Source organism: Aegilops tauschii, chromosome 7, assembly GCF_002575655.3.
Source record: "Aegilops tauschii subsp. strangulata cultivar AL8/78 chromosome 7, Aet v6.0, whole genome shotgun sequence".
In the NCBI taxonomy this organism is placed as follows: Eukaryota; Viridiplantae; Streptophyta; class Magnoliopsida; order Poales; family Poaceae; genus Aegilops; species Aegilops tauschii.
In genome coordinates, this window is record NC_053041.3 from 419,776,885 (window position 1) to 419,848,973 (window position 72,089).

The 72,089-nt window shown below is 44.1% G+C and overlaps 4 protein-coding genes and 1 long non-coding RNA gene across 8 annotated transcripts; 4 read left to right on the forward strand and 1 right to left on the reverse strand.

The window, feature by feature from the left end:
* The first annotated feature begins 33,158 nt into the window (after window positions 1-33,158).
* On the forward strand, window positions 33,159-34,640 carry LOC120968951 (peroxidase 2-like). The gene is made up of 4 exons (XM_073504203.1): window positions 33,159-33,175; window positions 33,218-33,231; window positions 34,300-34,384; window positions 34,427-34,640. Exons 1-4 carry the CDS (start codon window positions 33,159-33,161, stop codon window positions 34,638-34,640), a joined length of 330 nt encoding a protein of 109 aa, XP_073360304.1.
* A 1,397-nt stretch (window positions 34,641-36,037) lies between these two features.
* On the forward strand, window positions 36,038-39,267 carry LOC109763581 (putative pentatricopeptide repeat-containing protein At5g52630). 2 transcript variants are annotated; one of them, XM_040397307.3, is made up of 2 exons: window positions 36,038-38,880; window positions 38,958-39,267. In XM_040397307.3, the coding sequence occupies exon 1, from the start codon at window positions 36,160-36,162 to the stop codon at window positions 38,164-38,166; it is 2,007 nt and encodes a 668-aa protein (XP_040253241.2). In that variant the 5' UTR covers window positions 36,038-36,159; the 3' UTR covers window positions 38,167-38,880; window positions 38,958-39,267. The 2 variants fall into 2 exon arrangements, with proteins under 2 accessions (XP_040253241.2, XP_020178018.3); XM_020322429.4 differs by having other exon boundaries at window positions 36,038-38,331.
* An 8,364-nt stretch (window positions 39,268-47,631) lies between these two features.
* On the forward strand, window positions 47,632-50,855 carry LOC109763589 (uncharacterized). 2 transcript variants are annotated; one of them, XR_006665895.2, is made up of 6 exons: window positions 47,632-47,916; window positions 48,020-48,080; window positions 48,160-48,223; window positions 48,808-48,885; window positions 49,493-49,551; window positions 50,281-50,855. It is a non-coding gene; the product is annotated as an uncharacterized lncRNA (long non-coding RNA). The 2 variants fall into 2 exon arrangements; XR_002232946.4 differs by having other exon boundaries at window positions 47,640-47,916; window positions 49,488-49,551.
* A 723-nt stretch (window positions 50,856-51,578) lies between these two features.
* On the forward strand, window positions 51,579-52,167 carry LOC109763592 (SEED MATURATION PROTEIN 1). The gene has a single exon (XM_020322442.4). The coding sequence runs from the start codon at window positions 51,660-51,662 to the stop codon at window positions 51,948-51,950; it is 291 nt and encodes a 96-aa protein (XP_020178031.1). The 5' UTR covers window positions 51,579-51,659; the 3' UTR covers window positions 51,951-52,167.
* Window positions 52,168-62,365: 10,198 nt separating this feature from the next.
* On the reverse strand, window positions 62,366-66,736 carry LOC109763578 (receptor homology region, transmembrane domain- and RING domain-containing protein 2). Of its 2 annotated transcripts, none has more exons than XM_020322426.4 (5): window positions 66,167-66,736; window positions 65,466-65,732; window positions 64,887-65,111; window positions 64,085-64,489; window positions 62,366-63,628 (listed from the first exon to the last, which is right to left on the reverse strand). In XM_020322426.4, exons 2-5 carry the CDS (start codon window positions 65,608-65,610, stop codon window positions 62,856-62,858), a joined length of 1,548 nt encoding a protein of 515 aa, XP_020178015.1. In that variant the 5' UTR covers window positions 65,611-65,732; window positions 66,167-66,736; the 3' UTR covers window positions 62,366-62,855. The 2 variants fall into 2 exon arrangements, with proteins under 2 accessions (XP_020178015.1, XP_020178016.1); XM_020322427.4 differs by having other exon boundaries at window positions 66,497-66,681.
* Window positions 66,737-72,089: the final 5,353 nt, after the last annotated feature.

A 72,089-nucleotide genomic window follows, 5' to 3' on the forward strand; every position in this document is an offset into this window, starting at 1 on the left:
TCTGTTGTAAATAAAATTCTATAGATGTTTCCGCAACGCGATCTTTGTTGCGGAAAATATTATATAACAAACTTTGTTGCAAAAAAATCTACAGACGTTTCTGCAACATGCTCTTTGTTGCAGAAAATTCTACAACATAATCTATACTGAAAAAGTTAAAATGCCTGTCAGACATTTGATGACATTGGTGTGAGGGGAATTTTTTTGTTTGTGCAACAGGCCTCTTGTTGCCAAGGGAACGAGCGCACAACGCTACGTTTGTTGCAACAGGGAAAGAGCAAAGGTTTTTTCTATAACAGAAATCTTGTTTCTAAAACACAGGCCTTGTTTCAGAAAAAAAAACGTTCGGCAGGAGCGCAACACAAGCTTTGTTGCAAAGGTTGATGCACGCTCAATGAAAGAAGATCAGACGGTTGGCTTGCTCGTGATCCTACGGCTACTAAGGCGGCGGATGTTTTCTAAATATCACCCGGCAGACGCGTAGCTGCCCCCTTATTTTATAGGATTGTAGGTTAAAGGACAAACTTGCTTGGTTGCTAATCCACTGCATGTAAATCGAAAAGGTTTCTACTCCTTGGAAGAAATTTAGGAGGACTCCACATCATAAATGCGTGGATGAACTGCAACGAGCAAAATGGTTATGCGAAAAATTATGCATAATCCGGAAAGGGATTTCACATAAATGTTATTATTGAGCATCACTTGTTTATGGAGGAATATGGGAGCCACTCGGAGGACAAGAAAATTTGCTCTTCATTTGTCGGTATGTCTATTAATGATATTTATTTGGGGCTACTTTTTCAAATAGTTGAATTATGGTGTTTGTTTATATACCTCATATATTGTTAGAATCCAATGAGTTGGCATAGAACAATTCCAAAGGAAAATTGATGTACTTGGGAATTAATGCTAACTTTGATGTACTTTGGAATTGAAAATTTTGCTATGAAACCCCATTATGGAGGAAAAATATTATTGTTATAGGACACTCTATGAAACTTCAGTGTGAAGGATTTAATTATTGTTTTATATTGAAACACATTGATTATGAAATACTATTTGGAAGAGGAAGAGAGGGAATATTATTCAATGATAAAATTAGTGCTATGGAATTTCACACAATGGTCTATTCTTTCTTGATGGTCCACTAATTGGAAGTTAGCAACCCAAACTGTTATTTGGGGAAGATAACTCCATCGAGAGGAATACTGATAATGGGAACACATGCTTGGAGTTTATTATTTTTTTCATGACGACTTGGTCACATATCATGGAACTGGATCGAGTGGCTTACTAATTCTGGAATTCAAAACTTTAGTGGGAGGAATTTGTTTTTTCTGAAGCGCATATATAATGTGCATTTGACTTGCACGCCTTTTCTTAAGGTGGAAGGAGATAAAAAGTTTCACATCATTTTTTTCTTCTGATATACTTATGGTATCTTTTGGACACTCCCACTAGAGGTAGATTGCTTATTTCATTTCACTCATCGATGGTTACACTTTATATGGTTATGTTTACCTTTCATTATACAAGTCAAAAGGTCTTATATTGCTAGTCACATGTTGTACTGAAGTGGAAAATCAGTTGATTAAAGATTACCAAAGTTTTAACAACCGATTGGTGGGGGAAGTACACTTCAGTATTATATCAATTGAACATGTAAAGAGCATGGAATTATTCACTACTGTAATACACCGTACACTCCACAATTGAATGGAGAAATTGAAGGTCTTTTATACTCCTTTGTTTTTTTGAAAGAAGCATTGCATACTGCCGTTTGTTGATATCATTCTTCACCTAGCACAGTCACTATGTCTTTTAGACTGGAAGGAAATCTTATATTTTGGCACGAAATTCTCAGCTACTACAGAGTGCACGCCAGGAATTTTTCATGGTTATTCTAGTGGATCAAAGGGTGTTTAAAAAAAGGAAATATGGTGGAAAGTAGGAAAGAATTATTTTTATGATCCAGGGTGGAATTATTGACAATCATATTGGAATATAATCTTGACCCCAAAGGAAACAGCAAGTGAAACTCCCGCACTAATATGCTTAGGATAAGTGGGAGGAATTAGCTTGGAATATCATGTTTGGATAATTGTTATGTGATGTTGGGGGATGTCACTCTAAATTTTAGAGGAATCACTAAATTCTCTTAAGAAAGTTCTTTTTTCATCAATGCCAACTATGGGTGGAAAAATTGTGAGAAGGAATAAACTCAAATGAGGAAGAGCATAGTTTGGGAACTTAAGGCGTGTTCGGGAGCCCTCCAACTCCTGGCTCCTTCGCCTCCAACTCTGGAGTTTGACCGAACGCTCCAGCTCCTAGAGTTTAGCGAGAGAAGCTGGCGGCGAGCGCAGTGTAGAAAACGAGGATTCGCGGAGCTGGACAAACCGAGCTCCCAGAAAAAAGAGAAGCTGGAGTTGATGGATATTACCAGCCCCTGCCACCGCCAAGTGAGTTCCTAACGTACCGGTTCGCTCACCAAGTGAGTTCCTCACGTACCGATTCGCTAGCCGACCGGGCCTATTGAAAGATCGTGGATGTCGCCTAGAGGGGGGTAATAGGCGCTTTAAAATAATTACGGTTGAGGCTTGAACAAATGCGGAATAAACCTAGCGGTTAATTTGTCGCACAAAACCTACAACAACTAGGCTCACCTATGTGCACAAACAACTTATGCTAAGCAAGAAAAACTACTTAGGTGATAGCAAGATATATGACAAGAAACAATATGGCTATCACAAAGTAAAATGCATAAGTAAAGGGCTCGGGTAAGAGATAACCGAGGCACGCAGAGACGACGATGTATCCCGAAGTTCACACCCTTGCGGATGCTAATCTTCGTTTGGAGCGGTGTGGAGGCACAATGCTCCCCAAGAAGCCACTAGGGCCACCGTAATCTCCTCACGCCCTTGCACAATGCAAGATGTCGTGATTCCACTAAGGGACCCTTGAGGGCGGTCACCGAACTCGTACAAATGGCAACCCTTGGGGGCGGTCACCGAACCCGTACACTTTGGCAACCCTTGGGGGCGGTCACCGGAACCCGTCAAATTGTTCGGGGCGATCTCCACAACCTAATTGGAGACCCCGACGCTTGCCCGGAGCTTTACACCACAATGATTGAGCTCCGAACACCACCAACCGTCTAGGGCGCCCAAGCACCCAAGAGGAACCAGCTCAAGGGTACCAAGCACCCAAGAGTAATAAGCTTCTCAAGTTGTAACTTCCACGTATCACCGTGGAGAACTCAAACCGATGCACCAAATGCAATGGCAAGGGGACACGGGGTGCCCAAGTCCTTCTTTCTCAAATCCCACCGAAGCAACTAATGCTAGGGAGGAAAATGAGAGGAAGAACAAGAAGTAGAACACCAAGAACTCAAAGATCTAGATCCAAGGGGTTCCCCTCACATAGAGGAGAAAGTGATGGGGGAAGAACACAAGCTCAACGGATAAGGTTCATTGGGGAAGAAGACCCCCTTTTATAGGTGGGAAAAAATCCAACCGTTATGGTCACAACCCGCACCGAGCGGTACTACCGCTCCAAGGAGCGGTACTACCGCTAGGGCGGTAGTAGCCCTTTGAAACACAACAGCGAGGAAGCAAAAAAGCCAGAAGAACCGTCGGAGCGGTAGTACCGCTTGACCTCACGGTACTACCGCTAGGGGTAGCGGTACTACTGCTTGCGAGCGGTACTAAAAAATTACATCCGTGCCTACCACCGCTGGACTTGTGACGAGTTTTTGGTCCCAAGCGGAAGTAGCCGCGGTAGTCCTGCTCCAAGCGCTAGTACCGCTCCCAAGAGCGGTAGTAAAAAATTACATCCGCTCCTGTCCGCAGTAGTACCGCTGCAGCCTTTTCAGAACACCAAAACTGACACAACTTCTGCAAACGGACTCCGAATTTGACGAAACCAAGTTTGTTGGAAAGCTAGCGACAAGGGCTAACACAATCTTGATAGAAATACCAATAAGAAGCAAATGAGAAAAGGCCCAAAAGAAAATGGTGAGAACCCTTCCTCGGATATGACCGGTAAAACCTCCAACATCGAAAACATCATAGAAGACGCATGCAAACTCCGTTTTCGATGAACTCAATCTTGTCATCAAGATGACCATAAGCTCTAAGACTCACAAAGAGAACCAAACAAGAACCAAGAAACATGATGCAAGGATGCAATGGTTTGAGCTCTCGACGAACGATACGATCAAGCTACTCACTTGAGAGCCCCCTTGATAGTACGGCTATCGATCCTATAACCCGGTCTGCCAACTACCACCATGAGACCGGTAAAATAGAAAACCTATCAAGGGCAAACCTTTGCCTTGCACATGGTCCACTTGAGCTAGATGATGACGATCTTGACTCCCTCAAGTTGGACCACTTTTCTTGATTGCGTTGGCTCAATGAAGACTAGATGATTACTCCCCCATAGTCCACTATGGGTGAGCCACTCTTCGGCACATCTTCACAAGTCCATTGTGACCACAATGGACGGCAAGCTTCAAGCACTTGATCTCTTCGTGATGCTCCACTTGAACTTGCACACGGCAATCTTGATGACGATCACCACTTGATGTCATCCTCTCCATGGGTTGAGTGATATCTTCCTCTTGACGCAAGCCCATGAACACGTACCTAACCCCACATAGAACTCTCACATAGACCATGGGTTAGTACACAAAGCACAATGGACAATGCTTACCATACCATGGGATCACCTGATCCCTCTCGGTACATCTTCTACGCTTTGTGAGTTGATCAACTTGATTCACTCTTGACTTAGACTTGATCAACCTAGAATCTTTCCAACTCTCTTCATTTGGATGATGTCTTGAAGGTAAACATGAATGATCACACAATCTTCTTCTTCAAGACATGCTTGCAATAAGCTCAACTCTCACATGACCAATCTTTGGATAATTCCTTAATAGCACCTTGGTCAACACAAACTCTCCTTGAAACCAACACATGTACTCCAAGAAAATCCTATGGACAAAACCTTCAAATATAACTCAAGGCAACCATTAGTCCATAGAGATTGTCGTCAATTACTAAAACCAAACATGGGGGCACCACATGTTCTTTCAATCTCCCCCATTTTGGTAATTGATGACAATCACTTTCAAGACAGTTTATATAAGGAATTATGCATCACCATGCAATGCAACAACCAATGATGCATGAGTAAGAGATGCAAATGCTTAGGAACAAAACCAAAGCAAGAGGAGAGAGTTCTCTAAACTTCTCCACAAAACTCTCTGAAACTTCTCCCCCATTGGCATCAATTGCCAAAATGGGAGAAAAGCTTAGAAGGCCAATATAAATTGTGTTCCTCCATAATTTGTGTATTTCTCAACAAGAGAGTGGAATGCAATACACAAGTTTGACGATAAATACTAGGAGGAAAACAAACTATATTCAGGCCCAAAGTTTACAAAAGAAAGATATGCCACAAAGACAGAAGAAAGAGAGAAACAAGCAAACAAGCAATCAAAAGATACCAATTGAAGCAAGCAATCAAGGAATATCAATTGAGCCAACTAGACCAATGATCCTACGTGCCACATGAATGAAATAAATTATGATATGAGCAAAGGAGTGTTCTAGAGAAACTAGAGAAGCTCCCCATGATTTGTGCACAATTTAGTTGTAACTGGATACAATGAGCACAAAATAGGATCGTCACTGCCCCAAGATCAATAGAACCTCACGACAAGTGCAAGAGAGCAACAGAGTGTTCTAAAGACATTAGTGAAGCTCTCCATGATTTGTGCACTTCTTACAATATTTGCATTAGGATACCGAGTGCACAAAATAGGATCATCACTCCCCGAAAATCAATAGAAACTCACAACAAGTGCAAGTGAGCATATAGGAAACAAAGCCTAGCACTTGCAACAAACAAATGGTTGAGCAACATATAAAAGAGGCAACTTAAGAGTAGGCTCAACCAAAATGATGTGTGTGAGTCATGGCAAAGCACTTGAGAAGACTAATGTACGAATGAGCATTAAGCATCAACATAGTCTTGGATAGTGGAGATACAAGGTGCATGACATGTCCTCCCCACACACACCAAGCAAAAGGGTTCACAAGCACACTAAAAATGCAAAATGAATAACCAACACTTGTGACAACCCATGGTGAAGATAGAAGATGAAAGCCTCATCAAGACGAGGGATACCAATTAAGATGGCAAAAGCCTCGTAGAGATAAGCATGAGGAAAATAATCTTCACCACACAGGAGTGCATCAAGATGCAACGAGATAAGACATGCACTCAAGGCAAAAGCTTTCACGGAGCCACCAAAGAAATAACAAGAAAGACAAGGTGGACGTGAAAGAAAGGATATCATCTAGAGATGTAATTTCTCTCAAGTGTATAAGGTTCTAGGTAGACAAGATCATGATGATATATATCTACAAAGAAGGATGTACACCCGAAATAGTTACAACACGAAGGAACAAGATATCCAAAAGGAAGTCATAGATATACCAATAAGATATTTGCTTGGAAGCATAGCACATGGCTAGATATGGTCTTATTGTACATAAATGAATTCCTACCACACAACCATCAAAGACATCACAACTAGCAACAAGAGATCACTGTTGGGATGCTTTGAGAAAGGAAACAAGTATCACAAGAGAAAATGAATAACATGCCATGATACAACCTACACAAGGTTGATGCAAGAAATGTGTGCATGAAGTATATGAAGATACTTGTTACCGAGTTAACGTTGGAAGGATGTAGTAGATACCAGGTACAAAGTAGTTCATTGATCATCCTAGCTTGACTCCAAAAAGCACATGGTGACAACACCTTCCTTGTGAGTGAGCCGAGCATCCAATGCATCTCCAATTGTTCCTAGAACAACAACACAAACAAAATGGTACCCAAACTCATTGGGACCAAAGAGTTAGAAATACCAACAATACATAGGACAAACTCCACATAAATATGTGCATATAGATATGGAAATGAAATTTATGCACATCTCATCCAATTTGAGACTTGGTGGAGTTTCCCCTATATATTGGGTCAAAGAGAGAAAGCATGCCACGGAAACTACATGAAGTTAATATGCATGCTCAAGACTTTCAAGAACCGATACCAAAATACAAGGAAATACCAAGTGAAAAGTGTTGGGGAACGTAGTAATTTCAAAAAAAATCTACGCACACGCAAGATCATGGTGATGCATAGCAACGAGAGGGAGAGTGTTGTCCACGTACCCTCGTAGACCGAAAGCGGAAGCGTTAACACAACGCGGTTGATGTAGTCGTACGTCTTCACGATCCGACTGATCAAGTACCGAACGTACGGCACCTTCGAGTTCAGCACACGTTCAGCTCGATGACGTCCCTCGAACTCCGATCCAGCCGAGTGTTGAGGGAGAGTTTCGTCAGCACGACGGCGTGGTGACAATGATGATGTTCTACTCACGCAGGGCTTCGCCTAAGCACCGCTACGATATTATCGAGGTGTAATATGGTGGAGGGGGGCACCGCACACGGCTAAGAGATCAATGATCAATTGTTGTGTCTATGGGGTGCCCCCCTGCCCCCGTATATAAAGGAGCAAGGGGGAGGCGGCCGGCCTAGGAGGAGGGCGCGCCAAGGGGGGAGTCCTACTTCCACCGGGAGTAGGACTCCTCCTTTCCTTGTTGCAGTAGGAAAAGGGAAGGGAGAAGGAGAAAGAAGGAAGGGGGCGCCCCCCCTCCCTAGTCCAATTCGGACTAGTCCATGGGGAGGGGTGCGGCCACCCTTTGGGCCCTTTCTCTCCTTTCCCGTATGGCCCATTAAGGCCCAATACGAATTCCCGTAACTCTCTGGTACTCCGAAAAATACCCGAATCACTTGGAACCTTTGCGATGTCCGAATATAGTCGTCCAATATATCGATCTTTACGTCTCGACCATTTCGAGACTCCTCGTCAAGTCCCTGATCTCATCCGGGACTCCGAACTCCTTCGGTACATCAAAACACATAAACTCATAATATAACTGTCATCTAACTTTAAGCGTGCGGACCCTACGGGTTCGAGAACTATGTAGACATGACCGAGACACGTCTCCGGTCAATAACCAATAGCGGAACCTAGATGCTCATATTGGCTCCCACATATTCTACGAAGATCTTTATCGGTCAGACCGCATAACAACATACGGTGTTCCCTTTGTCATCGGTATGTTACTTGCCCGAGATTTGATCGTCGGTATCTTAATACCTAGTTCAATCTCGTTACCGGCAAGTCTCTTTACTCGTTCCGTAATACATCATCCCGCAACTAACTCATTAGTTACAATGCTTGCAAGGCTTATAGTGATGTGCATTACTGAGTGGGCCCAGAGATACCTCTCCGACAATCGGAGTGACAAATCCTAATCTCGAAATACGCCAACCCAACAAGTACCTTTGGAAGCACCTGTAGAGCACCTTTATAATCACCCAGTTACGTTGTGACGTTTGGTAGCACACAAAGTGTTCCTCCGGTAAACGGGAGTTGCATAATCTCATAGTCATAGGAACATGTATAAGTCATGAAGAAAGCAATAGCAACATACTAAACGATCGAGTGCTAAGCTAACGGAATGGGTCAAGTCAATCACATCATTCTCCTAATGATGTGATCTCGTTAATCAAATCACAACCCATGTCAATGGCTAGGAAACTTAACCATCTTTGATCAACGAGCTAGTCAAGTAGAGGCATACTAGTGACACTCTGTTTGTCTATGTATTCACACATGTATTATGTTTCCGGTTAATACAATTCTAGCATGAATAATAAACATTTATCATGATATAAGGAAATAAATAATAACTTTATTATTGCCTCTAGGGCATATTTCCTTCAGTCTCCCACTTGCACTAGAGTCAATAATCTAGTTCACATCGCCATGTGATTTAACATCAATAATTCACATCACCATGTGATTAACACCCATAGTTCACATTGTCATGTGACCAACACCCAAAGGGTTTACTAGAGTCAATAATCTAGTTCACATTGCTATGTGATTAACACCCAAAGATTACTAAGGTGTGATCATGTTTTGATTGTGAGATAATTTTAGTCAACGGGTCTGTCACATTCAGATCCGTAAGTATTTTGCAAATTTCTATGTCTACAATGCTCTGCACGGAGCTACTCTAGCTAATTGCTCCCACTTTCAATATATATCTAGACCGAGACTTAGAGTCATCTAGATTAGTGTCAAAACTTGCATCGACGTAACCCTTTACGACGAACCTTTTGTCACTTCCATAATCGAGAAACATATCCTTATTCCACTAAGGATAATTTTGACCGCTGTCCAGTGATCTACTCCTAGATCACTATTGTACTCCCTTGCCAAAATCAGCGTAGGGTATACAATAGATCTGGTACACAGCATGGCATACTTTATAGAACCTATGGCCAAGGCATAGGGAATGACTTTCATTCTCTTTCTATCTTCTGCCGTGGTCGGGTTTTGAGTCTTACTCAATTTCACACCTTGTAACACAGGCAAGAACTCTTTCTTTGACTGTTCTATTTTGAACTACTTCAAAATCTTGTTAAGGTATGTACTCATTGAAAAAACTTATCAAGCGTCTTGATCTATCTCTATAGATCTTGATGCTCAATATGTAAGCAGCTTCACCGAGGTCTTTCTTTGAAAAACTCCTTCCAAACACTCCTTTATGCTTTGCAGAATAATTCTACATTATTTCCGATCAACAATATGTCATTCACATATACTTATCAGAAATGCTGTAGTGCTCCCACTCACTTTCTTGTAAATACAGGCTTCACCGCAAGTCTGTATAAAACTATATGCTTTGATCAACTTATCAAAGCGTATATTCCAACTCCGAGATGCTTGCACCAGTCCATAGATGGATCACTGGAGTTTGCATATTTTGGTAGCACCTTTAGGATTGACAAAACCTTCTGGTTGCATCATATACAACTCTTCTTTAATGAATCCATTAAGGAATGCAGTTTTGTTTATCCATTTGCCAGATTTCATAAAATGCGGCAATTGCTAACATGATTCGGACAGACTTAAGCATCGCTGCGAGTGAGAAAATCTCATCGTATTCAACACTTTGAACTTTGTCAAAAACCTTTTTCCGACAAGTCGAGCTTTGTAGATAGTAACACTACTATCAGCGTCCGTCTTTCTCTTGAAGATCCATTTAATCTCAATGGCTCGCCGATCATTGGGCAAATCAATCAAAGTCCATACTTTGTTCTCATATATGAATCTCATCTCAGATTTCATGGCCTCAAGCCATTTCGCGGAATCTGGGCTCATCATCGCTTCCTCATAGTTCGTAGGTTCGTCATGGTCTAGTAACATAACCTCCAGAACAGGATCACCGTACCACTCTGGTGCGGATCTTACTCTGGTTGACCTACGAGGTTCAGTAACAACTTGATCTGAAGTTTTATGATCATCATCATTAACTTCCTCACTAATTGGTGTAGGTGTCACAGGAACCGGTTTCTGTGATGAACTACTTTCCAATAAGCGATGAGGTACAGTTACCTCATCAAGTTCTACTTTCCTCCCACTCACTTCTTTCGAGAGAAACTCCTTCTCTAGAAAGGATCCATTCTTAGCAACGAATGTATTGCCTTCGGATCTGTGATAGAAGGTGTACCCAACTGTCTCCTTTGGGTATCCTACGAAGACACATTTCTCCGATTTGGGTTTGAGCTTTATCAGGATGAAACCTTTCCACATAAGCATCGCAACCCCAAACTTTAAGAAACGACAACTTTGGTTTCTTGCCAAACCACAGTTCATAAGATGTCGTCTCAACGGATTTAGACGGTACCCTATTTAACGTGAATGCAGCTGTCTCTAATGCATAACCCCAAAACGATAGTGGTAGATCGGTAAGAGACATCATATATCGCACCATATATAATAAAGTACGGTTACGATGTTCGGACACACCATTACACCGTGGTGTTCCAGGTGGCGTGAGTAGTGAAACTATTTCACATTGTTTTAACTGAAGGCCAAACTCGTAACTCAAATACTCTTCTGCACGATCAGATCGTAGAAACTTTATTTTCTTGTTACGATGATTTTCCGCTTCACACTGAAATTATATGAACTTTTCAAATGTTTCAGACTTCTGTTTCATTAAGTAGATATACCCATATCTGCTCAAATCTTCTGTGAAGGTCAGAAATTAATGATACCTGCTACGAGCCTCAATATTCATCGGACCACATACATCTGTATGTATGATTTCCAACAAATCTGTTGCTCTCTCCATAGTTCCAGAGAACGGCGTTTTAGTCATCTTTCCCATGAGGCACGGTTCGCAAGCATCAAGTGATTCATAATCAAGTGATTCCAAAAACCCATCAGCATGGAGTTTCTTCATGCGCTTTACACCAATATGACCTAAACGGCAGTGTCACAAATAAGTTGCACTATCATTATTAACTTTGCATCTTTTTGGCTTCAATATTATGAATATGTGTATCACTACGATCGAGATCCAACGAACCATTTTCATTGGGTGTGTAACCATATAAGGTATTATTCATGTCAATAGAACAACAATTATTCTCTAATTTAAATGAATAACCGTATTGCAACAAACATGATCAAATCATATTCATGCTCAACGCAAACACCAAATAACACTTATTTAGGTTCAACACTAATCCCGAAAGTATAGGGAGTGTGCGATGATGATCATATCAATCTTGGAACCACTTCCAATACACATCGTCACTTCATCCTTAACTAGTTTATGTTCATGCAACTCCCGTTTCGAGTTACTACTCTTTAGCAACTGAACTAGTATCAAATACTGAGGGGTTGCTATAAACACTAGTAAGTACACATCAATAACATGTATATCCAATATACCTTTGTTCACTTTGCCATCCTTCTTATCCACTAAATACTTGGGGCAGTTCCGCTTCCAGTGACCAGTCCCTTTGCAGTAGAAGCACTTAGTCTCGGGCTTAGGTACAGACTTGGGCTTCTTCGCTTGAGTAGCAACTTGCTTGCCGTTCTTTTTGAAGTCCCCCTTCTATCCCTTTGCCCTTTTCTTGAAACTAGTGGTCTTGTTAACCATCAACACTTGATGCTCTTTCTTGATTTCTACCTTCGTCGATTTCAGCATCGCGAAGAGCTCGGGAATTACTTTCGTCATCCCTTACATACTATAGTTCATCATGAAGTTCTACTAACTTGGTGATGGTGACTAGAGAATTCTGTCAATCACTATTTTATCTGGAAGATTAACTCCCACTTGATTCAAGCGATTGTAGTACCCAGACAATCCGAGCACATGCTCACTGCTTGAGCTATTCTCCTCCATCTTTTAGCTATAGAACTTGTTGGAGACTTCATATCTCTCAACTCGGGTATTTTCTTGAAATATTAACTTCAACTCCTGGAACATCTCATATGGTCCATGACGTTCAAAACGTCTTTGAAGTCCCGATTCTAAGCCGTTAGCATGGTGCACTAAACTATCAAGTAGTCATCATACTGAGCTAGCCAAACGTTCATAACGTCTGCATCTGCTCCTGTAATAGGTCTGTCACCTAGCGGTGCATCAAGGACATAATTCTTCTGTGCAGCAATGAGGATAATCCTAAGATCACGGATCCAATCCACATCTTTGCTACTAACATCTTTCAACATAATTTTTCTCTAGGAACATATCAAAAATAAACACAGGGAAGCAACAACGCGAGCTACTGATCTACAACATAATTTGCAAAATACTATTAGGACTAAGTTCATGATAATTTTAAGTTCAATTAATCATATTACTTAAGAACTCCCACTTAGATAGACATCCCTCTAATCCTCTAAGTGATCACGTGATCCATATCAACTAAACCATAACCGATCATCACGTGAAATGGAGTAGTTTTCAATGGTGAACATCACTATGTTGATCATATCTACTATATGATTCACGCTCGACCTTTCGGTCTCAGTGTTCCGAGGCCATATCTGCATATGCTAGGCTCGTCAAGTTTAACCTGAGTATTCTGCGTGTGCAAAACTGGCTTGCACCCGTTGTAGATGGACGTAGAGCTTATCACACCCGATCATCACGTGGTGTCTGGGCACGACAAACTTTGGCAACGGTGCATACTCAGGGAGAACACTTTTATCTTGAAATTTAGTGAGAGATCATCTTATAATGCTACCGTCAATCAAAGCAAGATAAGATGCATAAAAGATAAACATCACATGCAATCAATATAAGTGATATGATATGGCCATCATCATCTTGTGCTTGTGATCTCCATCTCCGAAGCACCGTCATGATCACCATCGTCACCGGCGCGACACCTTGATCTCCATCGTAGCATCGTTGTCGTCTCGCCAACTATTGCTTTTACGACTATCGCTACCGCTTAGTGATAAAGTAAAACAATTACATGGCGATTGCATTTCATACAATAAAGCGACAACCATATGGCTCCTGCCAGTTGCCGATAACTCGGTTACAAAACATGATCATCTCATACAATAAAATATAGCATCATGTCTTGACCATATCACATCACAACATGCCCTGCAAAAACAAGTTAGACGTCCTCTACTTTGTTGTTGCAAGTTTTACGTGGCTGCTACGGGCTTAGCAAGAACCGTTTTTACCTACGCATCAAAACCACAACGATAGTTTGTCAAGTTGGTGTTGTTTTAACCTTCGCAAGGACCGGGCGTAGCCACACTCGGTTCAACTAAAGTGAGAGAGACAGACACCCGCCAGCCACCTTTAAGCAACGAGTGCTCGCAACGGTGAAACCAGTCTCGCGTAAGCGTACGCGTAATGTCGGTCCGGGCCGCTTCATCTCACAATACCGCCGAACCAAAGTATGACATGCTGGTAAGCAGTATGACTTATATCGCCCACAACTCACTTGTGTTCTACTCGTGCATATAACATCAACGCATAAAACCAGGCTCGGATGCCACTGTTGGGGAACGTAGTAATTTCAAAAAAAAATGTACGCACACGCAAGATCATGGTGATGCATAGCAACGAGAGGGGAGAGTGTTGTCCACGTACCCTCGTAGACCGAAAGCGGAAGCGTTAACACAACGCGGTTGATGTAGTCGTACGTCTTCACGATCCGACCGATCAAGTACCGAACGTACGGCACCTCCGAGTTCAGCACACGTTCAGCTCGACGACGTCCCTCGAACTCCGATCCAGCCGAGTGTTGAGGGAGAGTTTCGTCAGCACGACGGCGTGGTGACAATGATGATGTTCTACCGACGTAGGGCTTCGCCTAAGTACCGCTACGATATTATCGAGGTGTAATATGGTGGAGGGGGGCACCGCACACGGCTAAGAGATCAATGATCAATTGTTGTGTCTATGGGGTGCCCCCTGCCCCCGTATATAAAGGAGCAAGGGGGGAGGCGGCCGGCCTAGGAGGAGGGCACGCCAAGGGGGGAGTCCTACTCCCACCGGGAGTAGGACTCCTCCTTTCCTTGTTGGAGTAGGAAAAGGGAAGGGAGAAGGAGAAAGAAGGAAGGGGGCGCCCCCCTCCCTAGTCCAATTCGGACTAGTCCATGGGGAGGGGTGCGGCCACCCTTTGGGGCCTTTCTCTCCTTTCCCGTATGGCCCATTAAGGCCCAATACGAATTCCCGTAACTCTCCGGTACTCCGAAAAATACCCGAATCACTCGGAACCTTTGCGATGTCCGAATATAGTCGTCCAATATATCGATCTTTACGTCTCGACCATTTCGAGACTCCTCGTCAAGTCCCTGATCTCATCCGGGACTCCGAACTCCTTCGGTACATCAAAACACATAAACTCATAATATAACCGTCATCTAACTTTAAGCGTGCGGACCCTACGGGTTCGAGAACTATGTAGACATGACCGAGACACGTCTCCGGTCAATAACCAATAGCGGAACCTGGATGCTCATATTGGCTCCCACATATTCTACGAAGATCTTTATCGGTCAGACCGCATAACAACATACGGTGTTCCCTTTGTCATCGGTATGTTACTTGCCCGAGATTCGATCGTCGGTATCTTAATACCTAGTTCAATCTCGTTACCGGCAAGTCTCTTTACTCGTTCCGTAATACATCATCCCGCAACTAACTCATTAGTTACAATGCTTGCAAGGCTTATAGTGATGTGCATTACTGAGTGGGCCCAGAGATACCTCTCCGACAATCGGAGTGACAAATCCTAATCTCGAAATACGCCAACCCAACAAGTACCTTTGGAAGCACCTGTAGAGCACCTTTATAATCACCCAGTTACGTTGTGACGTTTGGTAGCACACAAAGTGTTCCTCCGGTAAACGGGAGTTGCATAATCTCATAGTCATAGGAACATGTATAAGTCATGAAGAAAGCAATAGCAACATACTAAACGATCGAGTGTTAAGCTAACGGAATGGGTCAAGTCAATCACATCATTATCCTAATGATGTGATCTCGTTAATCAAATCACAACCCATGTCAATGGCTAGGAAACTTAACCATCTTTGATCAACGAGCTAGTCAAGTAGAGGCATACTAGTGACACTCTGTTTGTCTATGTATTCACACATGTATTATGTTTCCGGTTAATACAATTCTAGCATGAATAATAAACATTTATCATGATATAAGGAAATAAATAATAACTTTATTATTTCCTCTAGGGCATATTTCCTTCAAAAAGAATACCAAATGAAGAAATCATCACTTGGAAGATATCATTGAAAGATACATCAAGGAATGAGATATCCATTGGAACCCACAAAATGATATCAAACTCCGGGAAGAGAGGATGGTTCCAAACAAACCAAGCTCTCTACAAAGTTTCATGATGGCACAAGTACCAAAAAGAAACGGCTTGCCGTCCACCAACACACACTTAAAATGGATCACAAGTTTAGTGTTTTATAGAAAATAGGATAGCTCCCCCACGAGTTGTGCATTATAGAGAATTTGCATTTGAATACAAAATGCACAAGGTAGGATCACCACGTTCACTATATCAAGGAAAACACTAGACAAGATCAAGAAAACAACAAGATCCTCAAGTGGCACGGAAGGCAATGGGAGTTGACACAAACTTGGCAAGAGATAAGGAAAATAAAAAGCAAACGCCAACGTGAAGATGATCAATAATTTCTACCACACATAAGTGAGTACCAATTGTCAAAAGACAAGAAGTATTTGGAAATAATTCCCGGTGGTAGATAGCAAGGATATCCGACATCATCTTCACACCAAACACAAGCAAATTGCAACTTGTAGAGCTAAGATGCCACGTAGGAACAAGATAATTTACAATATCAATTCTAGGTGACAATATCTCAAATGTACACATTTTCTAGGCTAGTAATATACATAGCATATTACTTCCCCATAATGTGATACCAATTAAAGAAAACTTAACAAGAGGCAAAAAGAGGATCCAACAAGAGATAATTAATGGACTATTTAGAATTTGAATTTCTCATGAGAAGACATACCACATAGTGACTAGATAAGCTTGCAATATCAATACTAGGTGGTATTCCTCATGTAAACACATTATGGGACCATGAGGTGCACAAAGCACATCAATCCCCCAAAATGGGATGTTCCATTAATCTCTCACAAGAGCCAACTAACATACAAACAAGATGCACAAAGGCTCAACACACATGTACATGAAGTGCACACCAACATACATAAACTTGATTACTCAAGATAAGCAATTTGGAGACACAACATATACAAACACATGCAAGGAACAAAACCAATACATGCAAGGGGGCAAGTAACTTTCAATGTAAGCAGTTTAAGTACAAGTTACCGCAAGGAGGCACATTGGATATAAGATATAAGCTTGATGATTCGATTGACTTGGCTTGAGACAATAAGAGTGATGAAGTCCCCTTAATTCTTCATAATGTAGCCAAGTCTCCAATGTCCTCCAACAACACCTATTGATCAAGTATGGGCTAGTTGGTCCCCAATCAAGTTGGGTCCTAAGAGGTTAGTCACAATAGTCTTGGCTACCCAAATGGTTCTTTTCTTGACACCACTTTGAGTACCAACAAATTTGGCAAACACATTGCCAACCTTATCCTTCCCAAGAGAATAGATATCATCAATTAGAATAGGGTTGGATAAGGTACCATTCGTGCATGAAGAAGCGACGTGACCTTTTTCACGACATAGGTAGCAATGTCTACTCTTAACTTTCTTCTCACTTGATTTCTCAACTTGAGAAGCATTAGCTTGAGTCTTCTTGGGAAGAGGCCTTTCTTCAACTTGAGGTTGAGCATGAGATTGCACTTGTAGCCGCTTCCCTTGTTGCTTGTCACTAATGGCCTTCTTCTTCAATGGGCAAGATCTAACATGGTGCCCTTCAATTTTGCACTTGAAGCAAATAATCTTGGCCAAATTCTTGACGTGTTCTTGGCCCTTCTTCTTGTTCATCTTGGACTTCTTCTTGTTGGAGTTGAATCCAAGTCCACCTTTGTCATTGGGGGATTTTTGCACACTCAAGATATTGTTGAGTGTGGATTTCCCTTCATGACACTTTTCCAAGTCTTTCTTCAAAGAAGTGACTTGGGCCTTGAGCTCTTTGATTTCCTCTACGTGGTTAGTCTCAACACAAGTACTAGAGGAAGTATAAGCTTCATCATTGGAGCAACAAGGCAAGGAAAGCAATTCATCACAAGATATACCAATGTTATGCATAGATGAATTACGAGGACTAGCACAAGGCAATATAGCATTTTGACTAAAAGTAGTGCTAATGTCCACATGAGGCTCACTAGATGTTACCTTAGCAATCATAGCCTCATGAGCTATTTTTAGCACATTATGGGATACAAGAAGATCATCATGAGAGCTAGAAAGCTTTTCATGACTTTCTTCCAATTTCCCATAATTGCTAGATAGCAACTCAAGTTGAGCCCTTAGCTCAACATTCTCCTTTAAAATGGATGCTTCACAAGAAATAGAGTTAGTAGCACAAGCATCATCATTAACAACAAGAGGAGTGTAACATCCCAAATTTTCAATTTGGAATGTTATACATAGATCATCATTTGCATATCATGTTTTGTTGCATTTTGACAAATCCTCGATAAATCCTAAGCAACTCAAGGACCCTCGGAGAGAGTTGGGGATTTTCCTGAATTTTTCAAATTAATTTTTTCAACGAGGATTTTGGTTTTAATTATTTTTCTCTCCGGAAAAATATTTCAATTTTAAATAAACGAGAGGAGAAAATATGACTTCTCCAAAACAATTGAAATACTGGAGGAAAAATGTTAAAAACAATATTTGGGATTTATTTGGATTTTATTTGCAATTTTTATTGCATTAAAATATTGCATGTTTCCAAATATTTATTTTTGATTTTAAAAATGTTCACCCTATTCTAGATTTTCTAACAAGACGGGGAAAATTTATTTCATATTTTTCTGTTTTTTATTTATTTTTCTACACAATATTTTTCGCGGAACTTATTTAAAAAAAAACGCCCGCGCCGACTGGGCCAAAGGCCCAGCCGACGGCCCGCCCGCGGCCTCTCCTCCTCCCGCACGGAGCTCGCCGCCCGAGTCCGGCCGCCGCACGACACCGCCGGCCGACCCCTTCCCCAAGCCGCCGCCGCCCCCCCCTCCTTAAATACCCCCCTCTCTTCTCTCCTCACCCCGAGCCGCCGCCGCCGACATCGCCGCCGCCGCCCGCCCGCATCTCGCCCGCCGCCGCCGCCGGTTGCCTCGCCCGCCGCCCCGCCGGAGCCCGGAGTCGCCGCCCCTCGCCGCCTCCCCGAGCCCCGACCCCGCCGCCGAGCCCCGCCCCGCCGGAGCCCCTCGCCGGAGCCCGCCCGACGAGGTACTGCCGCCGGCCGTTTTCCCTTCGTTGACCGGTTTTTTGTAAAAAAAAAAACCCCCTTCGTTCAAAAAAAACCCTAGATCAGTTTTTTTTGGTTTTCTTATTTCGCGAGCGTTCACCGAACCGTTCATTTTAACGAACGCGTTCGTCGGTTTTTCTCTGTTAACGAACGTCCGTTATTTAACCGTTCGTCCGTTTTTCTTTTTCGTCAGATTTTCTCGTTATTTTCTCAGATTCGATTTCTGATCGAATCTTCGATTCTGTTTAACTTCTCGCTCGTTTATCGGAATCAGGCGATTCAAGCGCCTAGAGTTTCGTCTCAAAATTCTCTTTCCGTTTAACCTACTCAAACAAGTTTTTGCTACAGTAAAATTTGACCTAGATCCAGATTAGCAAACGAAGTTTCTTTCTTTCGCCGTTTGACTTTCGTTGCTTCTTTCGAGTTGATTCTTTTTGCAAACCGGGGTTCTTAAGTTGAACTTTCTGGTTGGATCTTTCATTCGAGTTTTACCTGTGCATTAGTTAAGTACTGATTGTATGCTTGTTTGTTTGCGATAGAGTACCCGGAGTGTGCCGCTTGTTACTTCGACTCGCTAGGTTTTGCGGATCATCAGCAAGGCAAGTAACACTTTGATCATACCCCGTTCATACCCAGTTTTATTGCATTAGATCTTTTTCCTCAAACACATTGCATGATTAGGATCTAAATAAATTGTGGGTATCTGGGAAGTAGTTGAGGTAGTACCTATTGCCCTGTTTACTATCAAACCCTTGGGAGTTACTTCTACGTTGCTATTATATTGCCATGCTATGCTCGTAGACGTGGATTGGGTTTGAGTGATATTCATGACAGATGTGAGATGTTTAATAATGGTTCAACTTAAGGTGGCAACTAAAACTCACATCTGGGTGGATTGAGGCACCTGGAGAATCCAGTGTTGTCTGTATGTATAAGGTCCGCCACCCAGGCTCAAAGGGATCATAAGATTATTCATGCTAGAAACTTCCGTGTGTAGCCACAAGCTATTATGGGCTCTAGCATAGCTGAGTAGGTTTCAGGATCTCTTGAAGAGGTGGACTAGCATATGTAGGGGAAAGTAGGTGTACCGGTCCATCCAGAGTAAAGAGTGATTGTTTCTGAAAGACTGTGTCTCGGTCATCCGTTTCTCAAACATCATGCAGTGCGAGAATTAAGCGGAGGCGATCGAGTCTTGTGGGGAAAAGTGCACAAACCTCTGCAGAGTGTACAAACTGATCATGATTAGCCGTGTCCCCGGTTATGGACAACTTGAGTATCTAGTACCTGGATTATCATTTGAATCTCATCACCGTGATACTTATAATTAATTTTGTTGGGTTAATGATGATACTTAATTGGGATTGAGTTGGAGGTACCTTCTCAATGTTTCAACCACCATGATAGTTAAATAAAATTTATTCCTTTTGAAGTAGGATAAAATTGGCTTTTCGCAAAACTGTAACCATAGAGCTTTCCACCAGCCATAAATGCATATAGTATAGCATTATCATTGTTCATTGTTCTCTATGTGTTACTTTGCCAGCATATTCTATGTGCTGGCCCGTTTTCGGGCTGCAACGTTTCATGTTGCAGACTTTTCAGACGATGAGTAAGGTGCCTTAGGTCGTGGTCTTATATTCAGTGATGCCGCTGGAGTTGATGGACTCACTTATCTTCCAAGTCTTCCGCTGTTATCGTTATTAGATGGCCTTAAGCCATGTTTATCATACTTAAACTCTTCGGAGTCTTTTGATGTAATAAGTGTGTGATTGCTACTCTGTTATAAATCCTCCATTTGTACTGTGCGTGTCAGCATTACTGATCCAGGGATGACACTGGTGCACAGCAGCACAGGCCATTTGAGGACTGGTCGCTACAAAGTTGGTATCAGAGCACACGCTGACTGTAGGACACGACCACTAAGCTTAAGCCCTAGAAAACTTCTCTCTTCTCATTTCTGACCCCTCTCCACTTTCTACTCTTTTAGGAATGGCGAATGCAAGGAGTAAGTTCATGCAACCAGATGAAGACACGCCGTTTGGTCGACACTTGAAGGAAGTCACCAAGTACTTGAACATAGGAATACCAAGCATCACCGGAACCTACAACGCCACCTTACCTGAAGAGGAGAGCTGGAAGATTCAAGTTATCATTCCAGGAAGAACGTTTGCGCCAATTACGGAACCCATGAGATTGGTTTTCGAAGCACCAACTTGGAGTTTAGGGAAGAGCATGGCCGCACATATCGCCATGGGACGCATTGGAGAAGTCTACCACCAGGAGCTTAAGGATACAATTTACCAAATTTGTGGACGTCGAGACGCGCAGTGGGAGATGATCAAGACCAAGAAGGATGGATCAATTGCAGCTTTCATCCAGGAGCAGAACCAACATATTCGACGCCAGGAGAATCAGATGTGCACGGACAAGGAAGAACTGAAGAAGGCATTCACGAAGATCAAGTAACTCCAAGAAGAACTCAAGACTACACGCGAAGATTACTTGGAGGAAATCAACGCACTAGTAGGGAAGATTGACGACTTGGAGAATAAGATTGGAGCATTCGTGGGAAATCCAGTGCCAAAAGCAGAAGTCGACGAATGCACTTGTCCGGATAACTACATCATCATCGACGACACCGACTCGGAACCAAGTGAAGACGAATGGATTAATGAAGCTGGAGCAGACATCATGGAGTCTTCAACGGATCAGAATTTTTAGTAGACCACCATATCAGTAGTAGTTTTCCCCCATTTAGTAGTATAGTTCAAGCACTTTGTAACGCTAGCTAGATCGATTGTTTTGCCTTGTTTGGATTGATTGAGTGATATTGATTGAATTTGTCTCATGATCATATGGGTAGTGTTTTCTCTCTAGACCTCATTCTATTCTTATTTCTCATCTTTTCTAAACCTATCAGATGCCTCCAAGACGCGACACCGGATTTGTTTTTCCACCAGAGATCACCCAGTTGATTCAGCAACAGAATGCCCTAATGCAAGTGTTAGTGCAGAACCAAGGCAACAACAACAACAACAACAACAACCCACCGCCACCACCACCTGTTGATCACTTAGCCCGTTTCTTAAGGCTAAACCCGCCGGTGTTTTCTAGCAGCACTGAGCCGATTGTTGCAGATGATTGGCTCCGCAAAGTTGGAAGGGAGTTGACCACTGCAGGATGCACAGATGCAGAAAGAGTGCGTTTTTCCGCACATCAGCTTGATGGACCCGCAGCATCATGGTGGGAGAATTATACAGCCACGCACCCTATTGACACTGTCACATGGGACCAGTTTCAGCAAGCTTTCCGTACAGCTCATGTTTCAGCAGGAGCTATGGCTATGAAGAAGCGTGAGTTTCGCAACCTACGCCAAGGAGGACGCACCGTTGGCCATTGGTAGGCATGTTTTCCCCTCAGACCTCATTGTTTTGGAATCGCAAGGTTTGGATGTGATTTTGGGAATGGTTTGGCTATCGTTGTATGGAGGAAACATCGATTGTGCCAGCAAGACGATTTTGCTTACCACCCCGGAAGGAAAAAGGATCAAGTATGTATCCCGGCATATGCCGAAGAGGACTCAAGTGAATTCCTTATCAGGAGTTGTACAGGAGGAAGTACCAGTGGTGAAGGATTATCCGGATGTATTTGCAGAAGAATTGCCAGGCATGCCACCAGATAGAGACATTGAGTTTTTGATTGAACTTTTGCCAGGCACAGGGCCAATATCTAAGAGACCGTACAAGATGCCCGCAAAGGATTTGGAGGAAATTAAGAAGCAGATCAAGGAGTTACTGGATAAAGGCTATATTCGCCCAAGTTCGTCACCTTGGGGTCACCAGTACTTCTAGTGGAGAGGAAAGATGGATCACTAAGGATGGTTGTTGATTACCGAGGATTGAATGAAGTGACCATCAAAAACAAGTACCCACTGCCGATGATCAATGATTTGTTTGACCGCTTGCAAGGAGCTAAAGTATTTTCCAAGATCGATCTACGATCAGGATACCATCAGTTAAAGATTCGAGAACAGGATATACCTAAGACGGCATTTACCACCAGATATGGATTGTATGAGTATACCGTTATGTCATTTGGACTGACTAACGCACCGGCCTATTTCATGAACCTGATGAACAAAGTGTTTATGGAGTTTTTGGATAAGTTCGTCGTGGTGTTCATTGATGATATTTTAATCTTTTCCAAGGATGAAGAAGAGCATGAGGAGCATTTACGATTGGTACTTGAGAAGCTCAGAGAACATCAGTTATATGCCAAGTTCAGCAAATGTGAGTTTTGGTTGAAGGAAGTTGGATTCCTTGGACATGTTATTTCTGGAGAAGGAATAGCAGTAGACCCTGCCAAGGTTGACACAGTGACAAGTTGGGAATCACCCGCGACAGTTGGAGAAATCCGGAGTTTTCTTGGACTTGCAGGATACTACCGGAGATTTATCGAGAATTTCTCAAGGATTGCTAAGCCCATGACTGAGCTATTGAAGAAGGACACCAAATTCAATTGGACTGAGGAATGTGAAGCTAGTTTCCAAGAGTTGAAGAAACGATTGGTTACAACACCAGTGTTGATTCTGCCTGATCAACGCAAGGACTATGAAGTTTATTGCGACGCTTCTCGTCGAGGACTTGGAGCAGTGCTTATGCAGGAAGGAAGAGTTGTTTCGTATGCTTCACGACAACTTAAACCCCATGAGAAGAATTATGCTACGCACGATTTGGAATTAGCAGCCGTGGTGCATGCATTGAAGACATGGAGACATTTTCTCATCGGAAACCATTGTGAGGTGTACACGGATCACAAGAGTTTGAAGTACATTTTCACGCAGAAGAAGTTAAACCTCAGACAGAGGAGATGGTTGGAGCTCATCAAAGACTATGATATGAGATTGCATTATCACCCTGGAAAGGCTAACGTAGTAGCAGACGCGTTGAGCCGCAAGAGTCATGTCAACACCCTCATGACAGGAGAATTACCTCAGGAGTTAGCCGAGGACCTACGTGAGCTATGTTTGGAGATAGTCCCTAGAGGCTATTTAGCGACATTGGAGATTCAGTCTACCTTGATGGAAAGGATCAGAGAAGCTCAGAAGACAGACAAGGAGATTGAAGAGATAAAAGAGAAGATGAGCAAAGGAAAAGCCAAGGGATTTCGTGAGGATGAGCACGATACCTTATGGTTCGAGGACCGCGTATATGTGCCAAATGATCCGGAGATCAGGAAGTTGATTTTGCAAGAAGCCCATGATTCACCGTACTCGATTCACCCAGGAAATACCAAGATGTATTTGGATTTGAAGAATATTTTCTGGTGGACCGGAATGAAGAAGGATATTGCGGAGTATGTAGCAGTTTGTGATGTATGTCAGAGAGTGAAGGCAGAGCATCAGAAGCCAGCAGGATTGCTACAGCCATTGCCGATACCCGAATGGAAGTGGGATAAAATAGGCATGGATTTTATCACAGGATTACCCAGGACTCATTCAGGCTATGACTCGATATGGGTTGTAGTCGACCGTTTGACGAAAGTGGCTCATTTCATTCCAGTGAAGACCACTTACACCAGTGCTAAGTTGGCAAAGATATACATGACCAGGATAGTATGTTTGCATGGAGTTCCGAGGACCATTGTATCAGACAGAGGAACCCAATTTACCTCGAAGTTTTGGAAGCAGTTACATGAAACATTGGGAACCAGGCTGGAATTTAGTACAGCTTTCCACCCACAGACAGATGGACAGACCAAGAGAGTCAACCAGATTTTGGAGGACATGCTGAGAGCATGTGCGCTAGATTATGGATCTAGTTGGGACGACAATTTGCTATATGCGGAGTTTTCATATAACAACAGTTATCAGACCAGTTTGAAGATGGCCCCTTTCGAAGCCTTGTACGGAAGGAGGTGTAGAACACCGTTGTTGTGGGACGAAGTTGGAGACCGTCAGTTGTTTGGACCAGATTTGATTAAGGAGTCTGAACAGAAAGTAAGGTTGACTCGCGATAGGCTCAAGGTAGCCCAGTCCAGGCAGAAGAGTTATGCCGATTCTAAACGAAAGGAGACAGTTCACGAAGTTGGAGACGGAGTGTATCTTCGAGTATCACCACTTCGAGGAGTGAAGCGCTTTGGAGTTAAAGGAAAGTTAGCGCCCCGTTATATCGGACCATACAGAGTGTTGGAACGTATGGGAGAAGTTGCCTACAAGCTGGAATTGCCCGAAGGATTGTCTGGAGTACATGATGTATTTCATGTTTCGCAGTTGAAGAAGTGCCACGCAGAGATGGCTGAGATACCACTAAGAGATACTGTGCCACAAGAAGCGATTCAGTTGGAAAGTGATTTGACTTATGAGGAGAAACCAGTTAAGATTCTCGAGTATGCCAGCCGAGTTACCCGCAGCAAGGTTATCAAGTTTTGCAAAGTCCAGTGGAGTCACCACACGGAGGATGAAGCCACCTGGGAGCGAGAGGAAGATCTACGGAAAAACCACTCCCACCTGTTTTCTAGCCAACCCGAATCTCGAGGGCGAGATTCATCTTAAGGGGGGTAGGTTTGTAACATCCCAAATTTTCAATTTGGAATGTTATACATAGATCATCATTTGCATATCATGTTTTGTTGCATTTTGACAAATCCTCGATAAATCCTAAGCAACTCAAGGACCCTCGGAGAGAGTTGGGGATTTTCCCGAATTTTTCAAATTAATTTTTCCAACGAGGATTTTGGTTTTAATTATTTTTCTCTCCGGAAAAATATTTCAATTTTAAATAAACGAGAGGAGAAAATATGACTTCTCCAAAACAATTGAAATACTGGAGGAAAAATGTTAAAAACAATATTTGGGATTTATTTGGATTTTATTTGCAATTTTTATTGCATTAAAAATATTGCATGTTTTCAAAATATTTATTTTTGATTTTAAAAATGTTCACCCTATTCTAGATTTTCTAACTAGACGGGGAAAATTTATTTCATATTTTTCTGATTTTTATTTATTTTTCTACGCAATATTTTTCGCGGAACTTATTTAAAAAAAAACGCCCGCGCCGACTGGGCCAAAGGCCCAGCCGACGGCCCGCCCGCGGCCTCTCCTCCTCCCGCACGGAGCTCGCCGCCCGAGTCCGGCCGCCGCACGACACCGCTGGCCGACCCCTTCCCCAAGCCGCCGCCGCCCCCCCCTCCTTAAATACCCCCCCTCTCTTCTCTCCTCACCCCGAGCCGCCGCCGCCGCCGACATCGCCGCTGCCGCCCGCCCGCATCTCGCCCGCCGCCGCCGCCGGTTGCCTCGCCCGCCGCCCCGCCGGAGCCCGGAGTCGCCGCCCCTCGCCGCCTCCCCGAGCCCCGACCCCGCCGCCGAGCCCCGCCGGAGCCCGCCCGACGAGGTACTGCCGCCGGCCGTTTTCCCTTCGTTGACCGGTTTTCTGTAAAAAAAACCCCTTCGTTTAAAAATAAAAACCCTAGATCGGTTTTTTTGGTTTTCTTATTTCGCGAGCGTTCACCGAACCGTTCGTTTTAACGAACGCGTTCGTCGGTTTTTCTCTGTTAACGAACGTCCGTTATTTAACCGTTCGTCCGTTTTTCTTTTTCGTCGGATTTTCTCGTTATTTTCTCAGATTCGATTTCTGATCGAATCTTCGATTCTGTTTAACTTCTCGCTCGTTTATCGGAATCAGGCGATTCAAGCGCCTAGAGTTTCGTCTCGAAATTCTCTTTCCGTTTAACCTACTCAAACAAGTTTTTGCTACAGTAAAATTTGACCTAGATCCAGATTAGCAAACGAAGTTTCTTTCTTTCGCCGTTTGACTTTCGTTGCTTCTTTCGAGTTGATTCTTTTTGCAAACCGGGGTTCTTAAGTTGAACTTTCTGGTTGGATCTTTCATTCAAGTTTTACCTGTGCATTAGTTGAGTACTGATTGTATGCTTGTTTGTTTGCGATAGAGTACCCGGAGTGTGCCGCTTGTTACTTCGACTCGCTAGGTTTTGCGGATCATCAGCAAGGCAAGTAACACTTTGATCATACCCCGTTCATACCCAGTTTTATTGCATTAGATATTTTTCCTCAAACACATTGCATGATTAGGATCTAAATAAATTGTGGGTATCTGGGAAGTAGTTGAGGTAGTACCTATTGCCCTGTTTACTATCAAACCCTTGGGAGTTACTTCTACGTTGCTATTATATTGCCATGCTATGCTCGTAGACGTGGATTGGGTTTGAGTGATATTCATGACAGATGTGAGATGTTTAATAATGGTTCAACTTAAGGTGGCAACTAAAACTCACATCTGGGTGGATTGAGGCACCTGGAGAACCCAGTGTTGTCTGTATGTATAAGGTCCGCCACCCAGGCTCAAAGGGATCATAAGATTATTCATGCTAGAAACTTCCGTGTGCAGCCACAAGCTATTATGGGCTCTAGCATAGCTGAGTAGGTTTCAGGATCTCTTGAAGAGGTGGACTAGCAGATGTAGGGGAAAGTAGGTGTACCGGTCCATCCAGAGTAAAGAGTGATTGTTTCTGAAAGACTGTGTCTCGGTCATCCGTTTCTCAAACATCATGCAGTGCGAGAATTAAGCGGAGGCGGTCGAGTCTTGTGGGGAAAAGTGCACAAACCTCTGCAGAGTGTACAAACTGATCATGATTAGCCGTGTCCCCGGTTATGGACAACTTGAGTATCTAGTACCTGGATTATCATTTGAATCTCATCACCGTGATACTTATAATTAATTTTGTTGGGTTAATGATGATACTTAATTGGGATTGAGTTGGAGGTACCTTCTCAATGTTTCAACCACCATGATAGTTAAATAAAATTTATTCCTTTTGAAGTAGGATAAAATTGGCTTTTCGCAAAACTGTAACCATAGAGCTTTCCACCAGCCATAAATGCATATAGTATAGCATTATCATTGTTCATTGTTCTCTATGTGTTACTTTGCCAGCATATTCTATGTGCTGACCCGTTTTCGGGCTGCAACGTTTCATGTTGTAGACTTTTCAGACGACGAGTAAGGTGCCTTAGGTCGTGGTCTTATACTCAGTGATGCCACTGGAGTTGATGGACTCACTTATCTTCCAAGTCTTCCGCTGTTATCGTTATTAGATGGCCTTAAGCCATGTTTATCATACTTAAACTCTTCGGAGTCTTTCGATGTAATAAGTGTGTGATTGCTACTCTGTTATAAATCCTCCATTTGTACTGTGCGTGTCAGCATTACTGATCCAGGGATGACACTAGTGCACAGCAGCACAGGCCATTTGAGGTCTGGTCGCTACAAGGAGAAGGCAACTTGGCAAGCTCTTTTAAATAAGAAGCTTCAAGTTGAGCATGAGACTCGGTGAATTTGATGAGCTCACCCTTGATGACCCTTGAGCCATTTTCGAGGTGCTGAAAATCCTCAAGGAGTCTAGCATGAGCAACTTCAAGCTTAGCATTTTTAGTTTCAAAAACATTGGCCACCTCAAGAGCTCTATCATGAGATTCCTTCACTCTAGATAACTCTAGAGCAAAAGTCTCCTCAAGAGATTCCTTGGTGGTTTGTTCAAGTTCAAGAGCTTGAGAGAGGTCCGCAATCTCATTAGTGTAATCACGCTCATGACCTTCCATTTTATCAATGGTGACCTCATGCTCCTCAAGACGAGATTCCAACTCATCAATATATTTCTTGCCCTCAATAGCAATAGACATGATTTCCATGAAGTTGGAACGAGCAATTTTATTCTTAAGAAGAGCTTTAAAAATTATTTCCCCCTTAACTTTTAAGAAGGCAACATCATCATAATCGACATCATCATCACTCTTGCCATCATCAATATTATCACAAGATATATTGGGATTCAAAGTTTGAGATACCTTTGAAGCCTTGGCCATAAGGCAAAAAGCAATCGATGATGATGTAGGATCCCTTGAAGCACCGTTCAAGACCACATCTTGTTCCATGGAGTGTTGGGTTTCCTCTACATTGTTAGCACAACAACTCGAGGAAATAGATACATTTTTATCATGGCAACAAGACATAGCAAGCATATCATCATGAGATTTGAGCAAGCAATTTCTACAAGATATGCAAGAACTTTTAACACAAGCATGTGAAACATTTAGAGTGCTCGAAGTGTTAAAGTCCAAAGGTGAAGCATTGCAATAATAAAGTGATGGAGGATCATCAATAATAAGCTCACTATAATCATTGCAATGAATAGCACTACTCACCATATCATTACCTTGTGGCAAACCACATGTAGGTGAAGTAGAAGAAGTTGATAATACTATACGACCGGAGGTGGAAGGAGGACAATCATCTCCACAAATCTCGGACACGCCATATTTTTCTTGAAGCTTTGTCCACAACTCATGAGCATCCCGAAACGGCATGAGTTGAAATATAACTACATTGCTCAAAGCATCAAAAAGCACATTAGAAGCTTGAGCATTGAGATAAGAGTTTTTCTCATCCTCTAAAGATAATCTTCGTGGATCCTTTGGAGGAGAAAACCCCATATCTACAATTCGCTCTAAATTTGGGTCCATGACCCTAAAGAGATTAAGCATGCGAATTACCCAAACATCAAAATTTGTGCCATCGAAACTAAGAGTGTCAGAGAATCCTAAACCCCTAGTCGACATCCTTACTCTCTAACCGGTTAAGCCCTATAAAGAGAGACAAGGCTCTGATACCAATTGAAAGATCGTGGATGTCGCCTAGAGGGGGGTGAATAGGCGCTTTAAAATAATTACGGTTGAGGCTTGAACAAATGCGGAATAAACCTAGCGGTTAATTTGTCGCACAAAACCTACAACAACGAGGCTCACCTATGTGCACCAACAACTTATGCTAAGCAAGAAAAACTACTTAGGTGATAGCAAGGTATATGACAAGAAACAATATGGCTATCACAAAGTAAAATGCATAAGTAAAGGGCTCGGGTAAGAGATAACCGAGGCACGCAGAGACGACGATGTATCCTGAAGTTCACACCCTTGCGGATGCTAATCTCCGTTTGGAGCGGTGTGGAGGCACAATGCTCCCCAAGAAGCCACTAGGGCCACCGTAATCTCCTCACGCCCTCGCACAATGCAAGATGTCGTGATTCCACTAAGGGACCCTTGAGGGCGGTCACCGAACCCGTACAAATGGCAACCCTTGGGGGCGGTCACCGAACCCGTACACTTTGGCAACCCTTGGGGGCGGTCACCGGAACCCGTCAAATTGTTCGGGGCGATCTCCACAACCTAATTGGAGACCCCGACGCTTGCCCGGAGCTTTACACCACAATGATTGAGCTCCGAACACCACCAACCGTCTAGGGCGCCCAAGCACCCAAGAGGAACAAGCTCAAGGGTACCAAGCACCCAAGAGTAATAAGCTTCTCAAGTTGTAACTTCCACGTATCACCGTGGAGAACTCAAACCGATGCACCAAATGCAATGGCAAGGGCACACAGAGTGCCCAAGTCCTTCTCTCTCAAATCCCACCGAAGCAACTAATGCTAGGGAGGAAAATGATAGGAAGAACAAGAAGTAGAACACCAAGAACTCAAAGATCTAGATCCAAGGGGTTCCCCTCACATAGAGGAGAAAGTGATTGGTGGAAATGTGGATCTAGATCTCCTCTCTATTTTCCCTCAAAAACTAGCAAGAATCCATGAAGGGATTGAGAGTTAGCAAGCTCGAAGAAGGTCAACAATGGGGGAAAAACACGAGCTCAAAGGATAAGGTTCATTGGGGAAGAAGACCCCCTTTTATAGGTGGGGAAAAATCCAACCGTTATGGTCACAGCCCGCACCGAGCGGTACTACCGCTCCAAGGAGCGGTACTACCGCTAGGGCGGTAGTAGCCCTTTGAAACACAACAGCGTGGAAGCAAAAAAGCCAGAAGAACCGTCGGAGCGGTAGTACCGCTTGACCTCACGGTACTACCGCTAGGGGTAGCGGTACTACTGCTTGCGAGCGGTACTAAAAAATTACATCCGTGCCTACCACCGCTGGACTTGTGACGAGTTTTTGGTCCCGAGCGGAAGTAGCCGCGGTAGTACTGCTCCAAGCGGTAGTACCGCTCCCAAGAGTGGTAGTACCGCTCCCAAGAGCGGTAGTAAAAAATTACATCCGCTCCTGTCCGCGGTAGTACCGCTGCAGCCTTTTCAGAACACCAAAACTGACACAACTTCTGCAAACGGACTCGGAATTTGACGAAACCAAGTTTGTTGGAAAGCTAGCGACAAGGGCTAACACAATCTTGATAGAAATACCAATAAGAAGCAAATGAGAAAAGGCCCAAAAGAAAATGGTGAGAACCCTTCCTCGGATATGACCGGTAAAACCTCCAACATCGAAAACATCATAGAAGACGCATGCAAACTCCGTTTTCGATGAACTCAAGCTTGTCATCAAGATGACCATAAGCTCTAAGACTCACAAAGAGAACCAAACAAGAACCAAGAAACATGATGCAAGGATGCAATGGTTTGAGCTCTCGACGAACGATACGATCAAGCTACTCACTTGAGAGCCCCCCTTGATAGTACGGCTATCGATCCTATAACCCGGTCTCCCAACTACCACCATGAGACCGGTAAAATAGAAAACCTATCAAGGGAAAACCTTTGCCTTGCACATGGTCCACTTGAGCTAGATGATGACGATCTTGACTCCCTCAAGTTGGACCACCTTTCTTGATTGCGTTGGCTCGATGAAGACTAGATGATTACTCCCCCATAGTCCACTATGGGTGAGCCACCCTTCGGCACATCTTCACAAGTCCATTGTCACCACAATGGACGGCAAGCTTCAATCACTTGATCTCTTCGTGATGCTCCACTTGAACTTGCACACGGCAATCTTGATGACGATCACCACTTGATGTCATCCTCTCCATGGGTTGAGTGATATCTTCCTCTTGACGCAAGCCCATGAACACATACCTAACCCCACATAGAACTCTCACATACCATGGGATCACTTGATCCCTCTCGGTACATCTTCTACGCTTTGTGAGTTGATCAACTTGATTCACTCTTGACTTAGTCTTGATCAACCTAGAATCTTTCCAACTCTCTTCATTTGGATGATGTCTTGAAGGTAAACATGAATGATCACACAATCTTCTTCTTCAAGACATGCTTGCAATAAGCTCAACTCTCACATGACCAATCTTTGGATAATTCCTTAATAGCACCTTGGTCAACACAAACTCTCCTTGAAACCAACACATGTACTCCAAGAAAAGCCTATGGACAAAACCTTCAAATATAACTCAAGGCAACCATTAGTCCATAGAGATTGTCGTCAATTACCAAAACCAAACATGGGGGCACCACATGTTCTTTCACCTATGGGCCATCCCCAGGCCAAGTACACTAAACGAGGCCAGCCCAAACAAACAGGACGCTGGCTCCAGGTTTTGGTGCACCGAACAGATCGTTGGCTCCAGAATTTCACATGAGAAGCTGGCGCTCGGAAGCTGGCGGTGGAGTTCGGGATTTTGCGGCCACGGAGGAGTACCGAACACGCCCTTAATATCATACCAAATAACCGCAAGCCTATTCTCTGGAAGTGATTTTTTAAAGGAAATTTGGCTCACTGAAATATTATAATGTCACTCTTGTTATTCAATTCTTCACACAAAGTGAAATATGCTTTGTGGAAACTCTCTCTCCTGGAATTTTGGGAAAGAGGACTAAATACATGGTTTGCTAATTGAACATATTAATGTATGATCTTATAACAAGCTTCACATCAATGGAATAGCGGGTCATATGGTTTTCTAAATGAAGCAAGGCGGTCATCTACAAATGTAATTGTAAAATATTTTGCATTATTATTGTATATGTTAACATTGTTTTGTTTGTTTGCAATGATAAAGTCACATTGATGGAAGTGAAAGCTTGGTAGTGTTTTAACTTTCATATGAAAGGAACGTTTGAAGCTTCCTATGTTTTAGGGGTGAAACTACATAGAGTATGTTTTGAAACTTTTCCTATGGAAAATTGCAAACTTATTAAAGTACCCAAACTCAGCGAGGAATTATGTTTGAACTCCTGAGGACAAATGGATAATAATGGTGTTTGAAATTTACTATATCTTTGTTATACAATCATACCTTAGATTTCGGAATTTATGCCACATTCAAGCAGTGGGAGGAAAGACGAGCAGCTAAGGGAATCTCACACATCATATAAGATTGTGGAAAGTGCATCACAACTTGCCGCTTCTCGAATTTTATATTAAAGGTAAACACATTGAGGGAGCTATTACTGTATCTGCGAGATGAGAAATAAGTCCAGGTACGCATATTCAATTTCTTTTGTAGTACTAATATGGTGCAGGTTCACGGACAAAAGTTAGGAATTTCTTTCAAACATGGTTACTTATAGAACTTCATTTACTAATTGGATTTGATATTTATGTGGTTTTGAAAACTTTATTCAACATGGTTATCTTCTATTTTACCCGATGTGGAATTAATCATATTATTGATACATGTGATGGAAAATAATTGATGCGGAATTTCACTTGAGGAAGCAAAATACTCAAGGTGCCTATAAAGGTGGAATTACATTCGAGGAAATAATACTCGAGGCGCCGAGGACAGCTAAGCTGGAATAATTAGGCGGAAACTAAAGGTCTCATGTGATCTTAAGTGTCACAACACGGAAACATATTGAAGGGAAGTATCATCGTATATAATTTTTTGTGGTTTTTCAATGTAGTGTTAATATGATTGTTGATCCCTTGACTAAGCCTCTTAGTCAAGAGGTATTTGGCAAGCATGTTAAGGCTATGAGTTCACGAATATTTGAATGATCGTTCTGATAAGTGGGAGATGTTGGAATTATGTGTCCTGCAACTATATTCAAATTACTAGGAACTACTAATATTCAGAATACCTCAATTTGGAATTATACATGTATTTATGCATGGAATTACTTTACATGATTATCATGGAATTATCACTTGTTGAAACGCACTTGGGTTATATGCTTAAGGAAGCTGGTCAATTATCAGTAGAATACAATATACTATTTATATTGGAAAGACTACCCGGGTACAGTGATAATTAGAAGGAGCTAGATCCTACAGTTAGATTACAACCCTAATGTTGATCTACATAATTAGAGGTTTACACTATATTATGACGCGTTGCTCACACGCGCGTGCTCCGGAGACACAACGGGTAGAATCCGTTAATAGACAAATTAGATCGTGATTGGTAATTTGATCTGGAGTCTATCCTGGTAAACTAGTTGAAAATACTAGGAACCTTATCTGTATAAGAGGTGGACTCTTTACAAAGACAGTACAAGAAGGTCCCTACACCCTAGGATCAGTATTGCGAATTGTGAGCGGCATCACAGATAAGCGTAAAGGAATAGGGGGGTAGACCACAAACCCTAAGAATTTCTAACAGAGGCCGCGTGCCCTGGCGTCGTCTCCTGTGCCGACATCCTCGCGCTCGCCGCACGGGACGGCACCGTCCTGCTCGGCGGGCCAACGTAAGCGGTGCCGCTCGCCCAGCGAGATTCCACCAACGCTAGCCTCAACCTAGCGAACGTGGAACTCCCGCCGCCGTCCGCCAACGTCAGCGGCCTCATCGTGGTGTTCGGCAGGAAGGGCCTCACGCTGCGCGAGATGGCCGTGCACACCGTCGGCTTCGCGCAATGCCGGAACTTCCAGGACCGTGTCTACAAGGAGGCCAACTGCCCCACCTTGATCACCGCAGCTGCGAAGTGCAAGTTGGTCAACCACTGATCAACGGGACTACCAATTGTTCGTGCCACTAGCGGAGCTTGAGGAGAATCAAAGGGGGGCCAAAGAGAAAATATGCATATTTGGGGGGGGGCAATGCCCCCCTCAGAACTACACATAGCTCCATCGCTGGTTCGTGCCAAATGATCATACTAGCTCATGTCATTCGAAGTTTTCGTGTCACACAAAAGTGGCACAAAGACGAATGATGGTTCAGAGCCAACAATCAGTAGAAGAAAGAAAAGGAAGGTGAATATAAGTCAGTTTGTTGTGAGCATGTCATGATGTCGATGTTCAACATTATGATTTTTTTACATGGTCTTGTAGTTCCAGAAACATGAAAGATCATGGTCTTCTATGACAAGCATGAAGGCTATTTGGCACCACAAAAAGTGTTGACACATTTCTCATGTTTACTTATGTATGGTTTTTCCAAAAGTTCCTTTATATGCTCTAATTCTTGATTTTATGTGTCCACGGTGTAGAAAGAAATCATGATGTTTACAGTTGGCATACCAGGTGATAATCGTACTCTGAATGTTTATTCTGCTGTTGGAGGATAAAACTACACATGTTCTCTTAGGTATACAGTTTGCAAATTAAGATCATACTATCCATATTGTTCATCTGATATGTTGAGTTTGTCATTTTGCTATGCTGGTAGCATGTGATATTTCAAATGCTCAATAGGAAAACACATGGGAGTTATAATGTGATTGCATAATATTGTGATATAGTAGTTTAAAGTTTGCTAGCAGTGAAAGGTATCCAACTAGCCAGTGTATAGATACAGATATAAACGGAATGTTGAATAGCGTTATCTGATAATCTATAGATATACTTTATACTGATACGAAATCAATTATGTTTTGATGAAAATAGCAATATATGATAATTTATCAATGGTCATCTTCTTCGCACCACCTCTTGAGCATATTACTTGGATTATTTTGATTACTATTCTAACCTCTCGCCTCTGTCACTTGGTTCCAGCCTTCCAGGGCACGACCGACTGCGGTTTCGAGATCTTGATGCTGAACAAAAAAAAGGATAGGATCAACCAAGAACTCCACCACTGGATAGTACCATCAACATGCCCTCAATTTGACAGTAGAGTGATGGCCGAACATCGATTAGCAGTTTACCTTGGTTTCTCTGAACATTTCATACAATTGTATACAGTTTCCTTGAGAATGGCCATTCAGTTTAAAGTAGTGCTAAGTGATCAACCCTTCTTTGGGACTTGACATTTGTAGCACTGGGAGACAATGTTGTTTGTTCTAGTGTTTTGGAACTTCACACAAATAAAACAGTGCTTCTTGCTTGTGTAGAAAGTGGTTGGCGAAATGAGATTTTGCAACATCCATCATAATATGCTTTACTCTACGCTGCTGCTTACGAAAATCCGTCAAAACATGCTGTCTTCAGTGTTTGTGTTTTGCTGATTACCTTTTCAGAGTCAGGAGCATCGCATCACCCCACGGGCTGGAGCACTGGATATTTTCCCGTAGCAAACTTGCGAATGTTTTGTCCACTCGTTTGGCTCTGCTCAGCTGGTAGCCTTCCTTCACCAATGCCGCCAATTCCTCTTCCTCCAACCCCGTGCGCTGCCGATTCGACCCCACGCCCCGCCGGCGACGCTGTTCCTCACCGGAGCCGAAAGCCGATAACGCGCCGCCAACGCTGCCGCATCACCACCACGTCCTCTTCATCCGCCTTGTACGCCGCCCGGGTCCTCATCGCCGACGCCCCCACGCCCCGCGCATTCTCCGCGCTTTTCAAGGCCGCCTCATCCTCCTCCCCCTCCCCCTCCCCCTCCCCCTCCCAATCCCTTGGTGCGCAGCTCCACGCGCAGGCCGTGGTGCGTGGCTTCTTGGGCGATGTGGATAACACCATCCTCTCCACCGCCATCCTCAACTTCTACGCCTCATGCCGGGAGCCCGACCTCGCGCGGCGGGTGTTCGACAGAATGGCACGCAGGAGCGCCGTCACCTGGAACGCGCTCATCAAAGGGTACGCGCAGGCGGGCCGCCGGGACGAGGCGCTGGCGCTGTTCCGCTGCATGAGGAGACAGGACGGTGTCGCCCCCGACAAGTACACGTTCCCGGCGCTGCTGTCCGGCATCGGCAGGAATCGTAGTGGCGGCTGCGTGCAAGAACTCGGGGCGGCCGTGCACGCGCAGGTCGTCAAATCCGGGCTGGACAAGGATCCGTTTGTGGGCGCTTCCCTACTTTCTATGTACGCGGCTACAGGAGCACTGGAAGATGTGAAAGCCGTCTTTGATGATATGGATACTTTGGACCCGGTTGTCTGGTCTTCTATGATCTCCGCGTATGTCAACTGCAAGGAGGAAGAAGCTGCTCTCCTTACATTCTACAAGATGTTGTGCCAAGATATTACGCCGAGGCAGTTTGTCTACTCCAGCCTGTTTGCCATCTGCGGGAGCATGTCGATGCTGGAGATGGGTAGGCAAGTTCATGCCCACAGCCTGAAGAACATAACTGACAACGATGCCGCCATGACAAATGCACTTTTAACCATGTACTCTGATTGTGGATGCATTGATGATGCATGGAGAGTCTTCGATTCAAACGACATTGTAGATGTAATATCCTACAATTCCATGATTCTGGCTCTTGGACAGCATGCACACCCGAAAGAAGCAGTTGAACTCTTCAAGCGGATGAAGTTTTCTGGTTTGATACCTGATGAGGTTACCTTACTGAATCTTCTTTCCGCTTTCAACCATGCTGGTCTTGTTCATGAAGGTTTGCATTTATTCAATTCCATGTTGGATATAGAAGGCATAAAACCGACGTATCAACATTATGCCTGTGTTATTGACATGTTGGCGCGATCAGGAGAAATCGAGGAATCCATGAAAACAATTAAGGAAATGCCCTTTGAAGCTGAAACACCGTTATGGAGGATTGTTCTTGGTGCTTGTAGCAAACATGGTGATATTGAAACTGGCATGAAGATTGCAGAAATGCTGTTTGAGAAGGAACCTTATGAGCCCACAAATTATATACTACTTGGTAATATCTACGCAAGATTAGGAAGGTGGACAGAGACAGAAAATATTAGAAGTTTGATGGAAAAGAGCGGTATAGATGGGGATGATGCCTTTAGTTGGATTGAAATGGGCCAAAGGACACACAGATTTGGTGTTGATGACCGTGCACACCCCATCTCCGAGGAGATATATAGGAATTTGGATAGGTTGATGGGTAGTATCAAGGCTGCAGGTTATGTGCCTGATACCAGTTTTGCCACACACAGCACAGGAAAAAACAGAAGAGAAGAATCACTACGTTATCACTGCGAAAAACTGGCCTTTGCTTTTGGGGATTTGGCTTCCCCTTCTGGAGACACTCTCCGCATCATGAAGAACCTCCGTGTTTGTGGTGATTGCCATTCTGCATACAAATACTTCTCCCTCGTCACAGGAAGAAAAATAGTACTGAGAGACAACCACAGGTTTCATCATTTTTATAAGGGGGCTTGTTCATGTCGTGATTACTGGTGATGGATCAATAAATTGTTCTGTTATACTCCAGTAATGCATCATAGCATTGGTATAATCATCTAGTATTGCCTAGCATACAACAGAAGTGTAACATGCCCTGAGGTTTCCTTCTACAACTAGATTACTCAGAAGCCCCTTGACGACTCACACTTCAACACCTCTGGAGTACATATTTATCCCTTTGATCCTTTCTACATTTGGTCAACAATTTTTGCTGCATATTAATAATATGTTACATCTATCGTTATGATTGCAATTACTTGAAGAATTGGTGAGAAAAATTGACAAATTATCTTGAGAAGGTCGTGTATACGATAGGTCTGACATGCTATTGGAAATTATATAATATCTTGGGTATAAGCTCTTCCAAAATTTTAGGAGAAAATGAGAAGAAATATCACAAAGTATCTGATTATTGACAAAACTGGAAATCACAATCTTTGCTGTTTCAAGGGCAACATAATTCTTTGCTAGAAATGAAAGTATGCCTATTAAATATATATTTTTGGCTTGTTTTATTTTAGTTTATCACTCAATATGCAGTTGGCTTATTTTTCATTTATGTAAGTAATAGTCAGTTACTAGCTGAATAGTTTACTGTGGTTTTAGGCTCTACTGTTGAGTAATCTTGTTGCAGTGCTAGGATTTTTTGTTTCCTGAAAATGTCTAAAGCTCCAAGCTTTACATCCCCAACGATTTCTTTACACCAAGCTGGTACATAGATTTTTTCCCCATGGTAATTTGTAATTTCCTTTTTATTTATTAAACTTATGATATGCTATGATCATTAGTTTCAGGTCTTTTCGAGCTTGAGTCTTCCACACTGCAACAAAGAAAATATTCTGCAACCATATACAGAGTGTAAACAATCATTGGAAAGGATGAGTGGAAAAGAAGATGAACATATTAAAGTTTGGGATATGTTAGAGGCCTGGATATTAACATATAATGGATCTTTGATCTATTGGGTTCTAGAGAAAAATTGTCTACATTTAGTTGTTTGTATTGGGGTGAGAATCATAGCCTCGTGAAATGATTATTGGTGCGAGATGTACAAGTGACGTTAATAATATGCAGACAGTAATCACAAGTTTAGAAATATTTCCATTGTGATAATATTTTTCTTTCTTTCTAATTTGATAAGTGTACTTCCGCAAAAGTAAGTTTCTAATCTAGAAGTTTCATATTTGAGGCAGATACATGGCAGTAGATTTATGGATTAGAAAATTCACATCATCTATCTGGTTAAAGATTGATAGTTTCAGTAAAAGGTGCCTATAAGATTATTGTAGTCTGCCAGTTTTAGTTTGAATACAAGCTTTGGAATGCATTATCAATCTTTGTATGAGCTTCATACAAGGGCCTACAACTGCTTTGGATTCATGGCTACGGTATTGTTCACAGTCATCTGGGTCATTCTTACCACTAGGCCCTATGAAATATACTGGTGCCATGACTTGACGAAATAAAAACATTATGTAACTCGGATGCTATCCTGGCCGAGTGTGCCAGTTTCAGAACGGAAACAAGAAGAACAACCCATCTCCCTCTAACCATCATGATGATGCCACATCCTGGAGTTTTGAGCAGTCGCAAATCCTGATGCTTCCAAGTCCAAAGATGTTTGTGGCCTTGTGGGTTTCTACAACATTCAAAAGCAATTCCTACTAACTGTAAAATTTATGTGGTACACTGTGTACATGATGTATTTTTTTTTTTTTTGAAACGAGGCAAAAGATTTGCCATTTCATTGATTAAGAAGAAGGTTTCAGACAAAGCCGCAAGCGGCAAAAGGTAAAAGATTACTCTCGCGGCATTACAATACCCAAGTGCTTGGCACCTGCCAAAGCCCAAAGCGACACCTCTTGCTTGATCTTGTTAATGATTACCACCGGAGGGACTGCAACGTTGCGAAAGACTCTCGCGTTGCGCTCAGACCAAATCTCCCATGAGATGAGCATCATCAATGAGGCAAGGGCTTTGGGCGAGCCGAGACGAATCTGAAGGTTATCGTTCCACCATCCTTTGACCGAAGCGCTCGCCGACCAAGAAGAAGTAGAGATGTGGTGCATTCCGAGCCACGGGAGAATGTCGTTCCAGATGCGCAAAGAGAAGCGGCATTGGAAGAGAAGGTGGGCCGCGGACTCCTGCACTTGCTTGCAGAGAAGACACAAGCCGCAGTTGGGCCACCCACGACGGATCAAGCGGTCTGATGTCCAGACCCTATTTTGAAGAACCAGCCAAGCAAAGAATTTGCACCTCGGCGGAGCCCACACTCTCCACACTGACTGGACAAGATCAGAGGAGGTGAGGCCTTCGAATTGCGTCTTGTAAGCCGAGGAAGCTGAGTACGTTCCGTCCTTAGAAAACTTCCATATAATCGAGTCTTCCACTTCATCCTCGAGGGCCACCGTTGAAACCTTTTCCCAAAGGTCAGCAAATTGCTCAATCTGCGCGAGGGACAGACCGTTGGCGACGTCAATATTTGCGATCCAAAGATTGCTGGCCATGGCTTGCCGGACTGAGGAGTTTTTCTTGCGAGAAAGATGGAAGAGGTCCGGTGCAATGTCACGGGGGCGCAAGCCGTTGAGCCACGACGAGTTCCAGAATTGCGCAGTTCGTCCGTTCCCAACAGTGACCGAAGTGGCAGCCGCAAAGAAGTGGCGATCCTCATCAGTACACGGAGTCCCCATGCCAATCCAGGGCTTGCTCCTATCAGTCCATTCGAACCAAAGCCATCGGAGCCGTAGAGCCTTAGCAAACTTGTCCAGATTAAGCACTCCAAGCCCACCCTTTTCCTTAGGTTTGCAGACAAGCTCCCAGTTAACCTTACATTTTCCTCCAGAGATCTTGTCCGAGCCCGCCCAAAGGTATGCACGGCGAATACTATCAATTTTCTTGAGGACCTCCACCGGGATGTCGAGGGGCGTGAGGTGATAGATGGCAATGGCGGTTAGGACAGCCTTAACAAGAACAACACGGCCGGCAGAGGCCACAAGCCTTCCTTGCCATGGAGGGAGCTTGCCTGCAATTTTATCCTCAAGGTACTGGAAGTGGATTCGTTTGAGGCGTTTAACAGCAAGTAGGAGTCCAAGGTAACGCATTGGGAACGAGGTGCGCACCGCCGGGAAAGCATGAAGAACCTCATCAAGGTTGATGTTGTCGCATCGGATGGGGGCAACCAAACTTTTTGCACAGTTGGTGACAAGGCCAGTTACCGCTCCAAAGGAGGTCAGAGTTGCAGCAAGGAATTGGACATCTTCCTTAATGGGCTTAACAAATATGGCTGCATCGTCGGCATAGAGCGAGGCCCGAACGGGGGAAGATCTGCCACACAGAGGGTGAAGGTGCCCTTGGGTCGTGGCCTTGCAGAGGAGGTGGTGGAGCGGATCGATGGCCAAGACGAAGAGTAGGGGAGAGAGCGGGTCTCCCTGACGAAGACCACATCCATGCTTTAGCGGATCACCCAACACTCCATTGATCAACACCCTCGAAGTGGCTGTAGAGAGCAAAGCTGAAACCCAGTCGCGAAATCTGTCCGGGAATCCAAGGTGCTTCAACAGATCCATGAGAAAGTCCCAACGCACAGAATCGAAAGCCTTTTTGATGTCAAGCTTGAACAATAGCGTCGGGGAGCGGCTGCGATGGAACTTTCTCGCCAAGTTTCTGACATACATGAAGTTGTCGTGGATGCTTCTCTTTTTGATGAAGGCACTTTGAGCATTTGAGACAAGGTCGTGCATGTGAGGGGCCAGCCGGTTTGCCATCATTTTTGCAATAATCTTCGCGACGGCGTGGATGAGGCTAATGGGACGGAAATCCGAGATACACTCCGCCCCATCCTTCTTCGGGATGAGAGCAATGTTCGCCGAGTTGAGCCAGCTTAAGTTTGAGGAGCGCAGGTTTGAGAAGTGATTGACAGCAAGCAAGATATCATCTTTTATGATCTCCCAACATGCCTTGAAGAAGGCCCCAGAGTAGCCATCCGGACCCGGTGCTTTGTCGCTGGGGAGATCAAAAATCGCCGGTGGTTTGGAACAATCGAGCTCTACTCCTTGCTTGCCGTTAGGTATGCAGGATGGTTTCTTTGAAGATTATGATCTTGCTTCATCTCTCTTCTTGTGTTTAAATAGGACACTATACGTCAACATTTAATATCATGTGGTGGAACAACCATCCAATGAATGCGTTCATGCAGTTAAATACTGTGACAAGGTGCATGGGCATTCTAGTACACTTGTAGCATCTCCTTCCTTAATAAAGTACCCCCCCTCCCCCCTTATAATAAACATTTTGATCGTGGCAATTCAAGTCATTGTATAGATTTTTGTAGCTGACCACATTTTAGGAAAGCATTTTTGCATTTGCCTCTCAAGTTGTAGCATTACTAACAAGGGGAAAATGTTTTAAGAAACGAAAATGCCAAATTGAGACCGAGCTCCATGGAGGCTTAATTTTGAAAAATTCAAAATTCCTACTGTTACTATTACGTTTCAACTTATTTTGAAAAAAATAAACATAAATCCAGAGACATAATGTACATGGGTGTAAATTTTCATGATGAAATAAGTTAAAATGAGAGCTAAAAAATATAAAAATGTGGCTTTTCAACATGTGCACTGCTCATTCTAAAAGTCCAAGATTTTTTTTATGCAGCTCGCAATTCAAGGTTTTTCATATTGAAATTTTACAACCTGGCGCCCTTCGATCTACAAATGGGCATCTTCTTTGACAACGTATAACAGGGGCAAAGCTACATGTGAGTGTGTGCGTGTGTGTGGTGGTGGTGGGGGGGGGGGGGGGGCACCGCCCGAACCCAAGAACCAAACCTCCACATATAGATGGGGATGATGCCTTTAGTTGGATCGAAATGGGCCAAAGGACACATAGAATTTGTGTTCATGACCATTCACACCCCATCTCTGAGGAGATATATAGGAATTTGGATAGATTGATATGTAGTATCAAGGCTGCGGGTTATGTGCCTGATACCAGTTTTGCCACACACAACACAGAAAAAGACAGAAGAGAAGAATCACTACGTTATCACTGAGAAGAACTGGCCTTTGCTTATGGGGATTTGGCTTCTCCTTCTGGTGACACTCTCCGCATCATGAAGAACCTCCGTGTTTGTGGTGATTGCCATTCTGCATACAAATACTTTTCCCTCGTCACAGGAAGAAAAATAGTACTGAGAGACAACCACAGGTTTCATCATTTCTATAAGGGGCTTGTTCATGTGGTGATTATTGGTGATGGATCAATAAATTATTCTGTTATACTCCAATAATGCATCGTAACATTGATATAATCATCTTGTACTGCCTAGCATACAACAGAAGTGTAACATGTCTTGAGGTTTCCTTCTGCAACTAGATTACTCAGAAGCCCCTTGACAACTCGAACTTCAACACCTCTGAAGTACATATTTATCCCTTTGATCCTTTCTACATTTTGTCAATATTTTCTTGCTGCAAATTAAGAATATGTTTACATCTATCATTATGACTGCATTTACTTGAAGAATTGGTAAGAAAAATTGACAAATTGTCTTGAGAAGGTCGTGTATACGATAGGTTTGGCATGCTATTGGAAACTACATAATATCTTGGGTCTAAGCTCTTCGAAAATTTTAGGAGAAAATGAGAAGGCATATCACAAAGTTTCTGATTATTGGCAAAACTGGAAATCACAATCTTTGTGGTTTCGAGGGCAACATAATTCTTTGCTAGAGTTGAAAGTATGCCTATTAAATATATATTTTTGGCTTGTTTTATTTTTCTTTATCACTCAATATGCAGTTGGCTTATTTTTCATTTATGTAAGTAAATAGTTTACTGTGGTTTCAGTCTCTACTTTTGAGTAATCCTGTTGCAGTGCTAGGATTTTTTGTTGCCTGAAAATGTTTAAAGCTCCAAGATTTACATCCCCAATGATCTAAAAAAATGAAACAGCAAGAAGAACAACCCATCTCCCTCTAACCATCATGGTGATGCCACATCTGTACGATTTGCGATCTTCGCAGTCGCCAATGCTAATGCTTCCAAGTCCTAGTATTTCTGTGGGTTTCTACATCATTCGAAAGCAATTCCAACTAACTATAAAACTTATGTGGTACACTGTGTACGTGATGTATTTTGATATGAACATAGGAACAATCGAGCTCTACGCCTTGCTTGCCCTTAGGTACGCAGGATGGTTTCTTTGGGAATTATGATCTTGCTTCATCTCTCTTCTTTTGCTTAAATAAGCCACTATACGTTAACATTCAATATCATGTGGTGCAACAACCATACGATGAATGCTTTCTTGCAGTTAAATAATGTGACAAGGTGCACATGGGTATCCTTCCTCAATAAAGTAACCCCCCTAATAAACATTTTGACCATGGCAATTCAAGTCATACTATAGTATCTTTAGCTGACCACATTTTAGGAAAGCCTTTCATTTGCCTCTTGAGTTGTAGGATTACTAACAAGGAGGAATATGTTTAAGTAGCAAAAATGCCAAATGGAGACCGAGCTCCACGGAGGCCAAATTTTGAAACTTTCAAAATTCATACATTTACGATTCAGTTTTTTTTGAAAAAAAAACACGTACCCAGATTCATATTGTACATGTGTGTAGATTTTCATGATGAAATACATTAAAGTGAGAACTACATACAAAAAATAAAATTGTGGCTTTTCAACACATGCAGTTTACATTCTCAAAGTCCATGATTTTTTTTGTGTGTTGTTCATAATTCAAGTTATTTCATCTTGAAATTTTGCAACCCTTCGATCTACAAATGGGCCTCTTCATGGACAATACCTACTAGGGGGGAATCTACATGTGTGTGTGTGGTGGGGGCACGGCCCCCATGCCATTAAAATCATTGAAGATTTGTTGGCAATGACTATTAGTCACAGATCTTTCTGAGCTTGGTGCCTTCCACATTGGAACAAAGAAGGTATTATGCAACCATATACACAGTGTAAACAATCATCGGAAATGATGAGAGGAAAATAAGATGAACATATAAAAGTTTGGGATTTCTTAGAGCCCCGAATAATTGATCTTTGATCTGTATGGTGCTGAGAATTTTTTTCTTTGCGAATGCTATATGTAGTTGTTTGTATCTGGGTGGGAATCATAACCTCCTGAAATAATTATGAATGCAAGATGTACAAGTGGTCATACAGTATTCACAAGTTTAAAAATATTTCCACTGTGATAATCTTTTTTATCTTCTGTTTCATAAATGTACTTTTGCAGAAGTAAGTTTGTGAACCTAGAAGTTCCATATTTGAGGGAGGTACATCACAGTAGATTTATGGATTCAAAAATTCACGTCATATTGGGTAAAATAGAATTACTAGTTCCATTAAAAGGTACCTATACTACTCACTTTGTTTCTAAATATAAATTGTACTAGTTTTTTTTTTGAAAATCAAACCTTGTTTGACCAAAGTTTATAGCAAAATATGTCAAGAATACAATACTAATAAATAAATAAAATCTTAAAATATATTGCATGACGAATCTAGTGACAATGATTTAGTATGCTAGATAATGATGTTTTTCTCTATAAATTTGGACAAAGTTAGAGAAGTTTGATTTTAAAAAAAACAAAACACTAAAAATCCGACATCAAGCATGACAAATCAAATATTTTTATGGCAATTTATATAGGCACGATGATGGCAAATTTAGTTTTCAAGCACAACAATTTTCCGATAAAAATTAAACTGAGACGATTTTGCCATGCTCGTCAACTAAACTTGTCATCCTCGAAGAACATAATTTGCCATGAAAAAGTTTGATTTGCCATGGTAAAAACATCTGACGTCGGCTTTATAGTGGAGTCCTAGAAAAATGATACACCTTGTACTTTAGAACATAGGGAATATTATTTATCTGCAGAGTGCCATTTTTTGAAAGTTTGAATACAGTTTTCCTTTAGACAAGTTTGAATAGGTACAAGCTTCGGAATGCATTATCAGTCGTTCAATGGGCTTCATTCGATGGCCTACAATCGCGGTCATTCTTACTTTCTTAGCACTGGCCATATTCTAACCTATAAGGATCCGGGACGACCCGCCCTTTCGAGCGATCCATCATTTTCGCCTCGTTGTGGCCGTTTGATTCAGCCTGGTCGGGTCAACGCGTCCCTGTCGGCCGCACGTTTTTTACTCTCTGTTTTGACCAAGTGATCGAGCGTGGGCTACGATGACTGGCGGGCTCACAGCGGTCTTCCATTGGCGGGGTTTGAGATTCTCGAGTGAACCGTCCCTGGCGCGCCGCGTGGGCCGCTGACCGCGGCGTGCGTCGTGGGAGGACGTGGACGGTTCGCCGACGCATGCGTACCCGCTTTGGGAGCCCCCCTCGCGATGACAGGCGGGCCGGTGCCGCTCCTGGGCCCGATCGTCGGTCGGACTGGCTGGATGATCCTCACGGGATGGGGTGGGTGAGCATTAGTGCGTCGTGGGGTTGGCTGCGCAGGAACCGCGCAGGGTGGGCAGCCGCATGTCTCGTCCCGTCTCGTGTGGGATTCGTCGTAGCAGGGTCGTCGCAACCCGGGTGGGCCGGTCCGTGCGTACCCGTTGCGTGCATACCCATCGCTGCGTGTGCCTCATCCCTTCACTGGCCGCATTCGTCGGCCTCTTCTTTTGTTTTCTTTTCCATCAGTTAGGCTGGTCATGGTGGGGAGTAACATATATTAATATCATGCATATAATATTAATGTATGATACTACATTCATAGTGCATAGTATCATAGATGGTCTTATTTATTGTCATGCATGACACAGAATAGCATTACATTTATTATGTTACGGTATCTACCTATGTTATTATAATCATCTCTCTTCTCTTTAATTGTCTGTCATATAAGCATGTTTACGAGTCCGAAGTGCATGTTACTATTTAGGTTAGCCCACTGTGGCTAGCCTTATGGAGTGCCATCGGGGTGGGTTCGCCGGGTCGCGGAGAGATAGGTTTGCTGATGGAGATATACCCGCTGGTTCTTTGAAGGGATGACATGTGGGACGCCCTGCTACCTGGTCCCGTGCGTCGGCGTGTGGTGTTTATTCGGCCTATGTGCAGCCTCTCCGCCGGAGTTGGAGGGGGTTGTTGGCCTTCACTGTTGGTTTCGTCATGCTGGTCTGGCTCCTCCTCTGGGTCTGGTCTCTGGTCTTGCCCTTCTTTTGTTCGTTGCTGGTCGCTGCTCCTGGGCCCGTGACGACGGACGGTCCCATTGCTCTGTGGGACGGTTGTATGCTACGGCCGTTTGTCCCCCTCGATCCCGGCTCAGGCTGAGGCATGGTTCGACGCTGTGGCTGATGCGCGGTTCGACCAACCGGACGTGCGAGCGGCACGCCGTGGAACGCTATGGCTGATGCGCGTTTCGACCAACCGGACGTGCGAGCGCCATGCCGTGGGACCCGCTGCTGCGAGGCGTGCGCCAAACCTGCGCAACCCGTTGGCCTGGTGTCTCTATGACGGTGGGGTTGGGTCGGCCGCTTAGGCCACGTGCCTTCGCCGCGTTGGTGGGTCTGCCTCCGTGCTGCCTGTTGTGGAGAGAGGCCACGCCTTCCTTCGTCCCTCCTTTTGCCTCTCTCGGTTTTCGCTGTCCACCGTTCTCCTCCTTCGCTCCACTAGGCTTCACTTCCTTTTCGCCTCGCCGCGGTTAGCTGATCTTCTTCGTCGTCGCCGCGTGCATGCCAGCGGCAATGGCGTCTGCGCATTCGGTCGGTGCTGCTGGTTAAGGTCAGTGGTTGCATTCCTTGGCTCCTGCTCTTTCCCTTTGGTTCCTCTGCGCAATGCATCCTGCTTACCACGGTATTCTTCCTCTTGCGTGCTACATGTGCAGCCCAGTTTCTTCCCCTGCTGTCCTGCGCCCGTCATCGCACCGTTCTGCCGTTTGCATTAAGGTCAGTCTTCGTTCTGTTTGCCTGCATGCAACGTGTTCGGAAGAATGCCTCTGTGGTAACCCGGCCATCTTTTTCTCAGGTTGTTCGTCTGTTGCTGCGCCTTCGTTTGCTCGCTGCTGTTCTGGCTGTGCTTCTTCGGTCTGGTAATGCGCTGCTCCTTAGCTTCTTCCTCACTGTGCGTTTGTGTGCTAATGGTGATGTTCGTATGGTGTGTTCTATTCTCTCTCAAGATTACCTTACAATTTTATTGTTGCGGTTGAGCTAGCTAGAGGCTTCATGCTGCTTATGTCTATTGGTTTGGTTGAAAGCAGACTGTATGAAATTGATTGATGGGCATCTTCTTCAGTTTCTGCATGTTGGAAAGAGGATCAGACTACTCATCAATTAAAAGCTTAACAATGTCAATTGAAAGCTTTTGTAGTTTCCAATAAGAAAATGTTGTAGATATCAGTGCCTAAGAATTATTTGTTTTGGATTCTAATTTGTTCAGCAGAGGGCGATCGGTATAGAAGAGATGTATGCACAAATTTCCCTAGGTGCAGCATCTTCTACTAATAAAGCTAGGAATCTTTGGTTCGAAGGAGCCATGTTTCTCTTATTTCAAGATATGTTTTGTCAATACATGCACTGAAAAGATAATGCTTCAACATCTTTTGTATAATAATGCTGCACTCTTCAAATCGAACAGTCATCTGCTGAAGCACTCTGTTTGTCTACATTTTTGTAGGAGTTTGGATTACTCTGAGCACTGCCTGTAGCAAAGCCATCATGGCAGCCTGCACATAAGGACTTCCGTGCGGCACAGGTAATCTCCTCTGCTTGCGCCCCCACCTTCTCTAGCTGCCCTCTCCCTTTAGGTCTCAATTTATCTCTTATATGCAAGAATTTGCGTCATGATTGAAAGAAGTGCAGATTTCTCACTTCATTGGCGGATGCACATGAGCTATGAATGAACCTGGAAGAAATTTATACTCCTACGTGATTTGCTTGATTTGTGTATGCTCGGGCATCATTCCTAATATAGCTCATAATTTGAATTTTATTTTTGGTCCATGATAACAGTACTCTGTCGTCGGAGCATACTGCCATATCCCTGCTCCCTTCTCCTTCTTCCAATCCCTTGCCGCGCCTCTCCTCCTGCTCCCTCTCCCTCGTGCGATTTTATCACATGCTTTAGATGTACACAGTTTGATAGCATGATGAAGTGTTCTTCAACAATTTGTGTGTCTCTCACATGAAAAAGATAACTGTCTTGTGTTTCTCTTTCTTCTGAATATATAGGCCTCTGAATCATCTTGTGGTATATTTACATCTTAATAACTGAAATATCCGCACTTTATATCTTTGTGGTTTGCAACCACTGAAAATGTCTTGTTACAGTTTTATCTTTCTTTTGGTGTTGCTCAGTGCAGGTAGGTTCTCATGGTAGCCTTTGATCCACTCGGATCTCAATGGTACTGGAGACTCTAAGGTGAGCTTTTTCTTAATTTATTTTTATAGTATGTCCTATGTCAATTTGAGGCGCAAACATATATTATGTACGCATACTGCTCATGGTGCATTGGGATGAAAAGCCCCGAACGAGGAAAGATATACATTTCTTTATTGTTCAAAGCTCATTGTATGAGATCCCAATGGTGCACGAGTTGTTCATTAAATAGCTTTACAAATGGAGTGGTGAATCCTCTCTAAATTCGGAGTCAATGTATCTCCTTTGCAACTCTGGATTAATAGAGCCGATGAAAAAGGAACTAACTTATTTGGATTGAGACTGCTGCTAGGATAAATGGTTATTGTGGTTTATATAGATTGCTCATGCTGCTAAGGAACTCTGTATTAATTTCTCTATTCCAAATAGCCCACCAAAGACTAAACAAATGGTGATAGTTTCCTTTATGTATAAATTTAGTTATAGTTGTTGAGAAATATTCCATTGTGCATTGTACTGTGATTTTTTTAAGCAACACCATTATGGTATTTTTATTGCTCCATTTCAAGTTTCACTTGATCACTAGCCTGTTTGTTCTCACCTCATCATCATGGCCTTTCTTAAGAGTGTTCAGGCATTTTTTTCCTTCTGTAAATTAGTGGTCTTATTCATGTTGCGAACCCCAATATGGCATCTCACCATTCCCCACGATCCACATGTTAACTATGGATTTATTTGATGATAATATGATATCAACTGCTTTTTCTTCAGGATAAGCTGACACCTAATAAGGATCAGCAGAACAACAAAGATGCTAAGAGGCAACCTTTTGGGTTTAAGGATATCAACAACAGGGCTTATGATGCCGAAGAGAGCTCGAGTGGCGTCTTTTGGTTCTTGAAGCCCTGCGCTTTCCTGGTGGAGTAGCAGCAACAACAGGGCTTATGAGGCCGAAGAGAGCTTGAGTGGCGACTTTTGGTTCTTGAAGCCCTGCACTTTCCTGGTGGAGTAGCAGCAAAATACTTCAGAGGCTTTAAAGCTACTGCACTTCACATAGTTAGGATCAATTCTTTGTTTTGGTTTGAAATACTCCCAAGTTCCTCCTATTTGATTGATTCATCTGATGGACATTATGTCAGGCAAATATCCATACAAGTCGAGATATTAATAATCCCATATGTGGAATTCAAGATATAGAGAAATACTATTATTCTTCTGCTAATTGGTTGCTTGACCAAATGTACTGTAGATGATCTTATTATTGTTCAAGATATAGGGAAATGTTATTGTTCTTCATTGTAGTGGATGATATCCATCCCAGTTATTGAGATGATGCAAGTACTACCGATGATTTTTGTCTCTGAGCAAACAGAAATGTTTTTCTTTTTTGCGCACAAAAACAATAAAAGGTTAATAGCTTTTGAAAAAAAGAAGGCCTCCTTAAATGGTTCCTACATGCTATTAGGTATACATATATTTTTTAGTACCAGAGTATGCATTTTTTAGATTTCTTTAATGCATACAGGAATATGTGTTTCTTTTCTTTTTATACATAAGCATCTAAATTCTTAGCGTGGGCAAGACAAAAAGATCACTAAAAGGATACACATATTTTCAACATGACATGGTTTTAAATGAGAGTATATACCACCAAATTAGAATGTGGATATATATCTTATTGTGCACAACAAGACACCATTTTTTATCATATGTAACCTACAGCTAAACTAACTAAAACATACTATATTTTATTTTTATAGGGCTTTATACTATCAAATTAAAATGTGTATATACATCTTTAAACGCTGAACCCTTAAACCATGGATATTTTTTTCATCACGAACATGGGTTTAGCGTGCCTCTGCGCCATTTGGCGCAACGAGTCCACTAGTGCCACTAAAAGAAAGGATTGGCCATGTGAAATGGAACGGGCCATGCTTTAGAGGGTTCGAGAGCGAGCTAGCATGGCATGCATGCAGCCACGTCACGGCGCGGCGTGTCCTCTTCACGCGAGCTTCACCGCCAGCTTACCTCACGTATATATAGCGCAGTGCACCGCAGGACGACGAGGCGTACACGGATCGGAGAGGCAGAGACACACCCGCACCAGTCACTCAGCTCATCCGTAGCGAGGCATATCAGCAAGAGCCATGGCGACGAGCAAGGAAGACATCAAGCACGGCACGGCCCAGGCGAGGTTGACCGTGGACGACGAGCTCAGGACCGGCTACTTCAACGGCACGCCGCTCGAGGGCGGCAAGATCGCCGACTCCGACCCCGTCGACCTCTTCGCCCAGGCGCGACACGTCGCCGACGCCTCGCAGCAGCAGCCGCGGCGTGATCTAGGGGAGGAGGAAGGGAGGAAGGCTGGGTCGGAGGAGCCGCGGGCGCAGGCGCGGCAGGGGATGGGCGCCGGTGGACGTCAGCTTGGGCGCCAGTAGCTGGCTAGCTAGCCGTAGTACCACGTCGATGTAGAGCTACCTAGAAATAAAGTTGCCGAGGCCGCCGGCCGGCCGGACGGCCGATGTTGTATGTCGTATGTAGTGTATCACCGAGGTCAACCGTGTGAGAAGCACCACCTAGCTCTGCTTTTGTCATAAGTTTCACCCTGCATGCGCGGTGCTTTAGAAAATAAATGAACCAGTGTTGGTGCATCAATTAGCTGGACTTATCTTCTTTCTTTTCTTAGCGAAAAGCAATGTACTGGACAATCGCCCTGATGGCTATAGCATGCTTACAAGACACTTCCGTCTAAGTTCTCCGTAAGCATGGAGATTTTCGAGCGGGCCTCAACTTCAAATGGGAGATCATTGCGGTCTATGGCCCGGCCGACCACCGCCGCTCTGAAGCCTTCCTCGCTGAGCTTCGGCATAAGGTGGCGGCCGCCCAGCTACCGGTGGTGGTGGGCGGCGATTTTAACCTCATACGGTCGGAAGACGACAAGAGTAACAACTTGGTAAACTTTCCCCGGATGCAGATGTTCAATAACTACATCGCAGACATGGGCTTCGCGAGCTTGATAGGGTTGGTGCCAGATTTACTTGGACCAACCGCCAAGCTGAGCTGACCCACTCGATCCTCGACAGGGTCTTCGCATCTTCTGAGTGGGACATTCGTTGTCCCCTAGCTTCGCTTTGGGCGATTATTCGGATTGGATCCGATCACGTCCCCCTCCTCCTCTTCTCTAAGAACGAACGTCCTCCACCGCCGCCTCGCTTCCGGTTCGAAACCTTCTAGTTGCGTCAATCTGGGTTTGCCGCGGCGGTGATTGCTCGGTGGCATGAGGCGCGCGAGGCCCCCCATCGTTCCCTCTCAGCCGTTGACTCCTGGCACTTTTGTGCAAAGCGGTCTCGCCAATTCATGAAAGGATGGGGTACTAACGTGGGCCGGGATATCCGGGAGCGCAAGAAAGTCCTCTTAGAGGCCATTCAGACCCTCGACCTCCGTGCGGATGGCGCGGGCCTATCGACCGAGGAATGGATGATTAGGTATGACCTTGAGGACCAGCTCACGGTCATCTACACTAATGAGGACGCGTATTGGCGCTTGCGGGATACGTAGAATTGGGTCCTCAAGGGAGATGCCAATACAGCTTACTTTCAGGTCATCGCCAATGGCCGTCGTCGTCGGAACTCCATCCCGCTTCTGTGGGATGGAGAGACCCTCCTGCAGCAGCCTGAGGACATCCGTGCCCATGTAGACAGCTTCTACAGAGACCTATTCTCTGCCTCCCCTCGGGTAGGGCTGGCCCTCGATCACGACATCTGGCCGCCCCACCGTCGTGTCTCGCCGGCGGATAATGTGGCCCTCACGGCCCGTTCTCCGAGGCTGAGGTTTGGGCTGCCATTAAGGGCATGAATCCATCGTCGGCCCCTGGCCCCGATGGCCTCCCAGTGAAGTTCTTCCAGACCTTCCGGGAGGTTATTAAACCTGAGGTGATGGCCCTCTTCGAGGAGTTCTACGTTGGGTCCATCGACCTTACCAGGCTGAACTTTGGGATTATCACCCTTATTCCCAAAATAACCGGGGCTTCGGATATCTGCCAGTTCCACCCGATCACGGTGATCAATGTCATCTTTCGCATCCTTGCGAAGGGGTACGCCATTAGGGTGGCCCCAATTGCGGACCGGATCACTCATCCGGATCAGTCGGCATTCATCCAGGGTCGGTATATCCTGGATGGAGTCCTAGTGTTTCACGAAGCACTCCACGAGGTGCACACCAAACACCTCAAGGCTGTTTTCTTGAAACTCGACTTCCACAAGGCCTACGACACGGTCAGTTGGCCCTTTCTTCATGAATGCTTGCTCCGGAAGGGATTCAACGATAGATGGGTAACCCGCTTGATGCAAATGGTCTCCTCGGGCCGGACGACGGTGAACATAAACGACGAGATTGGCCCCTACTTCCCCACATTCCGTGGGGTCCAGCAGGGCGATCCCTTCTCTCCGTTTCTCTTCAACGTGGTTGTAGATGCGCTAGCTGCCATCCTGGATAAGGCCAAGGCAGCTGGGCATATTAGGGGTATCGTCCCGCACCTGGTAGGCGGGAATGGGATCTTCCTTCTCCAATACGCGGATGACACCATTATAATGGTGGAAGGTTCAGTGAACGACATCGTGAACCTGAAGTTCCTCCTGCTATGCTTTCAGCAGATGTCTGGCCTCAGGATCAACTTCGATAAGGGTGCGGTCATGGTGTTGGGATACACCCAAGACGAATGCTAGAGCATCGCTGACCGCCTCAATTGCCAGCTTGGGTGCTTTCCCACAACTTATTTGGGGATCCCCATTAGTGACACGAGGCTCACGGTGGCCGAGCTGCGCCCCATGGTGGGGAAGCTTCAGCACCGCATCGAACCTTGGCAGGGCCGCTGGCTCTCTAAGGCCGCCCGGATGGTGCTCATTAACTCGTCCCTCTCCAGCTTGCTCCTATTCATCATGAGTTTCTACAGCCTACCTGAGACGCTGCACCATGAGATTGCCACAGTCCAGGGACGCTTCTTCTGGGCTGGCGAGGGCGACAAGCAGAAGTACCACATGGTGAGGTGGTCAGAGATCTGTAAGCCTCGTGAACAGGGCGGTCTCGGGATCATGTCCTCCAAGCGCATGAACATAGCCCTCCTGACTAAGTGGCTGTGGAGGATTGCGAACGGTGAGGGTGGATTGTGGCTGCACATCAACCAGCAGAAATACCTCCGTGGCGAGCCACTCGCCTTCTGCCAGCGGTCCGGTGGGTCCCAGTTCTGGCAATCAGTCATATAACTCCTTCCAGTCCTCCGCATCGGCACCTCCATTGCGGTTGGATCTGGCACCGCCACTGAAAGAACATGCGGTGCCCCATGTTTGGTTTTGGTAATTGATGACAATCTCTATGGACTAATGGTTGCCTTGAGTTATATTTGAAAGATTTGTCCATAGGCATTTCTTGAAGTCCATGTGTTGGTTTCAAGGAGTTTATGTGGTGACCAAGGTGTTATTAAGGAATTATCCAAAAATTGGTCATGTGAGAGTTGAGCTTATTGCAAGCATGTCTTGAAGAAGAAGATTGTGTGATCATTCATGTTTACCTTCAAGACATCATCCAAATGAAGAGAGTTGGAAAGAGTCAAGGTTGATCAAGACTAAGTCAAGAGTGAATCAAGTTGATCAACACACAAAGCGCACAAGATGTACCGAGGGATCAAGCGATCCCATGGTATGGTAAGCATTGTCAATTACGCTTTGTGTACTAACCCATGGTCTTTGTGAGAATTCTTTGTGGGGTTAGGTTGCGGTGTGCAAGTTCAAGTGAAGCGGGCAAGTTCAAGTAAAGCATCACGAAGAGATCAAATGCTTGAAGCCTTTGTGGTGACAATGGACTTGTGAAGATGTGCGAAAGGGTGGCTCACCCATAGTGGACTATGGGGGAGTAATCATCTAGTCTTCATCGAGCCAACGCAATCAAGAAAGGTGGTCCAACTTGAGGGAGTCAAGATCGTCATCATCTAGCTCAAGTGGACCATGTGCAAGGCAAATGTTTGCCCTTGATAGGTTTTCTATTTTACCGGTCTCATGGTGGTAGTTGGGAGACCGGGTTATAGGATCGATAGCCGTACTATCAAGGGGGGCTCTCAAGTGAGTAGCTTGATCGTATCGTTCGTCGAGAGCTCAAACCATTGCATCCTTGCATCATGTTTCTTGGTTCTTGTTTGATTCTCTTTGTGAGTCTTAGAGCTCGTGGTCATCTTGATGACAAGCTCGAGTTCATCGAAAACGGAGTTCACATGCGTCTTCTATGATGTTTTCGATGTTGGAGGTTCTGCCGGTTCTTCTCCGTTGGAGGTTTCACTCCTCTTTTGTTAGGCATACCTCGCCTGCCTCCTTTTTGATGCTACTCGTCTTCCTCTATCCAACAAGCTTGAGTTTGCTCAATTCGGAGCTCATTTGCAGAAGTTATGGCAGTTCTGGTCTTCCTTGGAGTGTACTTGTTTTCGTGGACTTGGCATAAGGTTGGCGCCAGCGGTAGTACCGCTGGACCGGAGCGGCAGTACCGCGTATCGCCACAAGCGGTAGTACCGCCGTCCCACAGCGGTACTACCGCCTATGGCCATAAGCGGTAGTACGGCTCCGGTTCCGCGCTGGTACCGCCTCGACTCGAGACGTGGTTTTCTCGTGTCGGGTTCAGCGGCAGTAGTAGCAGCAGTAGGAGCGGTAGTATCGCTCGTGTGCGGTAGTACTGCGGCTACCACCGCCCCTAGTACCGTTGGGCCACGCGGCAGTACCGCTGGCTCCAGCGGTAGTGCCGCTCATACGGCTCTGCCTCGCCCTCTGTTTTGCTCCGCTCTCCGTGTTCTACCGCCCGGGCGGTAGTACCGCTCCCCTGAGCGGTAGTACCGCTCGTGCGCGGATTGAGCACATAACGGTTGGATTCGGGAGCCCCTATTAAAGGGGGTCTTCTTCCCCATTCAACCTTATCTCTTGAGCTCGTGTTCTTCCCCCATTGTTGACCTTCTTCGAGCTTGCTAACTCTCAATCCCTCCATGGATTCTTGCTAGTTTTTGAGGGAAAAGAGAGAGGAGATCTAGATCCACATTTCCACCAATCACTTTCTCCTCTATGTGAGGGGAACCCCTTGGATCTAGATCTTTGAGTTCTTGGTGTTCTCCTTCTTGTTCTTCCTCTCTTTTTCCTCCCTAGCATTAGTTGCTTCGGTGGGATTTGAGAGAGAAGGACTTGGGCACTCCGTGTGCCCTTGCCATTGCATTTGGTGCATCAGTTTGAGTTCTCCACGGTGATACGTGGAAGTTACAAGTTGAGAAGCTTATTACTCTTGGGTGCTTGGTGCCCTTGAGCTTGTTCCTCTTGGGTGCTTGGGCGCCCTAGACGGTTGGTGGTGTTCGGAGCTCAATCATTGTGGTGTAAAGCTCCGGGCAAGCGTCGGGGTCTCCAATTAGGTTGTGGAGATCGCCCCGAGCAATTTGACGGGTACCGGTGACCGCCCCCAAGGGTTGCCAAAGTGTACGGGTTCGGTGACCGCCCTCAAGGGTCCCTTAGTCGAATCACGGCATCTTGCATTGTGCGAGGGCTTGAGGAGATTACGGTGGCCCTAGTGGCTTCTTGGGGAGCATTGTGCCTCCACACCGCTCCAAACGGAGATTAGCATCCGCAAGGGTGTGAACTTCGGGATACATCGTCGTCTCCGCGTGCCTCGGTTATCTCTTACCCGAACCCTTTACTTATGCACTTTACTTTGTGATAGTCATATTGTTTCTTGTCATATATCTTGCTATCACTTAGTTGTTTATCTTGCTTAGCATAAGTTGCTGGTGCACATAGGTGAGCCTAGTTGTTGTAGGTTTTGTGCTTGTCAAATTAACCGCTAGGTTTATTCCGCATTTGTTCAAGCCTAAACCGTAATTATTTTAAAGCGCCTATTCACCCCCCCCCTCTAGGCGACATCCACGATCTTTCAGCCACGCTGTTCTGGTTCGATAGATGGGCTGGAGACTCCCCCTTCACGGCTCGATTCCCTGACCTGTTCTCCATCGCGGTAGATCCGCGGATCTCTGTAGTGGTGCCCTTATTGACTTAGGGCGCCTCGCCTTCTGGCGACCATTTGGATCGGCGGAAACCGACGCGTGGCACGACCTGCTCGACTACATTGCTCTGCACGAGCCAGATCTGGAGATTGGAGAGGACCGCACCAGGTGGCGGCTAGAACCATCTAGACAATTCTCCTCTAAATCTCTCTATCAGGCGATTGCCCCTTCGCCGGGCCACGAAGCTCTCACCACCATCTGGGCGATCCGGCTCCCCTTGAAGATTAGGATCTTCTTGTGGCAATGGATTCGTGGCCGCCTACCTTCTGGCGTCGAGGTACTGAAGCGCAACGGTCCTGGTGATGGGCGGTGCCCGCTCTGCAGGCCTGAAGAGGACACGAACCATATCTTCTTCACCTGCGTGTCCGCGCAGTTCCTCTGGAGTTGTTTCCGCGAATTAGTGGGTGGAAACTGGGACCACAACAACTTCCCCGCTCTGTTCGCCGAACTTCAGGCATTACCACCCGCATCTCGCCACATTAGGTGGTTGACCATCGGTGTGCTTGCCTGGACGTTGTGGACCATTAGGAATAAGCTTGTGATTCAGCATGTCCCTCTTCGTCGCGCTACTGACGCTTTGTTCAAATGGTCTGGTTACTTGCAGCTTTGGCGGCCGCTTAGCCGCCCCAGGGAGAGAGACGCCATCACCTCCATCATCACCCAACTTCGCGCGATGGCTCTCCGGATGGTTCCTCCGCTTCCCCCACCACCTCCAGAGCCGGATTAGATTCTCTCTACCTCGCCGCCACCGCTATTTATGTGTTGTGCGTGCCTCATGTCTGTGTTGGGCTTGTTTTGCTGTGCCCACAGCTGAACCTTGTGTAGTGTTTGTGTGCGTGTGTGTTGGACCTGGCCTGCGGTGGCGTTGTTTGTCTGTGTTGTGCGGTTGGTACCTTGTTGACTTTGTGCTCGGTGGTTTGCTTTATTTATAAAACGGGGCGAAAGCTTTTTTCAGTATGTGGGACACTTTCTTCTATGTGGAGAGACATGAAAAATGGCTCTCATGCAAGAGCCTAAGAAAATTCAATAAATATGAAGAGAGAGACAGAAAAATGATGAAACAAAGTAGTACTCTTATAGCTATAATCTTGTTTTATGAATAACATAAATGGTGATTATATATAACATCCAGTTGGGTATATTATCAACCATGCTTTAAATGATTAAAAGAGTTTCCAAATGCTCTAAATGATTTGTATGAATGACTATAAACTATATATGACATGGCAATATCCAACATAGAGCCAGCAGTTGGCTTTTAAACCAGCTCTAAATAATTAAAATAATTTTTAGGTCTAAATAATTAAAATAATTTTTGAATGAAATGCTCTCTTCGGACATGTTGCATGTTCTTGTGCAGCCTACGAGGCATTTGGTAGGCCTAGACTGCATTAAGCCTAACAAAGCTCTGGCAGGCTAAATGCTTAGGTTGTATCAAGCCTAAGCAAGTTTTGACGGGCTAAATGATGAGCTGTTTGGTTGTCTACTTGTAAGTAGAAATTGATTCGCACGAAATTTAAATCACTCTCAGCTAGACTCGTCAGAAACGTATTTACATTACAGAAAGGATGCACAAAGCTATGCCCGCCTTACACTACGGAAAGGGAAAGGATGCACAGAGTCAGGCCCTTCAGAAACAGGGGAGGATGCACACTACAGGGAGGATACGAGCGCTCTCTAGCGTCCAATGTAGGGTGCAACCTAGTATATTCTTGTGCAGCCTAGTGTACACAATTACAATTACTAAGCTCGCTAGCGTACACAATTACTAAGCTCGCTCTCTAGTGTATAAAATTACAAGGCTCGCTCTCCAATGTAGGCTGCAGCCTAGCATGTTCTTATGCATCCTAGAAGCCTAGCGTACACAATTACTAAGCTTTATAGCGTACATTGTGCAACCTGAATACCTCGTTGCCTCAGGCTATTCTTATATACTCCCTCGGTCCCATCCCAAACGAATGTATCTGGAGTAATTACTAAGCTCAGCCAAAATGCCTGGTTGCCACAAGCTATTCTTATATAATTACTAGAGCCTCTAAGAATAGAGGACTTAATTGCTTCACACTATCCTTACAATTGCTAAGGATCAATTCTTTTAGGGCTTATTGCTGGTTGTTGAAATAAGTTGCCTCCTTTCAGTCTGTTTTTTAGCTTATTGCCGGTTGTGGAAATAAATTGCCTCTCTTCATTCCCAAGTTATTCTAGAAGCTCAAACTAAATTTTTATTTAAATGCTTACTAATTAAGGGTTAAATTTTGTTTTAAAGGCTACTAATTAGGGTTAACTGGTAGAGACTTAAAGTAAAATTTTAAATTGAGCCTCTAGAATAAACTATGGACTTTAAGTTTTTATTAAGTAGACCCCAAGGGTCTAGCCAAATCATGTGTCTCACGGGACAGTATAGGAATTAGGAACTGACATTCCATTAAAACACTTTTCAAATAATTAAAGAAGATACAATAATTTTAACTTTTTGTGAATTTTTAAAAATGTTCACAATGTTTCAAAAAAAAATTTGTGTATCTAAACAATGTTCATATTTTTAAAAATATTTGAAAGAATATTCATAAATTCTAAAAAAAATCACGAGTTTCATAATTGTACTCCCTTCAGTCCTTTTTACTCCGCGCATTAGATTTGCGTCAAACTCAACAAAGTTTGATCAAATTTATACTATAAAATATTAACATCTAAAATACCAAATATATATACTATTGAACTACATTTCATAATGAATCCAACAATATTAATTTGGTATGTGAATGTTGATATTTTTTCTGTAAGTTTGGTGAAAGTACAGATACGTTGACTTCAAACAAAACTTATATGCGGACTAAAGAGGACCGGATGGAGTACACAATTTTTAAAACTTGATCACTAATTAAATGTTCATTGATTTAAATAAATATTTTTAATTTTAAAAATCTTCATGAATATGAAAAATCTTCACTGTTATAAAAAATGTTCGTAATTTTGAAGAAAAGATTAGGAATTTACAAATGTGTTGAAGAATTTAAATTATGTTCCTGAATTTCCTAAACCATGGGGTAAGCCATGGAATAGAAAATAAGCTTAACGGACTATTTATACCACAACTACAGGGTATTACAGTTAGGGGTTAGAGTATACAGTTATATATGTGTGTTATACATCTTCGGTGGTCCACATATCATATGTAATAAAATTATATTATTTACTTATTTAAATATTAAATGGGCGAGCCATGAGCAAGAAGTACTATCGTTGCTTCGACCCATGACTAATCAGGTTACCTATGATTTTTCCTATCAATGAAAAATTCGTACACATGCATGGATATTCAAACCCATGAATAAAATTGATATCCTAGTCAACATGCCACAACCCAAAGAGAAATGAGCAAGCTCTTCGCAGACACCTTCAAAAAGGAAAGACAAAGCATGTAGACATTATCATCACTGGCATAAAAACCCAATCGAAGACTTTAAGCATTCACCCATAGCCGTCCACGACTACTACACCAAACCTCGGGAAAAAGCCGACCACGTCAACAGCCAGAATGACAAACCTAAGAAATGACCAATCAAGTTCTAGTGAAGAGGAGGAACCTTCAGGTGCTCCAAGGGAAGAGAGCACCACCACCACCATCATCGGTACCAATCGATCCCCATCGAAAAACAAGGTTTTTGCCCAGATACCTAAGCCTTCCACCTACCCGAGCCTGGGGGGCCAAGCCACTGCCAATTGAGAGTGAGCCATTGCTTGCATCACACTAAGAGTAGCAGACCATGACAGCCAAATTTGAGTCTTTGTTCGAGCCACAATGACACCATGGAGGCGAGTTCACACAGAGGCACAACACCACCACAACTGAATTGTATAGCCATCACGAACGCCTGAGCACCCACGCCACCACTAGGACCGTTCCCATCCACCCTCGGCCCGCCAAGCCACCTTGTACTTCCACTCTGCGCAGTCATATACCCTGGCGGACTAGCTCCATCGTTGGAGCGAATAGATCGGGTTGGGCCCCGGGGCCAGTGCACATGTGACCATCACCGCAACTGAGCTACCCTGAGGCAGCACCGATCACGCCCACTACATACCATAAAAAATACATGACAGCTATCAGAAAATAAATTATCCTAAACCGAAAAGATAAACTATGTCTAGCTCACCCGCTGAAAGAGTAGATTGGTAACTCACCATCTAAGTTCAAGTTATCCTGAAATTCCATTTCCTACCGTTTTTGTTTTAAGGAAAACCAACACGTTTGGAGTAACTCTAGTAGAGTCGCCATAATGATAACCTCGCATATGGAGCGCATCCCATATGCATAGTGCAAAGTCAGAATCGCCATATTGGCTACCTCCAGAAATCCATGTGGGACCCGTTCATCAATGGCTAGAAGACATCTTCATTCCCCACACCAATGAAGTTTTTCTTTCAACATCTATTTGCACTAAGATTTCAAGAAGGATTACAATTAGGATTTGAACAATTCTCTACTAATTGAAGTACGGGCTCTTCTTCTTGGAAGTGATCTCGTAGGCAGGGAAAGCTTCAGTTGCCCCAATCTTTTTTTCTATTCTATCTTTTTACAGTCTTAGGTGTACCTCTTCTTCTGCGGTATATACTTCTCTCGTTGTATTTTGCAACGCATTGCGTTCTTTACGTATGGTTAGGGCACGCAGAATTGCTGTATTTTCTACTAATGCTCAACAAAATAAAAAAAGGGGGGGAGGGCTCCAATACGAAAAAGCGAAGGCAACCAAAAACCAGACCCAGAACAAATAATTAAAAGCCAGACCAAAAACCAATAACAAAAAACATACAAGCAGTATAAACATGATTACAGGTCCGCCATAGGCACTAATCAACCCTTCAAAACAGAGTGAGAACGAACAAGATTAATATATTTCTCTGAAGCGTTCATGAAGAGAATATATACGTCATCTTACTAGCACAAGGCACTTCTGACTGCAACTAACAGATCCCTATTAAACTGTAATAATATACACTCTTGGCATCATCAGTAGCACACACGCCTCAAGACAATCCTTGCAAACTCAATGTGGTCAGCAGAGTCATTTCCAGTCTTCAAGGTTCCGAGCAAGTTGGTCAGATTAAAGGTCACCGGTTCTAGCTAGTATGTTTTTTCAGGCAGCTCCCTTTTGCTCATTCAAATTCGCTTCACTCGATGGTGGCGACCGATGAAAACTTCATGGTGAGCTTATTCTATGGTAACAGGTCTAACTGGATTTCAATGGTGAACCTGTAAGGGCAATCAGCACCCTGGCAGAGACTGGGCTGACGTCGCAGCAGATAAGCTCGCATCAGAATCGGGGCAATGCTGCAGGTAGGCCTGATGGTGCGACTGGGTCGATGCTGAAGCTGATAGACTCGTCACCGAGTCGCCACCATCCTGCAGCTGGGTCTGTTGCGGTGACTGGGGCACCATGGTAAATAAGCTCGGCCCTGACTCCGTGCGATGCCTCAGGTAAGGGTACTGCTGCCCTGAAGAGCCAGGATAATAGCTTGGAGACCCGTTCTCGGAACGGGGGATGTGGGGTGAACCTACAAATTGTCCAGAAAATCTGTAACCGAAAGGGGAGACATGTGGTGATGTGTATCTGATGCTGATCGGCGGAGAAAAATGCCCTCCACCCAGGGAGTGCGTGGATGCAAGGTGCGGAGTGTTAGACCATGGCGATGACATGTTTGCAAGGTCTACACTGCTCCTACTTGTACTGATAGCAGGTGAGTTGGAAAAACATCTGCATGGGTTACGGGTGTGGAGGATACTGGAATTGGAGTTAGTGCGGGACATGGACTGCCATGAAGGATGCCGGCTTATTGTCCTTGGAGGAGATGCTGCTACCATTGAACGAAAAGAAGACAAAGCTGTCGATTCAGCTGGTAAGGGAATAGCAGAAGAAAGCAAAGGGGTAGACTCTGATGGAGGGAGATTTGACATTCCAGCATTTGCATCTCGCTTGCATACAGGGCAGAATGTCCTCCATGATGTGAGCCACAGGTCCACGCAAGCAGCATGGAACTCTGTAAGATGAAACAGCCAAGTATCAGTGCACTGGTTGAAAAATAAAGAAGAAAGCTTGAAATAACAGAGGGTTCAGTAGCAGTGCAATACTTAATTTTTAGATCTATATTGTAGAATTCGCAGTGTAGATTTATCTACATTAAGCGACCAGGAAACAAATGAAATCTAGCAAGACCATATTCAATTGAGTTTGTATCTCAAACATACAAAGGGATATTATGTGGAGTTATTGTGATTATGACGTAAGTTTTGATCAATGACACCATCCTCTTGCTACTATTCTGGTAGTAATGCAGCAAGTATATTCTAATTCCCAACTTTAAATCAGCAATGACTAGTAGACAGATTAATCTGGTTGTACATAAATTGCACAGGCATCGAGATCCCAAACCATCAGATCCTATTATGCAATAACTAGAAAATAATTGTGACATTTAAATGTGAGAAGAACATACTGTGACGACAAGGCAGCACCCTTATCTTTTCACCAACACTGTAGTCTTCCAAGCAAATGGCACATGTTGACGAAGTACAATTGTCTTCCTGGACTTTTGTAAAAATAAGACTCGGCATTGCCTTGACTAATTGACTGCTCATTCCATGAAATTCTCGTGCTGCAGGTATTCGAGCCCTGTCCCTTCTCATCTGGTGTCTTCTCACAAAGAAACAAGTGGCCAGAACAGCAGACATAGCAAGCAGTGCTGTGAAAGATATTGCCATGATAGACAAAGCTGAGTTATCACGTGTTGATATTATCCACACCTGAGCATCACTTTGACCTGAATATAGTTTCAACACCTCTCCTGACGTCTTAGAGATGAAGACTCCATATATGTCGATGCCGGATGAGCTTCCAGCCACTGTTAACACTTCCTAGTTAAATACTGTTGAAAATATGTGCACACAATAGATAATATTGGAGAAAACAAAAGGCTATTGAAAAAAGCACATGTCAATGGTCATAACATTTTTATGCCAGATCAAGTTTTACAATTGATTTCTGCTTCTTCTTTTCTTAGCGAGGTGTAGTCTGAAAAAGGTCGCAGGTGCGTCTAACCATTTAAATTTCATGACACAGGATTAGATATTTGTATACCTACTTGTTATTCCTCTGACCTCTCTAATGTTTAGCTACCAAAGCATCATGAATCACCCATCTTATATGCGGTGATCATGAGCGACACGTTATTAAAGATATACAGACTAAAAGAAAAACAAATGATATCAGGACCAAAAGGAGAAGTGAAGGAACATTACTTGAAACAAGGACACCGTTGTCTTTGTTATCATACACTATCACAGCCTTGAATCCGGCATCCTGAGCATTTCTAACTTTATCATCAAATTGGCAGCCGCCTCTTAAAATCAACGCAAATGGTGATGCAGGCCCTTCGACTGCTTTCTTTGTCAGAGGACTGCAAGCATCAAGAGGTTCGACGGTGTAAATTACACCGTTTAAACCTGAACCTTTCACTTCTGGAGCTGCAAAATGTTCAAATACCAATAAGTTCTTCGTTAACACATATAGATTGGGTCAAGCAGCATCAACTTAGCTTTGCACATTATAAAGCATGTGGAAATTGCCATACAAGAGGTAATAACATTATAAAGCATGTGCAAATTGTCATACAAGAAGTAATAAAATCAGCACTGACAAAAACTAGTCTAACTACCAGGATGCAGGGCAAGCAATCAGTCCATTCATCGGTGATGACTCAAATTATGGATTTAGAATAATAAAAACAAATGTACAGTAACAACGAAACAAAATAGTAGAGTTGATAATTGATCGGTACTGAAACAGAGGGGAATTGGTTAATTTATTATAGCACTCACTAAATGTCGCCTCGACGTCGCTGAACGACAGGGTTGTGTTATTGGCCATCAGCACCACACTGCAAGCTCCCGGCCGAGCCATGAGACAAACCACTGCGCATAACCAGAGGGGAAATAATCTCCCTCCTCTTCTTGCACGGTTCATCTTGACAGACTTCCTTTCCTTTGGTGCAACCAAGAGAAGAGCAAACACCGACCTGCCAAATGAGAACTCAAAACCTGCGAGACAACACTCTCTCGCTCCAAAGCACCGATCCTCTACTAGCCCTGCAATTGCATTCCAAAAAATGAGCCATAAAACTAATAACCAGTAACAGTATAACTGAGCAGTAGTAGGAACAGAACAATATCTACTATCTTTTATACTAGCATTCATTCAAATGTAGCACACAAAGGAGAAACCTCTAAAATTTAGACAAAAGAAGATGTTTTCATGGGAGGCCGCAACCTGGCCCCAAAACCTCGGTAGACTCCAAAATTATGCGGATAAAAAAAGAATCCTATCAATCCGTGGGTGTGAAATCACCACCCAATAACTAGAGAGAAAAGCAATTCGGCTAAAGGGTGGCACTTTAGCTGGAATTCAGCTGAAAAGAAACTAATAGCGGCGGCATCTGGCGACTCGGGTACAAAAACTTGGCCAAATTTAGCCTGACTTTCGAATCTAATCTGATCTTTAAAAAGACTGAGGGATTTTTCACCTGGAAACAGAGAAGACGAGGGGGGAGAATCGGCGGCGTTACTGGGCGCACGGCTGTGAGGAGACGAGAAGGCAGAGAGGCGGCGCGGGGATGGAGACGTCGGCTGCCATGGGAGGGGCGGGTAGAGGGGAACCGGCCGCGGGATTACGCATAGGTGGCGAGATTGACGGCGAATTCAGTGGGGAGGAGACAGGCGGGGGGAGGGGCGGAGGAGAAGTCGAGATTGGGAATTGAAATCGCAGGCTCGGTGCCCCGCTCGATCCGATATTTCAGTGTGTATAATGTTTTCCGCCCATCCATCTCTGTCCGTGGGGATTTTTAACTATTTACCATGGCTGTCGGCATCGGCACCCGACCTCGTCCTGGATCCACAACCAGCGGCGGCGGCGGTGCCTCTAGCTCTAGGGATTAATCTGTGTGCCGCTTGCTAGTAGATGTCTGTCACTGGTGGCCCTGCAAGAATCTTGTTGCACTTCTCCTCTGGTTTCGTCCAAGCAATGGGTTTTTCTTCTTTTGCCTCACGTCGGCTTCATGGTATGTTGACGCTGATCATTTTTGCGGCTCTGAATTGATTTGTCCAACGAAGCCACCGACGCAGTATTATCGTCTCATCCGGAACATTCAGGCCAGCGTCGAGCTGATCACAGGTGTGGGAGGGAATTCAGACACGTGTTTGTGGGCATCTATGAGAGCATCTACAATCGGACTCATTTCTACTAAACATTCGCGCGGACAGTCCGAACCTAAAAAACACAGTTCAAGGAAACTTTAAGGCCTTATACAATGCAAGGCGCTTAGGTGAGGTGCTTAGAGAAATAAATCAGTATTTTTTAAGCAGCAGTGCTTATTCATAGAGGGTAGACGTTTAATTTTTTCGAAAAGGGGCGCTTTATTACTTAAAAGATTTAAGCATTACACCCGGCCTCTGCATTACTAAGATGCACACAGCCAAAAAATGTCTTCTCACACAAATGAATGATAAAAAGGCGAAATACAAAAACATGAAGAGTCCGTATAACGCCTAAAGCGGAGGGGGGTCAATCCTAAGATCATGTTGCCACCCATGTTGGGTAAAAGTATCCCTCGCCGTAGCCTCCAATCGTGTACACACCTCCGTAAACAGGTCTCGATTCTCCACCCGTTGTAGAGAGGACCATAAACGAAGAGTCCCGGTACATCTGTAGAGAACCTACATCAGGGAAGTACTTTTATCGTTAAAAACATTATCATTTCTACATAGCCAAAGCGACCAAATAACGGCAAGCGCTCCCACCCTGAGAAAAGTTCTAAACCTATGATCAATCCCGTGTAACCAGTTGCCAAATACATTAGCAACACTACAAGGAGGATACAAGCCAGAAGCTATTTGGATGACTGACCATATAGAACGAGCCAATTTGCATTGGAAGAATAAATGTTTTATTGTCTCATCATGGTGACAAAAGACACATTGCGGACTTTCATGCCAATTCCTCTTAATAAGGTTATCTTTAGTAAGAATGACTCCGTGACGAAGATACCATGCAAAGATTTTATTCTTAAGAGGTATCTTCATCTTCCAAATCTTCTTATTATTATCAACTGGCACATCAGACTGGATTAGCGCTCTATACATGGAATCCACTGAGAATTTTCCATTCCCATGAAGGTTCCACCTAAATACATCAGACCCATGTGATAGGTGCACCGTGGACAACCGCTAGAGCAGGATGTTCCACGATTGAAGTCTAGGTCCAATTAAATCTCTTCTGAACGTCACATTTGGCGGAAATGATTCCATTACCGTGGCGATAGTATCACCCTTGTGGCGCACAATGTTGTATAGAGCCGGATATTGTTCCCGGAGTGTGGCAATCCCTAGCCATCTGTCCTCCCAGAATCTAATTTCCGAGCCGTCCTTAATTGAGAAGGATCCATAGCAGAAGAAATATTTCTTCGTAGCCATTAGACCCGCCCAAAAGTGGGAATCCCCAGGCTTCCAGTATATTTGGGATACCGCCTTGGAGCCCACATATTTCCTACTTAGGAGGGTTTGCCATACACCTTCTTCCGTCAGAAATTTAAACAACCATTTGCCGAGGAGGGCCCTATTCTTAACCTCAAGGTCATGAATACCCAACCCGCCTTGGTCTTTGGGACGGCAAACCACACTCCATTTGGCCAGTCGATATTTCTTTCTCTCTCTATCTCCTTGCCAAAAGAATCTTGATCGGAAATAATCCAATCTATGTAAAACTCCTTTCGGCAACTGGAAGAAGGAAATCATATATAGTACCATATTACTAAGTACTGAATTTATGAGGACCAATCTTTCACCTAGAGACAACAGTTTACCTTTCCAACTACTAAGTCTTTTCTGAAGTCTCTCCTCGACGTGTTTCCATTCAGCATTTGTGAGTCTCCGATAATGTATTGGTATCCCCAAATATGTGATCGGAAACTGGCCCAACCCGCATCCAAACAGTTCAGCGTACAGGTGGGCCTCGTCTTGAGCCTCGCCAAAGCAAAACAATTCACTTTTATGAAAATGGATCTTAAGACCCGAGAGTTGCTCGAATGCTGATAGAATTAGTTTCAGATTTCTCGCTTTCTCGAGGTCATGATCCATGAAGAGAATCGTATCATCGGCATATTGAAGTATAGAGAGACCACCATCAACTAGATGATTTACTACCCCTTCAATTTGGCCATCAACCTTGGCACGCTCAATCATGATCGCAAGCATATCCGCCACTATATTGAATAGCATGGGCGATACCGAGTCACCTTGTCGCAAACCCTTCTTCGTTTGGAAATAGTGTCCAATGTCATCATTGACCTTAATGGCAACACTACCTCCAGAAACGAAACTATGGATCATAGCACGCCACTCTGCAGAAAATCCTTTCATTCTGAGAGTCTGTTGAAGAAAGGGCCACTTGACTTTGTCATAAGCCTTTTCAAAGTCTATTTTGAGAACCACCCCATTCAACTTTTTTTGGTGTAATTCATGGACTGTTTCATGAAGGATAACAACACCATCAAGGATGTGTCTGCCTTGCATAAAAGCTGTCTGTGAAGGACAGACCACATGTTCAGCAACCGAATTTAGCCTAATAGTCGCAACCTTCGTGAATATTTTAAAACTAACATTAAGAAGGCAAATAGGTCTATATTGTTGTATCCTTTCAGCCTCATTAACCTTAGGTAATAAAATAATCTCACCGAAGTTTAAGCGAAACAATTCTAGTTGGCCAGCATGTAAGTCGCTAAACAAAAGTAGGAGATCCGGTTTGATGACTTCCCAAAAGTGCTGATAGAACTCAGCGGGAAAACCATCCGGACCCGGGGCTTTGTTGTGCTCCATTAGGAAAACCGCCTTTCTAACTTCCTCCTCAGAGTATGGGGCTGTTAGAAGGCTGTTTTCCTCATCAGAAACCTGGCGGATGTCATTTGTTCGGGACTCATCCATCGAGAAGTTTCCTTCCTCTGGGGCTCCGAACAAATTTTTATAATAATTAGTGATATAAGATTTAAGTTGCTCATGCCCCTCAATTGTGCCCTCATCCTGCTGTAGGGAAAGAATAATTTTCTTCCGGTGTCTGCCATTGGCGACTCCGTGGAAATATCTAGTATTCGCGTCACCTTTCAGGATAAACTGAGAGTTAGAATGTTGATACCATTTCAGTTCCTCTTCACACAGCATGCTAGCTATCTGTGCATTCGAATGACTCTTGATCTCGATTTCATGCTCAGATAGAGGTCTAACCTCTGCCAAAGCTTCTAATTCATCAATGATAGATGAAAGGCGAAGCTTCTCCTTTCTGGGGATACCCACAGTATGCCTAGCCCAACCACCAAGGAATTTACGTAATGCACGCATTTTGTTATTCCATTTGTGAATTGGGGTAGGCCCGGCCACCGGTTTCTCCCACACCTCCTTGACCATGTCATGGAAGCCATCCCGAAGCAACCACCCAAGTTCAAACTTGAACTTGCGTCTATGTTGTGGCCGTGGCAAACCTGTAGTTAGGAGAATGGGTGCGTGGTCTGATATAGCCTCGATACAAGGTAGAGCACGAACAGACACCATAGGAAATTTAGATTCCCAGTCGGTATCCATTAAAACGCGATCTAGTTTCTCATATGTCGGTTTTGGAAGACTATTCGCCCAAGTGAACTGTCTTCCAATCATGGAAACCTCTCGCAGATCTAGACTGTCGATGACAGCGTTGAAAAGGAAAGGCCAATGATCATCAAACCTGCCACGGCTTTTCTCATTTGGAGATCGAAGCAAATTGAAATCACCACCAATAAGAATGGGATATGGATTATCTTTTGCCAGATTAACCAATTCATGGAGGAACTCGGCCTTGAACTCATCCTGGGCTGCACCATACACGGCGACGAGAGTCCATGTGAAGTTGTCGGCCTTGTTGCGAATATGGAGTTTAATATGAAACTCACCATCTGAACTAGCCAAAACATCCATAGTCCCTGTGTTTACGCCAAGTAAAATGCCCCCAGAACGACCTCTAGGCGGTCGTGAAATCCAAGTGAAGTCTATCCCGCCACAAAGACGGTTAAGCAGACTTACTGAGAAATCACGTCTCCCCGTTTCAGAGATAGCCAAAAAGTCTAAATTGTATTCCCTATTACATTCCGCAATGAATAGATGTTTAGCCAAGTCACCAAGACCTCTGCTATTAAAGAACATGCCATTCATGAGGAAACAATAGGAGATTTAGAAAACTTAGCCCTCTTTGAGGGTTTGCGGCCTTTTTTGGAACGGGAGGCCTTTGATTTACGTCCGGAAGCTGTAAGCTCAATCAATGAACTAAGTCCGGGTTCATCTAGGCCCACATCCGAAACCTGTCCAACTAAATGAGAGAGTAGCTGACCATCTGATGTGGCATGCAGCTCCTCCTCATCTAGATGTGAGACAAAAGACTTGCTAGAAACTCGTGGAGTAACCTTTAAACGGTCGTATTCCACATGTCTCAAAGCGTCCGAAATAGAAATATCCTTCTCATTACTTCCTAGGCTAACACCAACATTATTCAACTTAGAAACAATGGTTGTAGCAGAAAAAGATAAAAAGGATTTGGGTGACAACATAATACCTTGGTTGTCTAGATTCTGCGCTTCTTTACGCCGCATAGCCTTGGCCAAGGAGTCCTCATCAGTATCCATCCTCCCGTCGTCTGCAACCTTATGCCGATTACTTCGGCGGGTAGGTGTCACACCCGATGAAGGTAGTCGCACAAGATTCGTTGCCGGAGGAGGGGATGAGGGTGGAGTAGCAATCCCCTCCCCGACACTCTCAGATGGAGTCGTGCGTGAAGACGCCGCTGTCGGTGAAGAAGGAGCCGCGGACGCCGAGTGTGCCGCCGTGGCCGCCAAGGGATCCGCCATGTCCGCGGTCGCGGGCTCCGAGGGTTCCGCAATGTCCATGGTACTCGTCGACGAGGGATCCGCGGTCGCCGAGGAAACCACTACTTTAGTGGTAGCAGTCGCCGAGTTGTCCAAAATGTCCGCGATCGCGGTGGCCGCGGAGTCTGCCAAGTCACTCGAAGGAGCAAGCTGACCCAGCGTCAAATCGTCCATGCATGCATTACCATGCAGAACACCAACGTTGGTGTGTGCACCCGAGCATGTGAGCTTGCTTACAAGCTCACCATTAGCAGCGTGGGAGGTGGGAGAAACAACGCTCGCTAGCCCACGCTGTTGCACTTGAGTCATGTGAACATCTTTAGCATTAGCCGAACTAGATGACTGCAGGTTGGAGGAGAGAGCAGCATGCTCAGGGGTATCCATGTCATCATCCTGCTCCTTTCCAGTGTTATCATCATCCGCATCATCACCTTTTCGCCTCCAAATAAACGGGACAAATTCCGGGTCTGATATGAAGTCTGTCGGTTCCCTCCTGAACGTGAAAGCATAT

Coding starts and splice junctions, on each gene's coding strand:
- LOC120968951 (XM_073504203.1), top strand. Junction 34,385..34,426: donor GTCCTGCTCGGCGGGCCAAC/GTAAGCGGTGCC, acceptor CACCAACGCTAG/CCTCAACCTAGCGAACGTGG.
- LOC109763581 (XM_040397307.3), top strand. CDS start 36,160: ATGTTTTGTCCACTCGTTTGGCTCTGCTCAGCTGGTAGCCTTCCTTCA.
- LOC109763592 (XM_020322442.4), top strand. CDS start 51,660: ATGGCGACGAGCAAGGAAGACATCAAGCACGGCACGGCCCAGGCGAGG.
- LOC109763578 (XM_020322426.4), bottom strand. CDS start 65,610: ATGAACCGTGCAAGAAGAGGAGGGAGATTATTTCCCCTCTGGTTATGC. Junction 65,112..65,465: donor CGACGTCGAGGCGACATTTA/GTGAGTGCTATA, acceptor AACATTTTGCAG/CTCCAGAAGTGAAAGGTTCA. Junction 63,629..64,084: donor GGTGCTGCCTTGTCGTCACA/GTATGTTCTTCT, acceptor TTCATCTTACAG/AGTTCCATGCTGCTTGCGTG.